General features: G+C 40.6%; 1 protein-coding gene and 1 long non-coding RNA gene across 6 annotated transcripts; one reads left to right on the top strand and one right to left on the bottom strand.

Moving 5' to 3' along the window:
• Positions 1-33,421: 33,421 nt before the first annotated feature.
• On the bottom strand, positions 33,422-58,315 carry LOC148216241 (uncharacterized). Of its 5 annotated transcripts, none has more exons than XR_015795599.1 (5): positions 58,040-58,315; positions 55,249-55,453; positions 50,407-54,478; positions 49,844-49,909; positions 33,422-35,066 (listed from the first exon to the last, which is right to left on the bottom strand). It is a non-coding gene; the product is annotated as an uncharacterized LOC148216241 (long non-coding RNA). The 5 variants fall into 5 exon arrangements; XR_015795598.1 differs by lacking the exon at positions 33,422-35,066 and adding an exon at positions 39,560-40,405; XR_015795597.1 differs by lacking the exon at positions 33,422-35,066 and having other exon boundaries at positions 47,164-49,909.
• On the top strand, positions 36,757-46,496 carry LOC112540158 (uncharacterized). Its single transcript, XM_025163894.2, has 3 exons — positions 36,757-39,554; positions 39,746-39,785; positions 42,982-46,496. The coding sequence occupies exons 1-3, from the start codon at positions 39,411-39,413 to the stop codon at positions 43,413-43,415; spliced, it is 618 nt and encodes a 205-aa protein (XP_025019662.1). The 5' UTR covers positions 36,757-39,410; the 3' UTR covers positions 43,416-46,496.
• Positions 58,316-71,055: the final 12,740 nt, after the last annotated feature.

Here is a 71,055-nt window from a genome sequence, read left to right as displayed (position 1 = left end):
AGAAGGAAAATTTTACACAGATTTTAGGAAGGTATCTTTCATGCTAGTCTGGGTTAAATACAGAATCCTGGAAATTGTAAGAGGAATTTCCCACCCTCATAATGCTTCTTCCTAGCTCTCTCACCACCTGTCTGTTGCTATTTCTCAGACAATCTGTCATCTGACTTGCCCACTGCTTTCCGAGCCTCTCACAACCTCCCACAGTACACAATTTAATGTTTGTGCCAAAACTCTTAAAGTAGCCAAGATTGAGAAACACTGCTCTGATGCAAAGGCTTTAGCTGGTAAGTTCTTTGTTCTTGACAAAGAAATTTTTCCCAAATAGTATCACACAGACAATTTCTTTTCCTGGCCCTTGAGACTTTCTGCTGGCTGGGGAATTCTGGGAGTTGAAGTCCACTCATCTTAAAGTGGCCAAGTCTGGACAACACTGCGCTAAGACCATAGTTGAGCCCCATACAACAACTGGCTGTAAATAACAGCAACTGGAATGCACTCAATTAACATTGAAGGCTCTTACAGCTGAGGCGGATCTCTGCGCCCGTTGAGACACACGGTCCCTGCGGGAGAGCGGGCTGTTTGACACCACCGCGGGCCCCCCTGCCGCCGCCTCCCCCCCCATCTGAGTCTTTTCCCCCAGCGGCGCCACGGCAGAGCTGTCAATTAAGCAGCCACCTTGACTCGGGGGTGAGAGGAGACGGGAGGAGGGGCGCGTTTCGGAGCTCCGCAGCCGCCCGCAGACAGAGACGCGCGGCAGCCAAAGCGGAGTGGGCGTTTTTCCTTCGGAAAGAGTGGACAGTTGAAGAAGGCGAAAAAGAAGCCTCGAGGCCCAAAGCGCAACGTGGAAAGGTGCAAGAGCTCTGCGTGGTGGCCGTTAGAGGGAAGAAAAAAATAGAAGAAATCCCAGAGACAGGGCTTGGAGACAGAGCAGGCTTTGTGAAAAAAGTGGAATTATCTTGCATGGATTTGATGATTCGAAATAATATGGGATAATAGAAATAATGGAAGTTATGTTTTGAATTTAGAGTAAGAGTTTGATGTGTATCCTTACTTACATCTGTTGCAAGGAGGGTTGGAAGTCAATTCTTTTTTCCCCCCATTGTTGTTTCTTTTCTTTTCTGCAGTTTTGATCTTTACTACTTTCTCTTTTTCAATTTTCTTTTCTTTCTTCTTATTCTTTCTCTTAATATTAGTTTTTGTTAGTTTTTATTCTTTTTTTTAAAAAACTAATAAAGTTATAACAAAAGAGAACAGAACAGGCTTTGTAAGAAGAAAACATTGCTACATAATAGTATGTATACAGTGTAGTATAGAGCAAATGTAATAGGATAGAGAATAGTAATTGTCCTAGTAATAGTATAGAAATAATAGCAATAGAACAGAATAGAATAGAGGATAAAAGTAATAGGGAGCACTCACATATAGATTGGTAAGTTTCACACACTCCTTTCACATCTTTGTTTTGCAAAATAAAATGTTTCCCCAACTGTTATAGGGAGATATAAAGAAACCGCTTGGCCCAGGGTCTGGTGCTTTTCTGTCTCTCTCAAGACTGGTTCAATCTGATTGAGCATGGTTTTAAAAGGAACCTGGGACATTCTGAGCTCCCGGGGCTTGGAAAACCACCCTTACACATGTAAAGATTTAATTTGTTTGATGGGGTATCCTCCTATTTGTCAGTTCCATAGCTTGGGTCACTTGGAAAATACAAGGATCTTAGAATAATTTAATGACTAAGTCTTCACTGGTGTAGTAATACAAATGAGCACACAAAGCTCTTTTAAGGCCAACAAAACTCAAGGAAAAACTTACATGCTGATGGTATTAATTAATTAAGAGTAAATTAATATGCTGTTTAACAAGATGGAAATCTAGACTGCTTAAACTGGCTGTTGGTGGATTTATGTAACATTACATTGTGCCAGAGTTAGCATGCAACCCTGTCTTACCACTTTACTCACTGATATTGTCCCTGAGCATTTCATTCGTGTATCTTCATACATTTTAAATATTAGTAAGAGCAGATGTTTGTGGTACTTTTCAGTCTGTACCAGAGTTTAATCCTGGAGATTTAGCTGAATGCAAATTTAAAGTCAGACAAAGCTGTGAACAGAGATTAACCATGGCTGAAGGAATACTTTTCTGCCAGGTGCTGAAGCACCATAGCATGATCTGCCTGCTGAACTCTGCCTGTTCCTTTCTCAGGATGGATTCAGATTCAAGCCAATCTAGGAATTTAATCTGCAGATGTTTAATACGCCTTTCTTTTTTGCCTCTCTTATGAATTGTAATTATAATAGCCAAGCTCCAGTCTTTCAAAATCTTGGTGGAATTGTCTGTGGTTGTGAATAAGGAAGGTAGCAGAAGTGGTCACCAATTCAAATTAATTTTTATAATTTAATAATTCATAAAACCAGTTCTGGGAGCTTTCCTTGATTTAGTAGACCTGTGATTTCAGAATATAAAACTGGGGGCCATGCAGTTAAAGAGGCCATATGTAACTCTAAATCTAGAAAGGGGACCTCTATCTGAGCATACAAGATAACAAAATGTTCTTTCCAAAGCCATCTAAAATATGAGGGGAATGACATGAGATATTATTCAGAAGAGACTCTAGAAAATAGCAGAGTTCTTTAAAGAAGCAGCTGCTATCAGTTGCTGCTATGATTCCTTTTTTTGATGGAGCAACTGCTTATACCTTTGCTTCAGTCTTAGTAACTCCGAAAGTAAGGTTCCCTTTATAGAGTCTGAAAAATTGGTTCAGACTTTCCCTGGCTTCTTGACAATCATGACTGAACCAGGCTTGAGGCTTACAGGTATACTTTCTGATAATATGTGGATAGTTTTTGTGGACTGAAGCAGCACAATCAGTTTACGATAGTTATCTCAAACAGCTTCATGGGTGGTGCCTCCCACAGTTGCTGCGTGAGTCACTTAGCTGGCTTAGATACAGTAAATCTGGTAATCTTAACTTCAAGCTGAGAAAATCATCTAAGCCAAGTAGGACAAACTTTGTCCCTTGCTGTAGAAAAATGGGAAGATGGTAAAAGAAAGCTATCAAATGTTGTTAAATATAAAATATTTGCAAAATGGTCACTGTCAAATTGATTGGCAACTGTAAATTTAAGTTCATAGGGTATTAGACTCTGCAACACTATGTATAAAACAAGCAATGATGGGTTAATATCAGCCTCATGAGTATATTTGGCTGGATAATTATTGCCAGTGGATCCACTTAATATTAACTGATTCAGTTTGAAAAGGTTTTGTATGAAGCAGAACCTTCTAATGTCCCCAATCTTGTCCTCAGATTGTCACTGTAGCAGTGATGATATTGTTATCTGATCTGGGGCTAGCTAACAAATTTGGCAAAGAGCCTCTCATCATTAATCCCATTGAATCCCAATGTGTTGAAGTAGCCTGCCAGTACATAATAAGCTAATGGGAAACTATTTAAGAAGCCTTCCAAGTGATCATATGTCTGCCTTGCTCAACTTGGATGGGCTCCTTAACTTCAACTCACAGGATTTCCAGTCAGAATGGCTGTTGTTGACAGTTGTTGGAATTGAAATCCACACATCTGGAGGACCCTCAGACTGGGAAAAATTGGTCTGTTTTGGCATACTTTTCTAGTCATGAACTAGGAAGGTCTCTTGTATTATTTATTCTAATTTTGCGTGGATTTCTCCTCTGATAAAATTCCCTTTTAAAATGTCTGCATCTAGATCCAACTTCTCCATAATGTGAGAAGGACAGATTACTTCAGGATCCAAGATCAAGGCTGGATCCAGAAGTGTTCCCAAACTAGAGCAACTATTTATTTCATTTATCACATTTTTCTGTTCTTCTTTGATGGTAAGCCCATACCCAAGATCAACAGCTAAGGCTCAGCCTAGGAATAATGGTGCCCATTTCTTATAAAGTAATAGGTTGTATGTATGGGAAGAGATGAGATTTCTTTGATTTTCCTCAGCTTTGCCCTGAATTTCCTAGATGAATTGTGATTTGGAAACCTGGGAGCTCAGCATCTGTAGTTTTTATCCACTAAATGAAAAGCGATATATAAATATTTTTCATGAATGCACAACACTAAAGGAAAAATAGATCACATGTTTGTATTTCCATGAGAGGCTGGTGTGAACTCATGAGGGCTATTGAGAATTATATTCAGTTGAGCTATTTTAGAAATTACTGCTATTCTATGATGCTTTTGTCACGCACCAAACGTATATGGAAAGAAATGCCAAAATAAAACCCTGGTACCACTGAGGGATGCGTTTGGCCAGTTGAACAGAAATCTTAATCTGTTTTCAGAAGACAAAATAGCTTCTATGCAAAAGAGAAACAGTTTCAGATGAATCTACAGTGAAACAACTGTAAAATGACCTTTAATCTATACTTTTGCATTTAGTAATATTTGTAGTTGCAGATGTACCTATTTCCAAATCTACAAAACTGGGGCATAACCAGCTCCATAACTGAACAGTCCAAGTCACCAGCCTCAGATGACAAGCGAGAGGGTGAGCTGCATCTCCCCTCCGCTCTGTCCTGCCATTTCCCTTTGCCACACGCCTTGATTTTCTTGGCTTCTTGTTCCTTTTCTCTGCTTGGAATAAAGGGGCTTACTCCCCAGAGGCATGCTATAAGTGGAAAGGAGGTATATTCTGATGGAGGAACCTGAGCAGCAGAAGTTTAGTGGACTCAGAGAAGCAGAAAGCAATTTATCATTTTTTTAATGTAGAACCCTGATGTGCTGCTCACTCCCTTTATGGCATGAGGACATCTTCTAGATCTCAAGCCCCCCAGTTCCATCCTGTCTCCCCTGTCTTGTTCATTTCATTATTAAGTGGTGAAACAAGTATGTGTGTGTGTACACACTCAGGAATATATATGTGCACAAAGTTAAATAGTTACATATTCAAAGTTATGGGAACAGAGCGAGGTCTGAAGAGACTTCTGGGACACTTGAAGAGTGGAACCTGTATGTACCTGTGGGGGATGCTGTTCCAAAGTGCAGGGGCTGCAAACAAGAACTAGAATGATAAAGAATACGTATCGGATAAATTTGCATGCAGTTGAACTAAAAAAGATGGGAAAGTAGGAAAATTTCCAAGGAAAATAAAGGAATGGTGCTGCAGGGCCAAATTATATCTGTTATTATGTACTTTTGGGCATAATGGAATAGCAGCTATTAGACAAATTATGTGCGTGTGCGCACACACATGTGCACGCACACACAAATAGGCAATGCCAAACAATGCAGTTCTGCCCCTAGTAGTGAAACCTAGTACTGTATATGTTTGATACAGATGAAAAATCCACAAGTGTTGTTACTTTATTTGGATCATATCACTATGACTGGTTACTTCTGTGATGGGACTGGGAATTCCAGATGGTTTTCATAAATACTTTTGGCTTGATATAAACAGAAATGTATAATCATTCAGTAATAAACAGCATACTAATAGAATGAGACAAACATAGAAAAAGAATTAGCTCAGATTTATTATCCCTTATTTCATTCTTGAACATGTATTTTCATGAAGATGAAAATGGAAAGAAATTTGGTCAGTGTATAAATAATAAAATATATAGATTACAAGATTTAATTGTCGATAAGACAAAGATGAAATCCTTTGAGACTTTTTCTTTGGTATGATTAGAATCATTAGACCAGTTCCAAGATCTTCTAATAGGCAACATTTTTCTAAAGAAAATTGCAAAAACAAGGCGGCACCTTCAGAAATTTGATTGAATTTGAAAACCATAAAATACAAAACTTGGAGCACATAGTAGGCATTATAACTTGTTGAAATATGACTCAGAAACTGAACAATTTAAAGATTATATGATTAAAAGGATCCAGAACTTAGGCAGAATAATTTATAAGCAAGAGTGGGAATTTTAATGGAAGAATATTAAATTTGCAATGAATATCACACTTAGAGGAAAATGGTATAAATATATTGATGATATATTACTCCAGTATTGATTGTTAAAACTGGTAATTCATTTTCTAAAAACTATTGGAAATGTAATGATTAGGTTAGATGATGCTTTCATATTTTGTAAAACCCAACAATTTGGGAAAATAATTTATAACAGAAAGACACATTCTAAAAGTTAAATTCCCTTTCCAACCTGCCATCTTATATTTATTTATTTTTTATTGCTTTTAAATTAATAACAGAAAAAGAGAAAAACAAAAAGGAACAAAACACAGATACATACATTGTAAAAAAAAGCATAACAAGTGCTTTAAAAAAAGTAAAAAAATATACAAAGAAAGAAAAAAATAAAGTATAATATGTTGTTACAACAGTAAACAGTTACAATCCTATATATATTTATCTAATGCAAATATTATGCAAGTATATAATATACTTATATAACTATCATGCTTTTTTAACCTACTGTATTTTATATAAATGAGTCCCTTATTTCATTATAATTGTCCATACAAAGTCTACGTCTATCGGCAATCTGCTCATAGGGGGCAAGTATGATCAGGTCTTCAATCCATTGAGTGAATGAGGCCATAATTTATCTTTCCGATGCTGCAATATCAGTCTTTTGGCCATAGTAAGGGCATGGAGAATCCGTTTACATTGTCCAGATGTTGAATTCCATGTACTAGGTATATAATTCAAGAGAATATTATCCTTTGAAAATTTTAGCTTTTGTTACACCGTCATATTTATGTAGCCCACTACTTTCTCCCAAAACTTAGTAAGTATAGGACATTGTAAAAACATATGTTTTAAAGAAGCATTGTCCTTATTTACATCTCCAGCAAAATGCTGTCTTAGGCAGTCCTTTTCTATACAAACATAATGGAGTCCAGTAAATTCTAAATACTATTTTTTGTTGTATAAGTCACAGTTTAAGCCCCATTGACACTCTTGCTGTAGAAGTTAAGACACTTTCTGGCAATATAGGAACCTCTAATTTATTCCACTCATCTCTTAGCATCTACATATCAAATTGATTTATTGATAACAAATATCTATAAAAACTAATAGTAGGTTTTTTAGTTTTAAAGGATTTGACAAGTTCTAGTATCTTAGCTGTCTCAGAAGCTGAAAATGCTGCTGATCCAAACGATTTTGTTAACAAATATTGTAGTTGAGAAGGGTGTGGAGAATCTTCTACTCAGTTGTCAATCAATTTAAAATAGTAAAAATAGTAAAGTCAGATTAATATACTTAATAACTTCTCAAAATACCATGATTTTAGGACATTGCAAAAATATTTGAATGAAACATTCTCATTGCATCTCCAACCATGTGATGATTTACTCATTCCTTTTCCATACAAATGCAATAAGGTCCCACAAATCTGGAATATTCTTTGTTGTTGAATAAGTTGTAGTCTAAGATCTCTTTAAATCTTTAAGACAGTCTCCTGTTGTTTAGACAAAACTGGAAACTCCAAATCTTTATTCCATTCAATCTTTAATATTTGCTATCAGATTAATTCATCAATGAGTATTTTTATAAAGACTAATTGTCTAATGTGACTAATAAATAAATAACTGTGGCTTTTGTACTCTCATAAGATTTGGTGATTACTTCTAATAACCTAGCATTTCTGAAATGCTGCTGGTCCAAAATGATGTCAGTCCATGCTGTAGTTGTAAATACTGCTGGGGGGTGGCAAAAGACAAATTATATTTATCTCTTAATATAGGAAATAATAAAAAAAAAATTATATTATCTGAGTCAAATGTTCTTTTGTTCCCAAAGAATCCTATACAAGTAAGTGATATAAAAATATATTAACTAATGCAATGCTATAGGTATGGAGGAAGATAAGTCCAGAATTTATTTCTTTATTTCTTTTTATTTCTTTATACTTCAAATTTGTCACCGTCCATCTCACTGCAAAGCGACTCTGCAGTGAATTGATAAAGGGCATCTCCCTATTATCCCCCTTGATGATGCATCCTGATTTTTATAATTCATCTATGACAATTCCATTCAAGTTATGGAGACAATGTGCTTTATATAGGATAAGAATTTTTTATAATTATAATTTGCTATGCAGTACGGAAGAAACTGAGTCCAAAGTCGACCACCAATCCCTTAGTTGACATGGATTCAACTTAAATCTTTTTGAATGATAAAGAAACAAAGGAAATAGCCACTTTTGAGAAATTGGTAGTTATCCTTCACAACTGAAAGGAACAATTTCTAAAATATTGCTGGAGATGGAGATAGATGATCCCCTTACTGCACTTTGAGAGGTTTGGGAAGATTTAGGTAAGAAAATGGAAGACATGGACCGGCAGAATCTTTGAAAGTCAGCAGGATACTTATTGGGCCTCCATATAAGAATTGCAGTTGAAGGTAATACAGAGAAGGCAGTTTACCCCAATATGAATAATATATATATCTAGCAACAAGTCCGTGAAATGTTGGGGAGGGGTTGGGATGTAAATAGAAGGGTACATTTTTTTCATATATGGTGGACCTGCATTCCTGAATTGGCCTGCCTGCCTTCCGTCCTTCCGTCCTTCCTAAATGTTTAAGGCACAAAATAAATGATTACATAAAAGAAAGAAATACCCAGCATTAGTAAAAAAAAAAAAAAAAAAAGATTGAATTTAAATTTCGGTTTTTTTCTATTAGGAATCTTTCCAGAACAAATTAATAAAACACGTCATAATTTATGAAGATATATGCTGACAGACGTGAAGACAAATTTGGCCCAATGTTGAAAAAGAGATAGTTTGCTGACGATATCAGTTTGGGAAACCAAACCTGAGGAATATGCAGCAATGGCAAATTAACAAAATGTACCCAGAAGTTTGACTAAATTTAAGCAAGGAAGTCTTCCCTATACATTACATGTAACACAACAAACCAAACTTGGATACTTAGAATATGGTTTTTCAGGGGGAAAATATTTGATGTAAAGATAGTAACCAGAAGCAATCTAAATATTTCAGTGTAATCATCAGTTAGATAAAACGGAAGGAAATTTAGAATTCAATACTTTTCGTTAAAAATTTAATCATTTTTAAAATTATTATTTATTTTTTGTTTTCACTTTTTTTTTACAAGATCATGTATATTTATTTTGGGAATAATGACAAATAATGGTGATATCAATTTAAATATTAACATTTAGAGTTTTGTAATGATTTTCAATTATTTAAGATGATGTAATGAGCCTCATTTTATGTATTCAATAATTATTTAATCAAGGAAATAATGAATTTTAAATGTTATGACAGTTGTAAATTATGTGTTTATTTATTTATATTTTATTTTCTATCCACTATGCATGTTTTTACCAGACTGGGGTTATTTCAGAGAGAGAATGCTAAGCTGATTAATAAAGATCTTACATTTTTATTCTTAGGTGCCAAATCTAAAAGTCAACAATGGAAACTTATAGACAATTTAACAATTGAAAAATGGTGTTCAAAGGTATAGTCTATGATTGAAAAAAATCACACAGGAAATTCAAATCTTAAATGTGCAGAGGGCCAAACCACAATTTTATTGAATCTGGAATTATTATATGTTATATAGTAATAACGTAAAACAGTGATGTGTTATCTGAATGTTCCAGATGTTGTGAACTTGTAAAAAGCTTTGAAAAGAACAAATGTTAAAGATAAATGTGGATGATATACAAGAAATTTGGAATAGAGAACTGGCATGGTTTGGAGACAGCCAGTAGGTTCTGAAGGTGGCCCTTAAGCTTGGCACATCAGAGGGAGCAGAGAAAGGGGAGTAGAACTGAAGAAGAGAGAAGACAGATTTTTTACTGGACTGGCCATGGCAGGGATATGATTAAATATGTCAAATCCACTAATGTTTGCCAGAAGGTGGGGAATAGCAAGAACAGGCTGAAGAGGCATTTGGAATTTCTTTTCCTCTTGAACTCTGGCTGAGTTCATACTATATCATGAAATGTTATGCTTCATGTAACCACAGCTTCTTGAGTAAGTCACAATTAATTGGGGAGTTATAACCCACAGGCTGAAAAACAACACCACCTGACATTATGATGTCAATGAGACTGGTGAGGAAGGCTTAATTGTTAAAGGAAATGGCAACAGTAAGTAGATTATAAAGATGGTAAGAACGAGTGTTAGGAGAAGTATCACCCAATCCTACCATCTCACCAACTGATACATTTTTTAATATAGACCGGAACAGAAAATAATAGTAGATGGTTACAGCAGTAAAATAAGAAGATACTATACATGGAAGAGATTTTGTTACCTTCAAAGGAAGAAGGGAAAAAACAAACTATGTCAAAAGAAATTAAAAAGAGAAGGGAAGAATAATAATCAGATTCAGTTATGTTGCAACAAATGTTTAAGAAAAAAAAAGATTACAAATATTGTGAGGAGTGTCCAAACCAACACCCAATAAATTTCAGAGTTAAAAGAAAAACAAGAAAAAATTGACCCAAGAGATGAAAATCCAGGAGAGGATCCAGAAATGGAAATGATAATGGAGGCAATAGATTTTCAACAAAGACAACTAAATTTAAGGTTTAGTGGTATCCCAGAAAACTTTGGAAAGAAGGATCTCAAAGATCAATTTCAAGCAAAATTATCTATAAATACAATTCTATATTTTCCAGATATAGAAAAGGTTTTCAGGATAAATTCTACGTTGCCACAAAAGATAAAAGTACCCTGAGGTATTCTTGTGAGATTTCTATACAAAAGAACAAGAGATGCCATTTCACAACAGATCGAGACACCCCTAACTATAGAAGGGAACCAAATCCAAATATTTCAAGATTTCACTCCAAGAATGCTAAGAAAAAGGAAACAATCTGCATTTCTCAGAGAAGTACTAAGACCCAGGCAAATCAGATACAGATGGAAAATTCCATTTGCTCTGGAAATCGTCTTGGAAATGAAAAAGAAAAAAAAACCCATCAGAACAATTAATGATGTCTCCTCCTTGGATGGAAGTCTAACTGCTCAGGACCTAACAGATGGAGAACTTCCTGGCATTGAGAAGGAAGTTGGAGAAAAAGAGGGAAAACATGGTATAGCCATAGTATTAAATTAAAACCAAAAATGATTAAGACTACATTGATCTCACTAAATGCAAATGGACTAAACTTACCTCATAAATGAAAGCAAATTTTCAATTAACTCAAAACATTTAAAGCCGATATTGTTTGTTTGCAAGAAATTTATATAAAATAACACCACATTAATCTGTTGAAACGAAACAAGACCAGCAATATACATACATACAATATTAGGAAAGACAAAACAAAATGGAATAGGAATTTATCTTAAATCACCTTCCTGGGAAGTCCTGGAACAATCAAAAGACAAAGAAGGAAGAATTTTAATCCTGAAATTAAGAAAAGAAAGCAAGATTTTAACACTGGAATCTATCAACAGTATGCTCTGCTCCAAACACAGATAAGGAACAATTCTATGAAAGATTGTTCCAGCTGTTAATCGGAATTCTAGAGGAGGAAATAATTATCATAGGAGACATGAATGGAATGCTAGATCCAAACTTAGACAAATCATCCCAAGGGGGGAAAAAAAAGGACAGCTTCCAAGAAATGTTTTTCAATATGTGGATATATTGACTTTGACCGATGCTTGGAGATTTAAGGAACTAAAAATAAGAGGCTACACATTTTTTTCAGCAAGACATCAAATGTACTCAACAATCCAAGGCTCTCACACCATTCATCAAAGAAGCACAGATTTGCTCAGTGATAGATGTAGACCATTCTCCAATGTTAACATCTTGGTTTCTGGGGAAAAAATTACCTTTCAGATGGAGAATGAATGACATGCTGTTACTTCAAGACAGTATACAGTAATGCAAAAAATCCAAAGAGGAATGAAAATTATTTTTTAAAAAACGTATACGACTTCAGGTACGTTAGAGACAACTACTGGACACAAGGGAACCTTATATGAGAGGAATTCTAAATAAGATTTGCAGCATACCAGAAAAAAGAACATATTAGATGGAAATCACAATAAGAAGAGAAAATAAAGGAATTAGAACAGAGTCATAAAACCAATCCAGATCAAAGGATGTAAGAGCTAAACAAACTTAAACAATAGATTTACTGGAAATGGCAGAACTTCAAAAAAAGATAAAATATGCCAAACAAAATTATTTTGAAATGCAAGTAAACCATGGCATATCAAGTTAGAAAAGAGAAAGAAAAAAGGATGATAATGGTGACAGAGAAAAATAATAAACAATTATATACAAGATCAGAAATAGCTGAAGAACTTCCTTTTTTAAAGGAATAATATTCTAGGAAAAAAATTGACAAAGGAAATTTAGAAACATATACAGTGGTACCTCTACTTACGAACGCCCCTACTTACGAAATTTTCGAGATACGATCAGCTCCGGCCCCAAAAATTTACCTCTACTTACGAACTCGCCTCGACTTATGAGCCATTTCCCGCCCATTCCACGTGGTCCGCGGCCATTTTTCTGCCTGTGCCACGTGGTCTGCGGCCATTTTCTGCCCGTTCCACGTAGTCCGCGGCCATTTTTCTGCCCATGCCACGTGGTCCGTGGCCATTTTCCACCTGTTCCACGTGGTCCGCAGCCATTTTTCAGCCCGTTCCACGTGGTCCGCGGCTGTTTTTCCGCCCCTGACACGTGGTCCGCGGCCATTTTTTCCGCCCTGCTGCGTGGTCAGCAGCCGTTTTTCCGCCCGATGCGTGGTCCACGGACGCCGGAACGGATTAACAGTAATTACATTGAACCTTATGGGAAAATTTACTTCGACTTGCGACCAACTCGACTTGCGATCAGAGTCACGGAACGGATTAAGTTTGTAAGTAGAGGTACCACTGTACTGAAAAGTCAGAGCTTACTGAAGAACTTAGAGAAATTTTAAACAAATTAATAACAGTTCAAGAGATTAAAGAAACAATAAAGAAAATTAAAATTAGTAAAGTGCCAGGCCCAGACAGGCTAGAAGAGGAACTTGCAGAACCACTACTGAAGACAATGAATGAAATTTAAATAACAAAAACAATATCAAAATTTGGGAAGAGGCATATATAATGTTAAATAGACCAATTTCTTTACTAAATGTTGATTACAAGATATTTATTACTATATTAGCTGAATGTATGAGGAAGTACATTTGCAAACTTATACATACGGATCTGACAAGTTACATTCCAAAAAGGAAAGAAAACAGCAGATTTATCATAAATGTGCTAGAATTTATCAATATTAAGGGGGGAAAAGGCAGCGGTAATATTTCTAGACACGGAAAAGCCTTTGACAATTTGGAATGGACTTTTTTTATTAGAGGTCTTTAACAAAATGAATCCCAGAGAACAATTCAAAGCACATGTCAATGGCAAACAGCCAAGACAGCAGTGATTGGAACATTCTCTGCAAGCTTTTCAGTTAGCAAAGGCACAGGGCAAGGGGGTCCCCTGTCCCCCTTTACTGTTTGTAATTGCTCTGGAAGTTTTGGCCAACAGGATCCAAAAAATAAACAGATAATCAAGATCAAGATTCAAGGAGAGGAATACAAGATGAAATGTTATGCAGATGATGTAGTATGAACAATCATGCAATCACAAAATTCATGGAAGCAATCAAAGATTTTTGTTGTTTTTCTAGATACAAAATCAGTGAAAAGATAACAAAGATAATAGCAAGGCACGTAACTTCTGAGGAAGAAAATTTTGTGAAAAAAGAGACAGGTTGTGAGATAACAAAATATTTAGGACTTTACTTGCCAGGATACAACAAAGATTTATTTCAAACAATTATAATAAACTATGGAAATAAGTAAAACAAGACCTTGAAAGGGGGAAAATCTTAAAACATTCCTAGCTAAGACTTATGGTGTCAATAAAAATGAATTTATTACCCAAGATAACCTTCTTATTTCAAATGGCACCAATTCAAATCCCAGATAAAAAAATTACAGGATTGGTAAAAACAATTAATAGATTTATATGGAATGGGGAAAAAAACCAAAAAACCAAAAGTAAAATTCAAAATTTTGCAAGACATAAAAAAGAGAGGCGGATTACCTTTTCCCAGTCACAGATTATAGAGCAAGTTGTTTATCATGGATAACAGAATGGGTACAATTTCCTTAGAGCAAAATATTAACCATAGAAGGAGCAGGCTGACCCAATGGGCTTCACTGATATTTATAGTACAAGGAAACAAAGGCAGAAATCTGAAGGGATAAAGTCTATTAAAAATTTAGAATTCCCTAAAAGCAAGGAAACCATTGCCAGTTTGGCATAGTGGTTAAAGGCACCAGGCTAGAAACCGGGAGACCATGAGTTCTAGTCCCATTTTAGGTGCAAAGCCAGCTGGGTGACCTTGGGCCAGTCCCTCTCTCAGCCCTGGGAAGGAGGCAAGGGCAAACCACTTCCAAAATCTTGCCAAGAAAACTGCAGGGAGTAATCCAGGTACTGTAGTTGCCAGAAGTCAACACTGACTTGAAGGCATGCGTGCGCGTACATACACACACACACGCAAGGATAAATCCAATGATTTCACCTCTAGAATCATGATAAAATGCTTTCTGTTTCAAAGATAATTACAGTTATAAAGATCTGATTACATATGCCAACATGATATATCTGGACACAAGGAATAGACTAAAGACACAACAAGAATTGCTTAATGAAGGAAGAAATCTGCCATGGTTATTGTATTTGCAAATAATTGGAAAAATAAAAAGCAATCTTAAAGAAGAAGGAGGGGCCCTGAGAAAGATGGCAGAATTTAAATCTACAGGATCAAGATCATTTATGAGGATGTATTTGCTACTTAAATATGAAATGGAAACAGAATAAATAAAACGTGTGATAAAATGAATGCAAAATTTCAAAGAAGTAATATCAGTGGATCAATGGGAAGACTTAAAGAAAAAATCAATAAAATTTACACCAAGCTACAATCTGAGGGAAAATTAGTTCAAAATGTTCTACAGATGGTAGATGGTATATAACTCCATCAACAAGTGCCAAGAGGGATAAATCATATAATGATAAATGTTGGAAATGCCACAACAAAGAAGGAATGTTTTATCATATGTGGTGATTATGTAAAAAAAAAACCCAAAATATTGGAAAGAAATACACCAAAACATCCAGAAAATTCTGAAAATAAAATTTGAATTAAAACCAAAAATAATTCTATTAGCTATGATCCCAGAGAACATAAATGAAAGATACAGATAGTCCTCGAGTTAAAATGGTAATTGGGACTGGGAATTCCATCACTAAGCAATATGGTCGTAAAGTGTGATGTCACATGATTGCATTGCTTAGCAATGGAAATCCCGGCAGTCCCTGTTGCTGTTGTTCAGTGAATCTCATTGGTTGTTAGGCGAGGACCCACCCCGATCCCCAGCCCTGAGCTGCCTCCTCTTCAACTCCCCCCTGTCTATCTCCCACCATCTCTACCCTTTTGGCTGCCCTGCACTCCACCACCTCTGCCGGCCTTGCGCTCCACTCACTCTGCCACCCTGCCACCCCGGGCTCCACTTGCCCTGCTGCCCCCAACTGACCTTCACCATCTTCTTCCTCCAGCTGCTGAGGAGGCATGCCCAGCCTGGCCTTTGCGGGGCAGCTGCTGGCTGCGCCAGGTCTTCTTCCCGAGGCCACGTGCAGCCTTGTCCAAATCACGTGTGGCACATGAAGAAATGGAGAACTGAAAACTGGCTCTTCAGAATTCCTCTTCAGACAAGGAGAGGACTTGAAATCGTCCACAAGTGCGCCATACTGTTGCTCCTCATAAGGAGACTGCAAAACAGCAGCCTCGGGGGGGGGGGGGGTTAAAGCTGGGAGATGAGAGAATAGCCATTTTTTGCTGGTGCCTTCAAAAGGACACTGGGTTCACATACTTCCTTTTCTAATCACTTTTGGAAATTGCTTGTTAATTGTTTTCAGCTATTAGGAACCTTTGGGTCAACAATTTTTACAGCACCAGGAGAGTTTCTATCCATCTTTAGTGAAAGAAGTTTTAAGTACAAGTTTAAGGACTTAATTTTTTTTTCTTTTGGAATAAACAGCAAAGGGGTAATTAGAACCTTAACTTTGGAAAGTTGCAAATGGACTAAGGGTCCAGATGGATTTGAAATAAGATTTTTGAATTAATTATAAGAATCCTGCTAGCATTTTCCTATGTGAAGGATTCTTATAATTAATTCCAAAAACTTATTTCAAATCCATCTGGACCCTGTTTGTAACTTTCCAAAATCACCCTTCTGCTGTTTATTCCAAAAGAAAAAAAAATGATAGGATGAGACTTTGAAGGTTGGACACTAGAGGGGACCAGAAGGAACTAAAGATTACAATTACAGGAGAACACTTAAATTTGACTTACTAATACAGAATGGAGCAAAATATTTTAACATTGGGCATATTGAAGGATATTTTTGAACAATGGTCCCAGAAGTTAATTTTAAGACCTCTGGAATTAATCTCCTGAAAAGTTGTCCTCGTCAAAGGATGAATTAATTCTCCCTTGCTCTCTTGCTTTGAGAGAACAAATGGAAGTTAGGAACTCCTTTGCCTTGCCACTCAGGAATGAACAACTTTTTGTTCTTTGGAGGTGAGACAGCTTAAGGCTGGATCTAGCTAACCTGTTTCCCAGTGGCTTCCCAATGATCAGTCCAGTAGACTCAAGTCTGCCTTCTAATAAACTCAAAAGGCATTTTAATCTAAGAAGTGATCATGAGGACACCACAGCTGCTCCCACCAGGAATTTACTAAGAGCAGCACATCCTTCTCCCAGTTGGCATACATCTCCATCTTGTTTACTCTGGAAAAAAGACCTTTTCACTCTTAAAACTGTCAAGGATTGGAAATATAAGCTATCTGGGCTTTGTGTTAGACAACTGGCTGTTTGCCTGGATATGTTTATACTGAATAACTTCTTTGCCCTGGTGAATATACTTGTTGGGGAAAGGACAGGAGACTACTATGCTGACTGCTAACTGGCGCCCTATTATATGACACATCTCTTGCAAAGCCTGAAGTCAAACCACTTTTTGGAAAGTGATCACTTTCCAGTAATATTAATAATAGCATTTAGCAAAGAGTCAGCCAAGTTAACCGAATTGCACCTTCTTCAGCTTCAGAACCACAGTCATGGACTACATGTTCGGGGGAGTGATAAGCTTGCAAATGTTACTCATGAATGGATAAAATCCTCATTTACTTTGGAAATCTATCCAGTCTAATTACCATGGAGTCCTACATAGAACCCATGGGGATGTTTGAACAGAATAAAACTTGACTTATGCACAGAGTTAAGATACAGACATAAGTTTCAAGGACATAAAATGTCTGAATGGTTTGGCCACAAATGTACACAGATCAAAAAGCCATTAGGGAAGCCTATCACAATTATAAACAACAACCTATGACTGCATCAGATGTCTCTCCTCAACATTAAAAAAAAATGTTATAAAGGAAAAGAAGGGCAAAGCTGTTAGGAAATCCTGGCAGATGCTGATTCAATCCATGAGAAACCATCAAGATTCCCTTTTCTGGCACCTAACAGCTCTAGGACTTCATAACAAACTGTTGAATCAACTCAAGCAAGAACCAGCATGTAGAGTCCTATATCCTGACTCTGAATATAGCGTACATCCTACAGCCCTATAACAGAGACTGAGGAACTTGAAACATGGCCACCTACACTGCTGTCAAAAATCATAAAACTGATAGAATTGCTGAAGCTGAGTAAAGCTCCGGGTATTGATCAAGTGTTACCAGAAGCAATGAAATTGAATTCTAATTAGTGGGTGCCAACACTAGCCTCTCTGTTTATGTCAATCAATCAAACCTGCCTTATGCCAGAGGATTGGGGGTGGTGGTAATTATTATACCCATATATAGGAACAACAGACAAGATCCAGGAAATTATAGACCACTTAGTTTTCTAAGTATAATTAATAAAATATATACTAAGCATTTAACACCAAACGCCAAGAGTGGATTGAGACCGAGAAAATAATTGGAGACAAACAAGCTGGCTTCGGGAGGGGTAGTCTACCCTTGATCACATGCTTATTCTTCAGCACCTAATCCAGAAATACACACACACACACACAAAAAGAACTCTTCCATTGCCTTATCCCTTAACAACCTGGATTTTCATGCTCCTAAATTGGGAGGGTGCAGGATACTCATCCTCTTATATGTAGATGATGCTGCCATTGTATCTTAACCCCAACTGGACTTTAAAAGCAGTGAAAGCTATTGTCCTCTACACCAAGCAAAATAAGCTTACAGTTACTTATAATAAATTAAAAAATGTGGTTTTGGGGAAAAGTACTAAACCAAGAACTGGATCATAGAGGGTAACAAGATTCAGCAGGTCCATATGTTTCAATATCTAGGAGTGGAAAGCACATCATAACTACATGATGGTGAGCATCAGACAGCACTGTGATGCTCTGCTGCCATTGACTCTTTTTCACCAAAAGGTTTAGCTCCTTCTGCTCTCAAGCTTTTTAAAGCTAAAACATTAGCTCAGATCTTATATGGAGCACAGGTGGCATCTATCCCACAAAAAATGTAATGAAATGGAGTAATTGAAATTCTAGCTGTACAAGAAGTATAGCTAATGCTGTCCTCATCCCTATTAAGACAGGGATGCCTAAAATTGAGGTGTTGGCCTGGAGCCTGATGACTAGCTACTGCTTAAAAATTTCATTTTTCAGGTTGAAAAGTTGGAGTCTCAGAAAAAAAATAAGTTAAAAAAAATTCCTACTGGATTTCAAACAAGCAAGCTTTTACTTGCAAAGCAGGAATTAAAGTCATTGTACTATTATACCACTCAAATTAGAAGATTTTACAAGTTATACTCAGTTGAAGGGATATTCTCTGCATAGCAGCCAACAAGCTGCTGAAGTTCCCCTGCAACAAACTGCAGTCCAGTATCCCAGATGGACTGGAATCTATCTAATACTAACTTTAACTTAATTTGGAAACTAATTCTGCCTTCTGCCATATCCAATGCTTGGGTTTCTTTTCAGGTAAGATTTTTAAAACATCAGATTTTGTCTGATTGACCAGAAAGTAGAGGATTGTCTACTTCCAGTTAGATAGAACTTCTTGTTAATTCTTATTAGTTTGACTGTTTTTGTCAACCTCTGATCTGATTCTATTAGTTTTTCAAGATGCTAAATTGTCATGTGAGTATCTTTATATTTATTCCAATCTAATGTGACTTATAAAAGTAATAGTAGATTTTCTTTTAATGTTTTATACATTGTTTATGCAATTTTCTAATTTTGTAGTTTATGTATTCCTCCTCCTCCTCCTCCTCCTCCTCCTCCTCCTCCTCCTCCTCTTTTGGTTTTCACTCTCTACATATCCTTAAAAATAAATAAAAACAAAACAAATTTATTGACCATACTAAAAGACAAAATAAATAACCCTCCCCCCCCCCCAAGAAAAACAAAATTGACAGGAACATTCAAGTTGACATAACATGGAATTTGTACTCTGGAAGTGGAATAGAAAAATGCACCTTAAGATAGCTTTGATGGTGAGCAGGGGATTATTAGAGGTAATGTCATTTGTTCCTGCTTTCCAGAAATGATCTGCCTGCCTATTTTGGTGACAGAGCACTTGGCCAGTGCAAGCAAAGCTCTCAGTGTACATTGAAAGTTTACCTTGGTCTCTGAACTCCAATAAGCTCTTAGTCAACAGAAAATTGCAAACAGGATTTTGATTAAAGGATAGAAGTCATTCTAAAAAGCTCAGCCTGGAACTCTGTGAGAGCTTGCTAGGTAGAAGAAGCAAGCAAATAAATTCTGAATCATGGTGTTTCATCCATCTTCATAAAAATACCACATGGACTTATGGAATATTGTACAGATATGCAATAGAGATAAAGTAGGAATCCTGCACCTTCCAAAATATAGGTAGATGGTCAGGTTTCAGGATAAATTAGATAAAGCATCTGCACATGACTTTTTATTCCTACACACAAAACCAATCTTTCCAACTAGTGATCAGAGAGTGGATGAAAACAGAAAATCTGGCTTGATTCTGAATTTCCCTTCTCCAGAAGTTACATGAGGTATTTTCACATTGGGCTGGTGTTTCCCTACTAAATTATTCACTGGGTTTCACTTTGGTTTTGGCTTAAAAAAAAAAAAATCATTGGGTCTTTCCCCATTATAGAGTTATGGTATGACTCATCCACCCTTTGACCCAGCAGAAAACTATACTGGTATTTCCTGTCCTCAATTGCCAGTCCCTATCCTGCCTCTTTTCCCAGTTGCTTTCCCCCCTGGTAACGGGCATCAAATCCTAACTTTAAAGCTGGAGGAGTTAAGGATGACTTAAGCTGGTCCCACTTCATCCCCTGAGCTGCGACGAAGGCAATATCCTGAAGATATACAGTGCGGCAAAAAAGTATTTAGTCAGCCACCAATTGTGCAAGTTCTCCCACTTAAAAAGATGAGAGAGGCCTGTAATTTTCATCATAGGTATACCTCAACTATGAGAGACAAAATGGGGGGAAAAATCCAGAAAATCACATTGTCTGATTTTTAAAGAATTTATTTGCAAATCATGGTGGAAAATAAGTATTTGGTCAATATCAAAAGTTCATCTCAATACTTTGTTATATATCCTTTGTTGGCAATGACAGAGGTCAAACGTTTTCTGTAAGTCTTCACAAGGTTTTCACACACTGTTGCTGGTATTTTGGCCCATTCCTCCATGCAGATCTCCTCTAGAGCAGTGATGTTTTGGGGCTGTCGCTGGGCAACACGGACTTTCAACTCCCTCCAAAGGTTTTCCATGGGGTTGAGATCCGGAGACTGGCTAGGCCACTCCAGGACCTTGAAATGCTTCTTACGAAGCCACTCCTTCGTTGCCCGGGCGGTGTGTTTGGGATCATTGTCATGCTGAAAGACCCAGCCACGTTTCATCTTCAATGCCCTTGCTGATGGAAGGAGGTGTTCACTCAAAATCTCATGATACATGGCCCCATTCATTCTTTCCTTTACATGGATCAGTCATCCTGGTCCCTTTGCAGAAAATCAGCCCCAAAGCATGATGTTTCCACCCCCATGCTTCACAGTAGGTATGGTGTTCTTTGGATGCAACTCAGCATTCTCTCTCCTCCAAACACAACAAGTTGAGTTTAGACCAAAACGTTCTACTTTGGTTTCATCTGACCATATGACATTCTCCCAATCCTCTTCTGGATCATCCAGATGCTCTCTAGCAAACTTCAGACGGGCCCAGACATGTACTGGCTTAAGCAGGGGGACACGTCTGGCACTGCAGGATTTGAGTCCCTGGCAGCATAGTGTGTTACTGATGGTAGCCTTTGTTACTTTGGTCCCAGCTCTCTGCAGGTCATTCACTAGGTCCCCCCATGTGGTTCTGGGATTTTTGCTCACCATTCTTGTGATCATTTTGACCCCACAGGGTGAGATCTTGCCTGGAGCCCCAGATCGAGGGAAATTATCAGTGGTCTTGTATGTCTTCCATTTTCTAATTATTGCTCCCACAGTTGATTTCTTCACACCAAGCTGCTTGCCTATTGCAGATTCCATCTTCCCAGCCTGGTGCAGGTCTACAATTTTGTTTCTGGTGTCCTTCAACAGCTCTTTGGTCTTGGCCATAGTGGAGTTTGGAGTGTGACTGTTTGAGGTTGTGGACAGGTGTCTTTTATACTGATAACAAGGTCAAACAGGTGCCATTACTACAGGTAACGAGTGGAGGACAGAGGAGCCTCTTAAAGAAGTAGTTACAGGTCTGTGAGAGCCAGACATCTTGCTTGTTTGTAGGTGACCAAATACTTATTTTCCACCATGATTTGCAAATAAATTCTTTAAAAATCAGACAATGTGATTTTCTGGATTTGTTTTCTCATTTTGTCTCTCATAGTTGAGGTATACCTATGAAGAAAATTACAGGCCTCTCTCATCTTTTTAAGTGGGAGAACTTGCACAATTGGTGGCTGACTAAATACTTTTTTGCCCCACTGTATGTTTAAGTCCACCTGTCCCTAGGGCACTAGACAATGTAGGCTGCTGAGTTTTATGCTACTTGCATTTTAAATACCTGTCCTTCCATTTTTCAAAATCCTTTGATGTAAATTTGTGTTTGTCCTGAAGGTGCATAACCTTGAAAGATTCTGTATGGTGCATGGGTATTACCATCTCCTTTTGGTGCAGTTGCAAGATACCTTGTGTGAAGCACACTGAGTATTTGATAATGTCATTGAAATGCCGACTTTGTTGAAATTACAGATGCAAATTTAAGGAGGGCTGAGAGAGCTAATTAGAGATGTGCGAGGCATCCTGTGCATAGAACAGCTAGTTTGAAGTAGTCCCTGCTCAAAGTGAAACACACCCATTTGGGGTGTTTGGTCTGCGCACAGAATGAATAAGGTCAAAAGCATTGTGGGGAATGTAAAAGACCGATAGCTCTGGTTGCTTGATCTTGCTGATTGTGCTGGCAGAGACAAGACATTTAGACAGAAGGCAGAGCAGGTATCAGTGCTAGCCAGTCTGTGAGTCCTGGAGGTGGCCCTATGACCAGGCCAGTGGTGTGATTGGGCTGGTTCGGTACCGTTCACGTGAACCAGTTGTCCAATACCAAATGCCTCACTCTTCCTTCTTTTTCTCTTGCCCACTTTGCTCATGTTCTGCACCCTGTCCCAACTACAGCCTCAACTCCCAGCACTAAAGCAACCCAGGCCGGCCCCATGGTGGTGGGTGGGTGGCTGCGCAGTGCTCCCTGGATGCTCCTGAGAATGTGTCTGAATCCCATTGGAAAGGGATTAACTTGGTATTGTTCCAAGATTTCTCACACAGCCCAAAGTAAGTTTGCTACTTCCTAGCAAGGATCATCTGGAGGGCATTTTGCTCAGAGCACAATAAAAATGTAGATAAAGCCTCTTTCACCTCAGATAGAGGCTGCTTGTGGGGAATAATGAGAGGTGCTCAGAAATTGTAAGGTAAAAGGAATTGTGGCATTTAGCTGCTCTCAGGAGTTTTGCTGCTTAGTAATTACTTTTTCTAAAGGAGGATTCCCTAGGATCTCTTCAAACCAGGTTGCTCCAAGGCTCGACTATGTGCCAGAGATCTAGGCATGAATGGTTACTAGCCAGCAGGGTCTTCAGCAAGCCATGATGAGACAAAAATGGTGACACAAGCATGGTGTCACTCCCACCGTTAGGTACTTGCGTCCCAACATGCATACAGAAGTTATGGTATTTGGCTTATGCTGCATGCTTCGTCACTTCCTCTCTGCGAATGGCTGTAGCCATTAAAACGAATGGGGGCGATCAATTAAAAGGGCTAGAGGGACAGAGCCAGAGTAATAAGGCACTTGGGGCAGAACCAATAGCAAGAATCAATAAATGAATGGAAGAAAAATAGATGCATGTTATGTCTGCATCTGTGAAACTCATAAGGGAAGGAAGATTGTGATAAAGGAGTCTAATGTGGAGTGGAGTGGATGGATACATACAGAAAAGTGAAAGTGTAGGTTTAATCATGAACGAATGGGCTGAAATGTATATCAGAAAGTATGAATTAGAGCTGTCTGGGTTATTAAGGGTATTATGAAAGTGGGAATCTATAGGCTGATTGAGTACTCCAGTAAATGGTGATGATGGAAGAACCAGAGTTTTGGGAAAAATTATGTGATGTTCTGACTGAATTCAATCCAGGGAGAAAAATTATTCTGTTTAGTGACAAAAATGAATGGCTGGGAACAGAAAAGGTGACGGGCATGTAGATATCTAAGAATGAATGAGAAGATTGACTGTTATATAAGCATCTGCTTAGAAAATGGTCTGTTTTGAATACATCGGGGAGCGGGGATGCAAATTCAGGAAAGAGGGGAGCCTCTGGGGCCAGTTCATGTTTCTGTGTTCCTGTTTTGAGTTGCTCCTTATGCCCTGGTGTCTCGTTTGCCATGAGATTTTGCTAAATGATAGTTCCTGTTCTTTCTTCTTTGGAAAAGAAGCAGAAGGTGCTTATAGATTGAGGTTGAAGGGAAACCGGACAGTAAGCTGGGTATTGCTCAAAGCTCTCATCAACATCTCTTCCTATGCCCAAAGGTCAGGTATAGTTTTCTTTAATATTGTCAGGGAAAACACCACGTTAAACACGGGAGGCAGACACACCATAAAACAAGTCACTTCAAAGTTCTAAAAGCTTTATTAAATGTTAGTTCAACAAGCAAGTAAAATTCAACCAATAGCATACAAGGTACTTACTTAGATTCACATTGCAATGCCAACCATTCACTTAGATCCACACCGCAATGTGGACCACCCACTTAGATTCACATTGCAATGCCGACCAACTTGACCGAGCTGTCAGGTAGACAGCCTGACCAAGCGGGTACCGACCCCCTCAGATGCAATCCTTTTTATCCTCAAAAACCACAAACCACAGACATGACTCCTAGGTTTAGCAACTGATTCATAACTTCTTTGGTGCTAATTTTACCATACTTTCCTGTTCTATTCGTCCCTGTCATGTCTATTCCCATCAACAAGTTTGCTTAGTCTTGCAAGTTTACTTATTTCCTGGTATTGCCCTACAGGTCACATTTCAGCTACCTTGGCTTTATTAAATGCAATCAAAACTAATATTAAAACATACAAAAAGCTACTAAAATTTTCCTCTCACAATATTTTCCATCATATGGGTCATTATTTTTTTCTAAGCAAGTTCAAGTAGCAGTTCTTTTATTGTGGGGAAGTTGCTGTCTGCACACAGAAACATAGGATTCTGATTCTGATTAGCAATGAGGTCTATGCCAGGCATGTCTTTGTCCTGTAGAAATCCTAGAAAAACAACAACACCACTATTTATTTCATGGCTGAACAAAAATCCAATTTTTTGCAGTCCTGGGCAAATTAAATGAAAAATGTATGAAAGGTCAATAAAAGGTTTTGTTCTCTAGGAGAATATCAGAGACTAACCATCATCAATGGATGATATTTCAATGTTTTATTAATTCATTTTAAATATTTTATATGCCCCTTCCTGAGATGATGCCAGGGTAGTTTACTAAAAATAATTCTAAAAAATTACAGAATCTGTAACAATAAATACATTGATATAAAGGCAACATAAAAGGCAGGTACATCTAATTTAATAAGCCTGTTTTAAATTAAAATGCCTGGGAAAATTGTAGGCTTTGATCTCCTACAGAAAAGGACGTAATGGGACTTTGTTCCTTAGCTTGAGCTCCTTAACAGAGATGTCTTTTTTTTTTCTTGTGTCACATAATATTTTAGGTTGATGTGGACTTTAATTCTCCTTGTAATCAAAGTACTACTTGTAGGGTTCCCCTGTAAGGATTCAGCCTCAGTTTATTAGTTCTCATCCAGCCATTATTAAATTATTAATCCTTAGTTTAGCACTTGCTCAGGTGACACGGAGAAGTAGAACTGAATGCTGACAGAATCTTTCTGACACCTCATTCCAAACTCCCCAATTATCTTCCTCACCTAGCGACATGATATAGTTAAGAGGCTGTGCTCCCTTCTCTCTCAACACAGACATTAGAATGACTAAGGTCCCTACCAAACAACAATTTTAATGAACCTGTGATACTGGGCATACCCCTGTCCATTTCATGAAAGAGGCTGCAAATCAGGGGTAACCTGTTGGAAAATCCAAAATACTCTACTTCTTCACTTGCCCTGATCAACAAGGTTTTTCCCCTTGTACTTTTACTGAACTCGAGCCAACTAGAGGCTTCCTCTTTTCTGGAGTACAAGCTGAGTCACATCCTCTTCATTTGGAACTAATTCCCAAATTCTGCTGCTGTAGCTGGATTTACAATTTAGGGTCTTAAGGTAGCACCTTCTTTGATAGCCACTTTCCATCTTTCAGTGGCCCTGAGATCTTCAGTTCCACAGAGGATAAATCAAATGCAGACTGGGTGGTGGTGTTACAGATTTAATTTGCAAAAAGCACCCCTACCATGTACACATTCTTTTTCATCAATATGAACAAAAGTCATGGAAAGGTTGACATCCACCAGCCTCTCTTCCAGGAATCAGACTTTTCTTCTCCAGATTGGGCAACTGAGGTTGGAGAAACTTGTTTTAAGTCATCTGTGGAAAAGATAAAATGAGGAAAATAAGGATTTCCTCCTGCCATACAAGAAGTTAAGCGGCATGTCCTGGATTTAAATATTCTAGAGAAATATCTTTTACCACTGTGGCAGTAGCCTCTCAAACAGGGCCTTTCCCACTCTTAATTACTTAGATGATAAATATCCTTTCTGTTCCTCACAGAAAAATGTTTATACCTGCCAGACTTAAAGCCTTGCCTTCAGTGGTGCTGGAGGGGAAGTAGGGCAACAGCCCCTTCCAAGATCATATCTGCCCCTGCACCTTCTGTGACCTGCCTATTATACCATATCTGGCACTGCACTGTCCCCCCTGCTTGTTCACTGCTTGGGCTGATCTATGCAAGAGAAGGTGCTCTTTTTCTTAGTGGATGGTTTCTCAGACATGTCTTTAAAAGTTGCGACATTTTGTTCAGTCTTGATAGCTATAAGGAGATTTTGCTTTTAAATAGGATGTGATTGATCACTTTCATTCCAGATCATTAGCCATGTACTTTACATTTTTAATATTATAGTTTTGTGGTATTCTGTATGATATGAAATTTTGGCCTATGACTGTAAACACAATTTTTATTTTCCTAGAATCCTAGATTTTTTACTTTCCTAGATTCAGAGGAGTCCAGCTAATCCATTTCATCTGAAGTGTTTGAAGTCATCATTCCACTTCCATCTTCAAGTCTTTGTCCCCAGAAGGGATGTTAGTGAGTGGGCAACAGATATTCAAATCATGTGGATCACTTAAAAAAAAAAGGGTGGATGCTGTATTGTTTCTTTCTAAACAACTGGCATTCTTTCCTCTCACAGAAAGGCATTAACCACTTATTCAGCCTCTTCTGTACTCTGAAATCCATTGTTCAGGATATAGTGATGTCCACAGTTCAACAATGGACATAAAATGTGTTTATTAATAAAAAATGCACCAACATTTGTATTGGGGAAATGGATACATACTGACATATTTGCTATACTGTACAATCAGTTAAAGCCTTAATGTCATCATCAGCCCTCACAGCAGCTCATCTCCCCTTGTGTACCTGTCACTCTCCCCAGCTATAACCCTTACTTGTCTAATTATTCAGGCTGTGAAGGTCACTTTACACATTTCATGGCACCAACAGAAAGTATACAGAACACTTATGCTTCCTGTTCTCCTTTCTTACAAATTCACTCTTAGGTGATTACTTTCTTTGTCAGCTCTTCGTATTTGACCTTTGAAATCTGACAACCTTTCTCTGCAGTTAATTTCTGTAACCCATCTGTGTGGAAACCCAGGATAACAACTGAATGAGAAGGACAAGAGATTTATTTAACAAAATTACGGAAATCAAGGAGAATTTTATGCCAAGGTGGGAGTGATAAAACATACAGAAGACAAAAATCTAGTGGAGAAGAACAAATGGTATGGATATATGGAAGGAACATTCAAAAAAGATCCCAAGGTTGATGCTATGTACAAAGGTCTGATTACCAAACTAAAGCCAGACATTCTGAAAGTGAGGTTTGGAGAAACACGAGAATGGAGTGGTCTTATTGCAGCTCCCAAAAGGATCTGGCTTGGGAGGTGACCTGCATGTGCTAAAGCAAAAACTCTCAAGGAAAGTAAACTCATTTTCAAAACATATCATTTGGCTCACATTTGTTCTTGAGCAAAATCCAGTGATTTTTCCTTGCATAAAGAGAAACTGTCTCCCCATGGCATGCATCCTTTTCCTAACCTCCCAAAATGAAAGACTGGACACCTTTTTTTTCCCCACAGGAATATCAATCGTGTAGAGTGATAGGCTTATCCAACATCTTCTTTACCAAATAAACTATGGCTGTTAGTTGCAATGGCTTCATGCAATGCAAGACTCCCAACATATCCAAGGAAACGTATTAATAATTTTAGCAGCTAGCCCTGAAATACAGGTTAGTAGGACTGCTTCTCGAATAAAGGCAAAAAATATTCTGACTGACTGACTGGTGGAGTGGATGAAGGAGGTAGTGAGCACATGGAGTCCCCCAAACCACCCAGCTCCACATTCAGGAGAGTGAATGGTGATGGGCTTTCCTACCAGTTGGTGACACTGGCTGGGAGGGGAAAGGATAATAGGAGACCCATCAATTGCTGCTCCGAATCTTCTGCATATTATATTGTGAGAGGGCAGCAACACTACTTGGCTTGGTGTTGAGGTGTGGTAAAGATAGACTGTGGGGGCAGTGCAATTTATGTTGGCATACTTTCCTTCCATCTCAAGGACTCTGAGAGTTCCTTTGTAGACCAGAATTTTTGGTTAGTTTTTGACTCCTTGGCTATCTCTTGCTAGTTTAGTTCTCTGATGTGGTCTAGGGTTAGATTTAGACTGCAAGCAGAGATTCCCAAAACTGAACACTCTTCTAACTCTACACACACACAGATGCCCTGGCCTGGAGATATTGTGTGCCTCAAAGAACAGGTGGAGGTGACATCTATAGTTGGAGACCTAGAAGGAGCAAGTAGGACCAAGAGAGAGATCTGATGAGCTGACTGCCTGGAAAACAGGGCTGCAGATTTTGGAAAACATTGGTGAGAATAGCTTGACAAAGATGCCAAAATCCAAGAATCCCAGGAAATAGTTATTTTCCCCTCTTCCTGTCCTTCCCAGAGCGACCTCAGAAGTGAAGCTGCATGAATCACGGAGGGAGGAAAGAAAGAAAGGATTCAGATAAGGATGGGATTGTCTCTGTAGAATGTCTGTGTAAAGCTTGTTACACCAAAGGCCATCTATTGGAATAAGACACAAATGATCTGCCTAATAGCATCACAGCAGTAAACACCGTACTGAGAGACAAACAACATGTGTGTGTCTGGAACATTCCTGTCTATTATTCCCATTCTCCAACAAGGATGATGTATGATGTCTGATTTGGTGACTAACAGCTGGCTCTATTCAAAAGAAAGGATTTTACAATCCTTTCTATCCATAGTGCTTTTGGGAAGGATGTTGAAATGACATAACCAAGGATTGTTCTAGAATTCAGTAAATTTTATTTTTTCTCTCTCTCCCAGGAACAAGACATTAAGAAAAGTTTTGTTGGCGTCCCTGGAAACTGGGAAGGTGTAGCACCGGATGCTTTTCTAGAAAATACTGGATGTTTATGTCTTTCCATTCTTCTACTGTTTGCCCCTCGTTTTGGTCTACTTCTGCAATATTAGAGTCTAATTAATTGATTTGATTAATTTAAAAAGTTGAAGCCTTTTTCCTTTTCTGCTCATCCTGGACCAGACTCTAAGTCAGTTGCACTTATTTTGAAATTTTGCAGGTTTTTGGTTAAAGCCATGTATGTTGCATGCTTATCTTGTAATGATTGTTCACAAAGAGCAGAGAAGTTATACATATCCTATTTTAAACACAAATGCACAAGAAAGAGCAAAACCACCCGCATATATTATGTTTCTATTGATGAGATCTTCGAAAAAAGAGAGGTAAAAAGTTTAAAGAACAAAGATAACAACTGATTATGGACTGGGAGGAAATAAGGAAATTTTGCAAAGATAGAAAGTTATAATGAATGATGTTAGCATAAGCTACTTTTAACTATGCTTCCTTTCCTTTTGTTTTATCTTTTGCACTTGATTTACTACTTCTCACTCTGTATAATGTTGCTTACCGCAAAAGGGAAGTACCACAGGTATGATTGATATGATTTTGATAAGATTGCTCACTGGTGCATTTCCACATTTAAATCTGGTCTTTGGAGCTCAGATTCTCATACAGAGTTCAGATTCTCATACAGAGGTTTGAGTCATTATGTATTTATTATGTATTTATTATGGATTGCAAGCTGCAGATTCAGAGATGAAATCCATATGCTCAAAAGAGTTATGGCTTTGGGTCATGTACAGAGAGAGATCACTCTAGGTACTCACTTTGCTGGAGAAGGAAAGGTTTAGTTCTTTAAAAAAGAAAGGGCCGAACTCCTGGAAGTTGAGGACTGAGGTGAAAAAAAGAAGGGAATATGATTATTCCCTGCAATCTCTGATTAAAGTTTGGAATTTACCAAAAGCTGAAAGGAAAGGAAGCAGGAGAAGCCTAATATTTCTATGGAAAATGTATAGCCATTAGTTTTTTGTTTCATCTGTTTCAGTGCTATGCTAAAGTCTCGTTGTCTAATATGCTATATTTCTTGGTACAAGTTAGGGGATTGTGTGTAATTCTAGCTTTTACTAATATCTCAGACTATGCATTAGGTTACAATTTTGTTCTTTAGAAACTGCCTGTGTTCTGTAAGATGATTTGGAACTTTCTATCCAGTAACTCTTTTTATGGAAACAGACCGTTTGCAGTCTGCCTGGGACACTGTATTTTTCTTTTAAATTACCAGCTGTATCATTTGATATGAACAGCTCTATAGCTTAATGTTACCAACACTGGCACATTTTAATATTTAAAGTTTAAAAGGAGATTTTACATGTTTACTTTTCTTTTACAATAAATATTCATCTTGTTTATCTCTTGTGAGATTGGTCTGTCTCCCAAGAGGAAGGACTGAATCCTGTAAGCAAACACTTTTATGCTAAGTGGCCCAGATTTGGCATTATAGAAATTATTTCAATGTTTGTCTTTTTAATCACCAGAAAGGCAGCACAGGTGGTGAAAGCCTTACCTGTCTTACACACTGGGGTTAGGGAGTAGGAAAATAGTTGCTGGTAGCAGAAGCTATCAAGCTGCTACCACAAAGCAGGAGGCAGGGCCAGTATGTGAAGGCCCAAAGGGATCTGGGAGGAGAGGTTTTGAGACCTGGACTCAGTCATATACTATACAGGTAGTCCTCACTTAACGACCCTAATTGGGATTGGCAACTTTGTTGCTAAGTGATGTGGTCATTAAGCAAAATGTCATGTGACCGCTCCGCTTAGTGATGGCATTTCCAGCAATCCCAGTTGCTGTCACTGAGTGAATCCCACATGGTTGTTAGGCAAAGACCCACCCAGATCCAAGTAATTCTTGGAAGAAGGTAAGGGACTACCTCCACTTCAACTCCCCCATCCACCTATCTCCCCACTAACTCTGCCCTTTTGGCCACCCACCTACCTGCCACCACCAGCTGCCCCCACTGCCTGGCACTGTCCGCTGCCATGCCTGCTGCATCATGTGTCACTACCAGCTGGGGCCTTCTTTCGTGCCGGCCTTCTTTTGCACACTGCTCAGTGCCTTTTGTGAAAGAAGGCCCTGACTGGTGTGTGAAAGAAGGCCGGCGCGAAAGAAGGCCCCTCCTTCTTTTGCGCTGACACAGCTGGGACCTTCTTTCACGCACCCCTAGATCATTTGGAAATGATCAAGTTAATTTCAAAAGAAGCTCGCTTGCTTCCAATGTTCAGTCTGAGAACATAAAATCTTAGTCACACTAAATGTGACCTAGATGTAATGAATATCTTATGAGAGCCTGCAGGTCTAAATTAAAAATAAAACCCAGGATTCTGTTTCAGCAGTGACCAGTGAGATGCTCCCAAGATATATGCAAGCAGTAATCTCCTTGTCCACCTCACAATCTTGTATCTAGAATTTTACTGCCCTAAACAAAGAGGTCCCATTTAGTCCCCTTACTAACAGTTATTGATGGATCTCAATTAATGTTCAGAATTAATTCTGCAAACAGGCAAAAAAGGCAAAATGACTGTCTACTGATAATTAAAATTAGATGAAGAAAGGCAGGAAGCAAAGGGCCACAGAAACAGGAACATTTTCCTACTAAATGCTGAGTTCCAGAGAAAAGTAAAAAGAGACATGGAAACATAACTAATTAAGCAATAAAAAGAAACTGAGGGTAACAGTCAAATGGGGAGGAGCATAGAGTTATTTAACAAGATTTCAGAAACGAAGGGAAGCCTTTATGCAAAGATGATCTGTTCCTGAGAAATAATCCCGGTGAAATGATGTCTGTCAGGTCGTGAAGAATCCGAAGCAACTGAATGATTGAAGAACAACATTAACACTCAGGCTCAAAGCCACGGCCACATCTTATAGCAGTGGCTTTCAAAATTTAAATAGATTCCATGTATGGAAACATGTTTTCTGAGTGTTCTGAATACTCTGGCTGTCCCTTTCTTTGGGCGACTTTAACATTTCATCTACTTTCGGGAAAGGTGATGCCCTGAATGCTTGTGACAGAGGTCCTCTTGCTGTTCTTCATGCATTACCATTCTTGGACTATGCTGCAGCAGTCTAGTGCCTTGTGCAATGCGTAACTCTCTATGGACACCCTACGGCTCCGTAGACAATCCTGTTACCTCCCCGTTCATGACTTTGTGGTTTCCACATCCCTTTCGCCTCAGGTTTTAAAATAGGTACTTATCAGTATCATTGCAAGTACTAGGGTATGGGTGTGTGTACAGGCGCATGTGCAAGTGTGTGAGTATTTATACGAAAACAAAATATGTTTGTATCCCAGGGAAGACAGATTAAATAAACCTAGTTAAAATAGGCCTGTAAATCCTAGCTGATTATTTCTTTCTGATCAATTTTTACTACATGGGTACTACTTGGATTTTCAGGTTAGTATCATAAACAAAACTGGCAGATTTTCATTCATTACATCTTCAAGCCCTCTGTGCCCTTTCTGGACATTAGAAAAAGGGTTCATGATTCATTGTCTCCAGATGTTTTTAAAGTGGAAAGGGATTACAGGAATTCATCTTAATACTGAAGACTCTTAGTTTCACTTCCCTCCACCTTTTTTTTTTTTTTTAATAAAGGCTAGTCCTGCACCATTTCAGAGTGTGGCTACTTCAGTGTCCAGTGCAGTGATCTTTCAAAAAAGAAGTAGGGTATGTTTTTAAAGAAATCTTATTGTCTGATGCTACAACTTTATTTAGAAGCACTCCTATGTTCAGTATAAGATGTCCCTGCTATGCAAGGACAGAGAAGCTTTGAAAGAAAGGGAAAGGACTTGCGTGGCAGGATGCCTCACCCACACACGCTGCTTTTTCTCTTTCCCTCCTTGCCTTTTTTTTTTTTTTTTTGCATTTAGAAAGAAAGATATGGCTGCATCAGCATGAAAACACAAGCTAGCTAAAATGGATCTTGATATATTAGATCATCCATGACATTCTGTCAGTGGGAGAAAGCAAAGTCTTATCAGAAACCTCTTGCCTAGGATTTCACAAACAAGATTTCTACACGATTAATGTAGTCCAACAGCCATTTGGAAATTTAGTGGATTCCTATAATACTTTAGAAGAAGCCAACGTATTTCAATTACCATGCTCTTTCAGTTTAATATGTCCCAATTCCAAGGCCTCACATCTCCTTGCATTATTTATTATTTCTTTATTCAATTTATATCACTCTAAATATCACTTACAGGTTTTATTAAGCATATGTAATTTCTCTGCAACGTTAAACATGGCAGTTTGGTCTCACTCTGACCAAAACAACCAGGAACAGATTATTTATTTATTTATTTATAAATCAAATTTATATCACCGCCCAACTCCCCCACAAGGAGGGACTCTGGGCGGTTCACAACCAAACAGTTAAAACCAATAAAAACATAAATAGTACAGCATAAATAAAATTATTAAATATGATAAAATCCAAGCGATGGTGGTATTGTTGCAGCCTGGGACCAGATAATATTGGTCAGGTAGGACTAGGGAACCACCCATCCCCAAAACTGACCATTCCCATCCCCACCCCATGGATAATAACAAAACCAGGTCTTCAGTTTCTTTCTGAAGTCTAAGAAGGAGAGGGCCCAACCTCACTTCTGGGGGAAGGGTGTTCCTCCAGGGGCTGCTGCAGAGAAGGCTCGCTGCCTGGACCCCGTCAGATGAAATTCTCTTGCAGACGGGGTCCGTAGCATGCCCTCTCTGCATGACCGGGTGGGACGGGTTGATGTGACGGGGATGAGATGGTCCTTCAGGTGCCCTGGACCCATACCATGTAGGGCTTTAAAGGTAATAACCAACACCTTGAATTGGACCCGGAAGCAAACAGGCATCCAGTGCAGCTCACGGAGCAAAGGTGTTATATGTGCTGATCTTGATGCACCTAAAATCGTCCGTGCCACCGCATTCTGGACCAGTTGAAGCTTCCAGATATTCTTCAAGGGTAGCCCCATGTAGAGCGTGTTACAATAGTCTAAATGGGAGATTAACTTTGGAAAGTGAATATACAGCTTTCTAGTTCTTCTTCAAAAGTTGTGTCCAGAGCTTGATGGAAGATCTGGGATGGCATTAATAGCAGCAGAATCAGAAAGGTCAGATCAGTTCCAGCTGGGGCCAGGACATTGGCTTTGACAAGTCCCACTGAGATAGGCAGAGTGGTTCAAAGGCACTCCTGATGACATAGTCTCTCTCGGTCTCTCTGTGTATGTATGAACTTCAACTTCCAAACTGGAAAGGCCTTGATAAGAGGACTTTTAGCTGATGATGTAGCAGGTACTGATGCCATTAGAGACAAATATCCTTTAGGTCTCATGTCAGTATGCCTTCATGCACATAGAAAGCACGCTTGCTTTTGGCTATCTGAAAAAGCAATCCCCTCTCCCTTTCAATTGTGGGGAATGTGAGGGAAAGCAATATCTGTGCTCTGAAGAAATAGCATTGAAGGCTAGATGTAGCCTCCTCGGGTTATTTCAGTGTTACGGATGAAGCACTTCTGCAGTGAAATTAAAATGGAAGTAATGAAGTTAATCCTCAGAGTGCATGCAATGTCAAAGAGGCAGTCCCTCAGCTCCTGCCCACCTAGCAGCTTGAAAGCATAACCAAGTAGATAAATAGGTACTCTCACCCCGGTGGGAGGAAAAATGCTGGCGGCGCCTTGCATGGGAAAACAGGAATTGGTTGCTGGTTGCTGGACACAACGCAATGGAAGAGACTCAATTTCCTGCGACCGCCAGCTGGGCTCCACCCTAGGAAGGAGGCAATGGCAAACCACTTCCAAAAAAAAAAAAAAAACTTTGCCAGGAAAACTGCAGGGACTTGTCCAGGCAGTCTCTGTAGAATCGGTCATGATTGAAAGCGGATTAAAAAAAAAAAAAAAATAGCATGTCAACGTTTGTATAATACAGTACATTAGTAAATCTAATACAGAAACATATTTATAACACATATTTATAAGATACATTTTACATTTACAATGTATATTTATAACATATATATCCTGCTTTATTTTTAGAAACAATCCTGATGTAGGGCTACTTAAATTAGTTACTTAAGCCCAGGGGTGTAGTAGATCCACTTCTTTAAAGAAGAAAACACCACTTATATTACAGGAGATGAAGGCAAAATATTCAGAAGGTAGAGAATTCATTTTAGGGGCTGCTTTTGATTTATAGAAGAAAAGGAAATGTTTCTTGATAAAGCTTCAGGGTTTTGGAAAGCAAAACCTTTCTGTCTTAAAAAAGAAAGAAATTTTTCCATGTTACCAGTTCATCTAGAGGAAATAACTCACACTGTCAGATCTACCGCAAAGTGTGAATGGGCACAATTGCTGAATTGCAAAAGTGGCTTTGAACATAGTTTTGATGACAAAACATGTGCAGCTGTTATTAAAGGAATTAATTCTGGACGGTGCTTCTCTCTTTGGTTTCACACCAGAGCAGATTCTCCACCAGGTAGGAACAAAATGTGCCGCAAGGACAGCTTGAGAAGCAACTGGCAAAGTGTCTGTTGCACTGTGTGCAGTGTTTACAGCTCAAAGGAGTCTTGCAGCACTTAGGCCTTTCCAGATGTGTGGTTAGAATACAGTCCCTTTCATCTGCGGCCAGTGTATCCTCACACCCATCTTGACTGGGAGTCATGGAGACCTATCTGGGGGGTAATGACTTAGGGAAAGCTGCCTTTCAGCAGATATACAAGAGTTAGAGCTAAACAGTCCATGATGTAAAACAGCCCCCCATAAGTCCCGCATCACTTGCCTCATGGAATGGAATCTCATCCAGATTTTCTCAGAAGGCACAGGTTTCATTCCTAATGGGAAACCCAGCTGTAACAGGCTTCTTCCCTTACCAGCTACACACTCTGCTTCACCAGTTTTCAAGATTAACCACTTGGAGTGAATGTCGTGGAATCATAACAACTGAGCAAGGCACTTTTTAAGAACAAGCTTGCGTAATAACCCTTCACAAACTCAGTTCAGTACTGTCTTGGTGGCAGTTTGGATCATTTTGAGCATGACACTGGGCATTTTCTCATTGCTGCATTTATAATGCTGTCTACCCATCTTTGAGTCAGTAGCAAATTATACCAGCATGACATCTGCTGCCGCATTTGTTTCTTGTCTTTGTTCTCTTTATTGCCACTATATTATCTAGCCTGTGCAACATGTTGTAAGGAAACTGAAGCGTTCCTTATCACCAGTGAGGTGAACAAACATCCTCAATCACGGTGATTCAGCAGGAATGGGGCACGTTTGCTGCAGGCCTCTAGGCTTCTTCCCATGCTTCTCCTCCTACACCCCATTCTTTCATAAGGTTAACAAAATTAAGTTTGTTTATTTTATTTAAAAGATTTGTATGGCTTCCCATCTTAAAACAATTCTGGGTGGCTGCACAGCAACAGTAAAACTACAAAAATCATAACAAAAACTAAGAACCCTGTGCCTCAATCGTCCTCCCGGAGTGCCCCAACTTCCATCCGTAGGCTCCTACCACTCTGCCCCAGTGCCTAAGTAAGGAGCCAGGTTTCAACGGCTTTCTAGAAGGCTAAGAGTGGGGGGGGGGGGTCTGCTGGATTGCCAGGGGAGGGTATTCCATAAAGTAGGGGCAGTCACAGAAAAGGCACCCTTCCCACTAGATGGCAATATTTCAGGGAAGGGACTTGGAGTGTGCCCACCCTATCTGATCTATTGGGATAGGCATATACTCTCAGGGACAGTTGGTCACACGAAGAACCTGGTCCTGTGCCATAATTAAATAAAATAAGTAAATCAACTTTAAAGGTAACAACCAGCACCTTGAATTGCTGGAAGGAAGGAAGTAAATTGGGAGTCAGTGCAGCTTGTGCAACAGAGGTGTAATGTAGGCAAACCAATGGGCACCCAACACTGCACACGGAGCTACATTCTGGACCAGTTGTAACTTCCAGGTGGTCTTCAAGGGCAGCCCCGTGTAGACTGTGTTGCAGTAATCCAAATGGGAAGCGACCAAGGCATGAGTGATTGTGAGCAACGCCTCCCAGGCCAGGAAAGGGCGCAATTGGGGCACAAGACAAATCTGTGCAAAGACCCCAAGCCATGGCTGCCACCTGCTCGTTGAGCAGGAACTGCCAGTCTAGGAGGACCCCCCAAATTGTGTGGTATTTAAATAAATAAATAAAAATAAAATACCTTAAAGACTAACAAATTTATGATGAAAACCTTGTGGGTTATCAGATTTGCGAATCATACGTGGTCATAAATTCTGCATTGTTTTTTCTGCCATAGATTCACATATTAAGATGATTATTAAACAAATAGAAAACACATTTTGACTACTTTGTTTGGAAGAAACAGCTTTGATTTGGAATGTATTAGTAAGCACAACTGAGCTGTTCAAATGCTTTCGGCCAAAATGTAGAACTCACATGATTGCTATTTCTGTTCAAAACGACTATTTATTGAAAACAGCTGAATAGTGTAAACAGAGGCTATGATAGGATTGTGTGTATATATGTATGTATGTATGACATATTCACAAGATTCTGGAGGCCAGCTATTTGTGGAAATTTAAGAATGTATGAACGACTGTTACAGGTCACAGCCTCATCAAATATATCAAAATAAAAGCAAGCAAGTAAAATACAGTAAAATAATGAATACAAAGGAAAAAAGTAAAATACAATAAAGTAAGAAGAATACAGCACTCTAATTACTCCATGTACTACTCTATGGAGTATAACCAGCAGTCGGTCCAAAATTTATTTGCCATTAGTAAAGCCCAGGATCTGCAGGCTGCAAATGCAAACTTAGCAACAGCTTGTGCTGGGACGGGTCTTCATCTGCCAGAAGGACTTTTATAAAAAATTCATCTGAACATCCAGGAAATGGTCTAACAAGGAATGGTAGAAGTTTGCCGCTCATATCTCTATAGAATCCACAATCAAGTAACCCAAGGGCCTGTGATTCAGCATTCCCAGACTGACAGAAGTCCTTTTTGGGTAGGATTTTTTCTGAAACTTGCCCTCCAAAGAAGCCAATGGGAGAATGTCAAAATGCAGCATAAATGACTGACGGATTTATTACCTGTGAGCTGGTTAAGACACCAGGCTAGTTTGAAACAGTTTCTACTGTCACAGATTTTGCTCTGTTCAGTTTGCAGTTCTGTACCGTTTGTCAAACAGCTGCCGTAGCCTGTCTCAGGGTCAGCGGTGCTGCTAGTGCAAACCCCAATTTCTGAACTTTGCTGTTTCCAGGTGGACTGGATGAAGCGGCTACAGCTATGGAGCAGATAAAAGAGCCACTGATCCACCCTGGAGAAACTGCCATTGACTACAGGCTAACAACTGAGTTTATAGCTAAATAATGCCTTTTAATTGCACAAATTATGATTTCTATTTTTGAGCTACTAGATGAGACCCATGAAAAACTGGATGAGCTAAAAAGTGTTTTGTTTATACAAAAGCATTCAGATAAGAAAGATACAGACTGCACAGAAATGTTGAGCTCAGCTAAATTGGAATCAGCCACGTGTCTCGAATCTGGATGCAAAACGCATCTAAAAGGCAGTAGAGCAAGGAAGAGCTATTACCGTTGTTTTTTTAACCCTCAGGGACCAGAATATATTTTGTTGGTTTCCACCAACAGAGACTTCCTCAACCAGTTGCTCCCTAGGTATACTGGACTGCCACAGCCATAATCCCCACTGGGGGTGCCAACTGGAGATGATGGAAACGGCGGTCTGACCCAGCTGGGGAGCCCCCGATCGGGAAAGGTTCCTCCACGGGGTTCTGAGGAATCGGCGCTAGAACGCCGCGTTCCATTTTGGAATTCCCAGAGGGCGTTCCTCTCACCCACGTGACCCCCGATCAAAGGAACGCGCCGAGAAGTGGGATTCTTTTCCCTCTCAGAAGTGCGTTGCCGAGTTCCAAGCAAAGAGGAAAATGATTTATAAAGCGAGTCTCATGTTGGAGGTGGAGTTAGGGAAGGTGGGTGGAAAAATGAAGTTAGGATGGCTCTTAGTAGCCAGAGGAGAGCCATCTGCCGAAAAATTGCCACTTTAACTTCGGAGCAGAATACTGGCGCGTTGGGTCTGTCTTCCAACCACAACTCATCGGAGGAAATCACCCAAGAAGCCCGCGGGGCGGAGCCTGAAGTAGTACGGAGACCGAGAGCCCGGGCTTCTGCAACTGAGCAGCAGTCTGATGGAGCGCCTCGACGGTAGACGGTCCTGGCGCTCGGCCTCCGTTTGCGCGCTGTTCTTGGTGAGCAGCTGCTTCTTGATCGCCTCGCTCACCGCGCTGGTCCTGAATCTGACGAAGCAGACTCCGCCGCTCCAGTCATCAGTGGTACTTTGAGGGTGCAGAGAACTGGGAGCGGTAGTCGGGGCAGAGACAGAGATGCAGCCCTTGGCTTGGAGGACGAGGGTAGCCCTTGCCCCGCATCAGACAACCCCTGCCCTTCCCCGACGTGAGCGAAGAAGCTTCTCGGTCAGCTTTGTTTTGAAAGGGCTAACATCACCTTTCCTCCTCTTTTTCAGGTCGCTGCTGCTCACCTGGTCCTTAAGCTGAATGGAAACAGTAAGTTGGCTTCCTTGATACCTAGTTTCTTGCTCTGAAAGCCCCAAAGTTTCATTTTCCCCCCAAGCTGGTATTCTTCAGATGCGTGAGCCCTGTGTCTGGTGGATAATGAGGGTTGTAGTCCCATCTGCTTTGAGTCATCAGTAGGGAAATCAAATAGATGAATAAAATAATAAATAAGGTATCTATGAGAGATTGCCTGGTGATGGGAAGGCTACTCCAAAGAATTCTGGCCTTGGGTACTGATACCAACTGTAATATTGTGGGAGCTGGGTGGGAATAAGCCTCAGACCTTGTTTCACGGGCTACCCCATGCAGAGATCACTTATCCCACTTGGTGGCAGCATCCAACCATCTTGGCTGATCCCAGAAGTCAATTATGTCCAATTTGGATAGGTGCTTGAGCGAGAAGCCATCTTGGCAATCCAAGGCTGATAACTGAAAAAGCATCTTAGAAGAGGGCAGGAGTAAACCACTTTCAGGAATTCAGTGGTGTTTTTACCTTTTAAAGACCACTAGGTTGTGATGCACAAACATATGTGTTTGTAGTCAGCACGGGTGCTCTGTTTCCTGTGCTATAGCTTCCCAGACTTTTACAATCTTCATTAATGAAAAGCACTCTGCAAAGAAAGTTGGGGGGTGGTGATTAATCATTTTACCCTTTTACTCATCTTTTCTCTCCAGAGAAATTTCAAATGTTTCAAATGTAGAATGAGATGGGGGTGATAATGAGGGCAAAGAGTAAAGAGAACGGCCTTATAGTGTCTTTTTTTTAAAAGACAGACTGTTTCCCATCTCCACCCAATAATATCTAATTTAGTTTTCTGTAGACGTAGCATTTCAAATGTCTGAAGTAACCAGAGGTGTCTCTGGATACGAAGTGGGCAGCTGCTGGCTTGCAAAAGGCAAGTGCTTTTTTTCTGGAGCATCTTGTGCAAAGCAGACAAAATTTGAGCCACTCTTGTGGTTGTTCCTGGTCAGGACTGTGTGTTTAGGGCAAGGATATTTCTGGGCAATATTTCCAGGTATCCTCAAAGCTTAAAATAAACCTTTTTGTTTCATGGAAGAGTCAAAAAGTAATTATCTCTAGGAGACTTGGGTTGCCTGTATAAGCAGGGACTTTGCAATATTTTGTTGTTGTTGTTGTTGTTGTTTCTTATATAAGGTTTTCAGTTGTGTCCCATCCCAAGAACTGCCTATGCTCATGTCTTCTTACTCTGAGCACTGAAGTAGCATCGGATACTTCCAGGCCATTCACTAGGGCCATAGATCTGGATGCTAAATTGTGAAGAGCAGGGTATGCTCTTCCTTCCTTCTGGGCAGCTTTCTGTGGCTTGAGCTCCGTCAGACTCAAAATTTCCAAGGTGACCACTTAGGGCTTCTCGGTTTCAGAACGTATTAGCTACAACCATGCTTTTCTGGCAGGTTCCCATTTTATCTATCGCTAAATATTTTAAGTGAGTGCGTCATCGACTTCTTCTTCTGTTTGTAATATGAGGTTAACACCTGACCTGTTGTATGGACTGGCAAGAAAATATAAATGAAAGGTGGTGAGCACTGGAAAATATTTTTAGATGATGATGATGATGCAAAAAAGCCTGTCAAATGGGTGAGATAACATAGAAGATACTTGAAGGGAGAAGTCTATTTTATATAAATCATAACTGATACCTTAGAATTGTGTGAAATGTGGTTATCACAAACCATGGCTTTGTCTGATATGTCTGCTGTTATTACAATTTATTTATTCATTCAATTTATATAACATCCCATCTCACTTTTATGTGACTCTAGGCAACTATATAATACAATAGTACAGGTAGTCCTTGACTTACAACCATTCATTCAGCAACCACTCAAAGTTACGACAGTGCTGAATGAATGGTGGTTACAACTGCTCCTCAGAGTTCTGGGCATCCCAGCACCCCTGCAGTCATGTGATTACAGTCTGGGCACTTGGCAACTGGCTCACATGACTGGTTTAAGTGCCCTGTGATCACATGATCACCATTTGTCACCTTGCCTGTTGGGTTCCCCAGAAAGTCAATGGGAAGCCAGCAGGGAAGGTTGCAAGTCACTGGGGTAAGTCTCCCCAGTCTCTGTGCACCCTCCCCTAACCCTCCCCCAGCTCTTCTGTGCTCGTGCCACGCCGGCCACTCACACACCCCCATGCACCCTCCCTGACCCTCACCATGCCTCCCATGCACCCTCCCTCAGCCTCGCCACCCCTCACCCCTGTGCACCCTCTCTGGACCTCCCCATGCCTCTGTCACACCCTCACGCACTCTCCCCGACCCTCGCAGTGCCTTCCTCGCACCCCCCGACCCACCCTGTGCCTCCCTCGCACCCCATGCATCCTCCCTGACCCTTGCCACAGCTCCCATGCACTCTCACACACCCTTCCTGACCCTCGCCATGCCTCCCTCGCACCCTGCACACCCTCCCTGACCCTCGCTGCACCCCCTTGTGCCCCCTTGCCACTCCTCCCTTGCACCCCTATTGCACCCCCTTGTACCTTCCCCCACCTGGAGCAGCCACTTACTTGCCTGCTGGCCTGCTTACAACCAGCTGGGACTTGCAACTTCCTTCCAGCTTCCATGGGAAACCAGCAGGAAGTTGCCTTGCTTAATGTCCATGAGATTTGGTTAACGTTGGCAACCAGGACTGCAGGGATTGCCATCACTAAGCAATGCGGTTGTGCTTTATGATCGCATTTGCTTAGTGATGGAAATTCCAGTCCCAATTGCCATCATAAGTTGAGGACTACTTGTTTTCCCTAGTAAAGAACTCTGTTTCCTAAGTCAGAATGTAAGTAATTTGTTTATACAGACAAATATTAAAATTCTCATTACTTTGTGGGATCTTTCTCTAGGGCATGCCTGGATCAGATACACCAGGATTTCTCTCTGGCTTTGAAGAGTGTGATTTTTTTTTTTTGAATAAACCAAAATTGATATGGCCTGTGTATACAACACACTAAGCCACAATCAAACTACATTATAGCTTAATGCAGTATATGAACCCACTCTCTGGGTACCAAGCTTAAAAACAGAAAATATATGCTTTTGAGGGTACTTCTTTGATTGTGATGCAGGACTTATTTTTGGTGTGGCTCTGATATTCATATGCTGGGAACTCAAATGGCAGTATTAGACACCAGTTAATGCTTCTACCTGATTCTTTCCTCTCTTTGCAGCAAGCATTCATCGAGGGATGTTAGATTGGTTTGACAGAGAAGTTCAAGGAGCATTCCTTGAGTCATCATTTGAATATAACTCTCAGAAGCTAAAGATTAAAAATGCTGGGCTGTACTGTATCTATGCTCAGATCAATGTCGAACTTCGTGGCCATCATCCCACCAAGGAAGCAGATACTGTTCTCTCTATTCATCGTAAAAATGAAGCTAATCCTGCTCTTCTGACCCTCCATTTGCATTTGTCTGACAGAGTAAAGAAACCATATACAAACTACACATCTCAGATTTATCAGTTGTCAAGTAATGATGTGCTCTACGGGACATTAGAGGGAAGTACTGAAGAAGACTATCACTGGGCCCTTAAAGAATATGGTAATTTCTTTGGTGTCTTCCGGATTAATGACTCTAATGATTTAATTAATGAAGTTAATTAAGTTAAATTAATGAACAGTTCAGAAGAGACTGGCATAAATGCTCTTCTGTTATAGCAGAACTGGAGAAGAAGCTCAAGAGGGGTTATAAAAAAAAGTTTCATCTATTGCTAATGCTGTGGAAAGGTCTTGCATAGATTACTGAAGCAACCAGACATTCCATTGAAAGTGATTGTGTCTGCTCAAATTAGTCTTATTTGGCATTCTTTTAGTGAACGACCATACAAAAGCAGAAAGAGGCATTGGTGTTGTGCCCTCCTTCTATCCTTATCCTTATCCTACCCTTGGGTGGAATTTCTGAGGGTTTTCTATCTGGAAAGATCCTTCTGTGATTTTGACAGCGCTTCATGTGGAGAGCCTCCACACCTGGAGAAGAAGTTCATGCTGAAGATGATAGGATGACAGAAGAAGAAAGATGGAGCTACCAGGCCAAAGATGCCAGCTAGCTGTTGAAATACTTGGGATGATGACTACACTGCATTGTGGGGCAATCTCTGTGTGCTGTTCAAGCTGGCTTTCAGTTTTTTTTTTCCTCAAAGAAGGCTGATGAAGAATTACAAACATTTAGGGTTTCTAAATGTTAAAAAACTGCACACTGAAATCAAGTGTGCATGTAACAGATTTCATTCCAGCAGCAGTTCTCAAAAGTTTTTGATGGCACATGTTGCAAAGAAGTTTTAATAACCCCTCTTTCTGCTTGTTCCACTGTACATGGATCTTTTTTGCACAGTTGAGCACTTGGAATGGCTTGCCTGTTTCTGGAATTTAAGTCAGGAATTTTGGTTTCCTTGATAGGGACAAAAAGGACATGTGGGCTCCTGAACTCTCTTGGCCTTACTTAGGATGTATTTCTTAAATGCATAATTATAATAGAGTTATAATAATATATTTGTTCAGTCTAATGCATAATTATAAAATACTGTGTTATATTAATGTATTTAATATTTACTTTTTATTAATGGCATTTTTCATGCCCTTTATAGAGGCCTGTCTACAGCCAAAAATGGTACTGCTTGTTTACCTTATTTCCCCTTTTCTTCAGCAAAAGGTCTCTTTAGTAATATTTACTAGCAAAATAAAATAATAAATAATAAAATAGACTATTTACTAGTCTCTTCCACAAAGTTTTGCTATAATGTCTTCTTAAAACATCATTAGATGCCCAAATGAAACATTGTTCCAATTATAGCCCAGGGTTTAATGTATCTGGAACATTTATTACATAAAATGCAAAGAGTTGGATTTCAGTCCCACTAAAATCACTGAGGACATTACACAAAGCTGATGTCCCACTGATTATTAAGTTGGATCTTCCAACCCTCTGCATCTAAGAGTCATACTATTACTACTACTACTACTACTACTACTACTACTACTACTAATTTATTAAATTTATATGCTGCCCAACTCCCAGCAACTCTACCTTGATTCTTTACTAGGTCAATATGATAGTTCTGGGCATAATAATTAAGTCTCAACAGCTCCCTATTGTGGGGGAGATGGGCGGGGGAGAAATCCAATAAATAAATAAATAAATTTTGCTAATTTCACCAGAATTTATGCAGCTGCTTCTTGGATGTAACTTCATAGTGATGGTATATTTACATAATTATTTTAATAAAATAATAGAGGTGCATTTTTTCCTTCCAGAGTTCAGATGTTTACTTAATGTTACTGTAGACATTTTTTTTTTAATTTAAAGGAGAAACTGTATTGCATAAAATTCTGATATAGAACTGCCATTTTGGAATTTTTGTCAACTGAGTGCTGCCCAACTGGACTTCATAACCTCTTTGACATAGAGCTACTTCAAATTATGAAGCAGATACATATAAATTTGATTTTGGACTATTCTAGATGTGAACCAACTGATTATTTAGGACTTAACTATTAAGACTTTGTCATATTAATAGCCTAAAGCAACAAGGCTTCTAGGGTTTATGAACTTTATGAAACTCTGAGCACAATACATCAAGTGTTTAAAGCAAGCTCTGATTGTTTTTTCTCTGAGGAGGACTTCAGAACCCTGGGGTGGGTCACAGAGCCCTGTAGCTTTCTCTGTTTAGCAATGCTTAGATCCCCTGGGGGGAAAAAACTAACGATATGGTAAGATACGTAGAGATAAATAAGTGGGGGGGTGGGGGTGGGGAGGTGGCCATCAGCTTTACAAATCCACCCAGTTTTCCCCACCTGTCCCCAAAGAAGTGTTGAGACCCTTCACTGATAATATTCTTCACATGAGAAGGGGCCACTTGTAACACTGGATTTCCCTGAGCTTTAGGTTACTTGGCCTCAGCATCTAGCCCAACTTGGCTGATGTTTGAAACTGTACAGGGTCAATCCTAGTCATCTCTCTAGTCCACCTAGGAATGTCAGGGCCCTTAGCTGCATTGGGTAAAGGAAGTTGAAAAAACATCCTGGAAAAAAAATGGCAAACCACCACTGTACTACTGCTGAGAAAACCGTGGATGCAGTTCCCAGGCCACGAGCTTGACTGAAGCAAGTCCCTGGGCACAGCAAGAGGGATACATTCAAGTGCTATCCAGTCCCTCAGCCAGCAAAATAACAATTAAAAACTGCTGGGATAAAATTTGCTGCCCTGATCGCTGAGCCTTATCCTGCTACAGTAACAAGACTGGTGACTGCCACAATCCTTACTGTTTTTAACGTGATGATTAACTTGATTGCACCCCCAGCAAAAGTTGTATTGGAAGAAGAGGGAAAAATGCTACTTTATAACTGCAACAGCTACAGACAATTTTTAACTACCTCAGCTGTGAGCAGGGGAAGAGAGGAAGGCGATATCATGATGTGTTAAAAAAAATGGTTATGGGGGCATGAGCTCCTTGACTTTCCTATTATAAGTGGGTTCCCTCGTTTTTTTTTTTTTTTTTTAGGTCTTTCAGACAACTCTGAGTTGTTGATAGATTTCCTGATGTTGGCTGGTCTGCTTTAATGATTTTTAAAGGTCGCTTTGTGTCACTGCGCATCATTTTATTAGATGTGAACAGTAAGCAAATGGTTAGAATGCAATCCTTCATAACATTGGTTTGCTATATAAAGTTTTTATTTAGCATAGGGAGTTGTGAAAGGATGCATGTTAATCTTATTTATATCTTGAACATTGAATAAAGATGACTTTTTTAACAAAATGATCTTTTGTTTTAATTTTCCAAGTATGTTTCTTGGTATTTGGGGAAGCTATGCTATTATTTTCCAAACAAATCTCATCTAGGTAAGATCTCAACAGATCTGCATTTTTATAGCCATAACATTTTTGGAAATGGTTAAATATATTTAAAGTTCCAGAATGCGAAATTTTAGTATATATGTGTTAATATGTGCATGAACACATGTACATAACATGTTGGGAGCTGATGCTACTTTACTATCAGTCCATGTCTTTGATATTGTTCCTGCTTGCCATAAGAAGCAAGTTCATTCATTTCCACTTTCTCCATTACAAGCTGATATGAATGACTGTTGCCTTCTGGTCTGACTGGAACCACTTCTCATAGACTCAAACCCTCATTGCCTATTAAAGTGTGCAGGGCCTGGTGCTACTTCAGGAGAGAAATTTACTTGCCTCCTGCTTTCTAATTTTGTGAAGCCTTCATCAAGAAACAAAGTCACATAGTGAATACTGATGAACGGACCCTGATTAGGGGGAATAATCAGGGTCTGTTCATCAGTATTCATTTTGTCACAAGTTAGACCTGTTCTAACCTGTGACAGGTCCGTTCATCAGCAATCATTTTGTCACAGGTTAGACCTGTATCTTCTGATACTGAGTTAGAAGTAAGTGTTTAGAAAGCCTGTAGATGCAGTTTTAAGCCTCCTGAATTCAGCTTGACTGGTAACTTAGAGGAGAACTACTGCTGGAAAATGAAAGTGAAGCACCATCAGGATCGTAACAGTAAGTAATAACAACAAACAGAGCATTACAATTCCACTGATGGGCATTATATTGGAAAGAGAACCCTAGGGATTTACAGGACTGTACAAAGAAGTTCCCCAAATCAATATGTACACACACTGATCACCAAAATAGAGCCAGACATTCTGGGAATACAAGTGTAAATGAGCTCTAGAAAATACTGCTAACAACAAAGCTTCTGGAAGAACTCTGAAGAGGTGATGCAATCAAAGTGTTACATGTGGTTGGTTAGGAGGCTTGAAAAACAGTGCAAAGGATTGGAAAAGTTTGTTTATATTACAATATCAAAAAGCACCGAAATTATGCCAATAAGATAAGGCTTAAGATTTTGTATCCTGACTAATAAAATATGGAACAAGACGTGACAGATATAAAAGGTGGCTTCATGAAAGGAAGGGGACCTGAGATCCCATTGCAGACATTTAATGGAGCACAGAAAAGACAAATGAATTCCAAAAAGACTTCAGCAGTTACGGTGCATGCTAACATATTATTGCTAGTTTTAATCAGTAACATCATCAATATAAACAAAACCCATATGGTGCTAACATCACCAGGTGACACACCTACCTAATCTCATCCAGCCTGATAATAGTATCCACCTCATCTCAGATAAAGAGATCTCAAGATCCTGGCAAGCATGTCTGGGAGAAAATGATATTTCTTATAGGCTGGATCCATGTCATACAGGATTTTTTAGCTCATGAACAATGCTTTGCGTTTTGCTTAGAAACAGCCATAGCAAGGGAGTAACACCCTCTGAATGATGATTTATTTATTCAATTTATTAAAATTTAATAATTAAATTAAAATTAAATTTATTAAAAGTTCATTTAGTAATGCAAATACAGAATTCTGGACTAGCTTGAGTTGAACCACATGGCAATGCCATATTGACTCCATTATAGGAGTCCATGTGGAATGCAGTTGAGGGATGTCTCACCATCCATTCCTGAAGGTATCAAAACAGGTTTACTTATCTACACTGTATCAGGTCCTGGTACTGAATAGTCTGTGTTCCAGATGTTCCAAGATGTATAGCTCTGATCAATCTACCCTTTGTTCCAGAGAATAAAGAAGCTTCTGGAGCAACGGCAAGGGAATGTGGCAGATGAGGTTAAATGGTAAAAATTTAAGTAACTTTCCCTTGATCTGCCTTTTAACTAACCAGCAGCAGTTCTGTCTCACCTGAATTAAGCATCAGATTGTTTTCTTCCATCCATTCTATTTCTGATTTCAGATAGTATTTAGAATTTGAGTAGTTCCTTGGATTTTGATCCTGAACTGAGGACTTAGCCATAGATAAAGCCATAGATACAAATATTGTCTGTATCCATGAAAAAAATGTACGAGTTTCTGAAGGACAAGGTCTGGTACAGCAGAATAACCAGAAATGGCAGATCTATTTTCTGAAGCTATTAGACATTTTTTTTTTAAGTTAAATATGCAGCCCAGAAGTTTTTGAAGGTCCTGAAACAAACATGCTGTTTCAAGAACATTTCAGGAACATTTGTGGTGGTTAAACAGTTGCATTATTAATTGATCCAAAAGTAGTTGGTTGATTAATAGTGTTAAAATGAGATGAGCTCCAATCCTGCCTAAGTATCTTCATCTTCCCCCATCCTCCCTATCACAAAAGTTTTCACCGCCTCCGCTGCTCCTGTCTGTAGAATGCTCACCTGTGCTTCCAAAGGCAAGCAAAGTGAAGTCTCCATTCTGCATGCAGTCAGAAACCTGGAGGATTCCTGCCAGCCACTGTACATTATACTGAGCCTAAGGTCAGACTTGGAGAGCCAGTTTGCTGTAGTGGTTAAGGCACCAGGCTAGACACCAGGAAACTGTGTGTTCAAAGCCAGCTGGGTGACCTTGGGCCAGTCCCTCTCTCTCAGCCTAGGAAGAAGCCCAGGGCAAACCACTTCCGAAATCTTGCCAAGAAAACTGCAGGGATCAGTCCAGGCACTCGCCAGGAGTCAACACTGACTTGAAGGCCCACACACAAAAATGGTCAGATGATGTAAGAGAAATGGTTTCTCTGCCCTGATTTAAAGCTTTCAATACCAGAATGTTGCACTATGGCCCAAATAAACCATGATAACTCAGTTACTTGGTGAATCAGTCATTAACAGCCCACAGCTATAGTTTGGATCAGCTGAAGTTTCCTGATAGTCTTGAATGACCCTAACCCTATGAAAAACACGTTACAGGTGTCAACATTCTGCTGTAGGCATTGAGGCTGATAGCCAGGCAAGGCTCTGTAGCTGGAACTGGTGACAGTCCCAGGCAGAGACAACTTTTACTCCCACCTGCGGTGCTTCATCTCCACAGCAGTAATGGTTTCAAAGATTGTAGCTTGTGCTTTTTAATGAAGAATGATTTTAACAACCTCTCTAATGAATTGCCTTGGGGTTGAGTTGGTGTAAGATAAAAAATCAAATCAAGTTGAGTCAGTCTTATTGGGACTGGCGCCTGGTGGGAAGGATGGTTTTGTTTTTACCTTCGTTTTTATTGATTGTTGTGGGCCACCTAAGACCACTGTATGAGCTGGGCAGCCATAAAGGATCTGTAAATAAAAATAAAAATAAACAAAGGAAACCTTTATTACAGTTATACACCCGCATGGGGATTTAATGTTTTAAAACAATAATAAATTACAGTACATACAGGGTTATGTAGATAAATTCTGTATGTACATACAGAAAATATGCATTGAAAATCATCTCGTTATGGAAACAGTTCCAAACTGAATGGTTTTTTCTTTCTCTTACCCAGTGCTTAGAGCAACATTTTCCTACCACCAGCTCTTACGCAGTTTAAGTAAGTGGATCCTCAGATTCATTTTTCACAGTACTTTCCTCCCTGGCCCCCCTTTTCTCTTCGTAGCCTTTCTGAGGTTCCAACTCCAGGACCCAGAAGGCCGTTGGGCATGGGCTCTGCAGTGGCACCCAGAAACTGCAATAGCAGACAGGTGAGCAAATGGGCCACGCTTGCTATTTCTCCTCCTTCATCACCACTGCTGTCCATTCACACTGTGGAAGAGGGAGAATGAAAAGAACTGACCACTGAGGTAGCTACTGGTGGAAAAGCTGTCATGGGAAGACATCATATTAGGGAAGGAGGGGATCTGTTCAGAGAAAGCGAGTGGAATGATTCAGCCGATTCCCTTCGGTGGAAAGTGATGCTTCAGCCTGCATCATTGCCACCTTCCTGTGCACAAACAATAACAAGGGAAGTCAGTGCAACCGAGTCAGATCGAGAAACCACATCCCCACAGGGGAGGTTTTTGTGAAAAGCTGCTTGGCTATCATTCAGCAGTTTTCCCCATGCTAAAAGGCTGATGATTATTTCCTCTACGTTGTCCACGGCAACAATGATGAGTTGTTCTTGTGATTTAGACCTTGGAACACAAACTCACCCACTGTTTCCTACAGACAGTACTGTACTTTCATCACCGCATTCCTTTGACCATTTGGAAAGTCTTTTCTTTTCCCTTAATGAGCCAACCTATGTAGACGCCTCACGCTTAACCAAGTAGCAGACATGACATAAGATAATATTCTGATTCTGACTTCTGATATCACAGTAGGCTGACATGCTACCTCTCCATCCTTGGCTGGTCAAGCAATGCTGCTGAGGTCCTTTCCCAGTGCCTGGGGACTGTGAGGGCCTGGATGGGATGAACAGGCTTCAGCTCAACCTAAGCAGCTGTGGGTTTTAAGGCCCCCTGGTTCCAGAGATTTTCCACTCTTAACTCTGCATGGAGGTGTACTTCCCCAATCAGAGTTGGTGTGCAATTTGGGGGTTCCCCTGGACTGTTGGCTCCTGGAAGAGGTGGCAGCCATTGCCGAGGGGGCTTTGCACAGGTTCATCTTGTGCACCAATTGCACTCATTCCTGGGCCAGGAGACCTTGCTCATGGTGAGTCACGTCTTAGTAAACTTCTGTTTGGATTACTATTATGTGCTGTACCTGGGGCTACTCTTGAAGAGCTCTTAAGCTGCAGCTGGTCCAGAATGGGCAGTTTGGGCATTTCTCTTTATGTCCATACAATACCACTGCTCCATGAGCTGCACTGGCTCCCAGTAGGCTTTCAGGTGTGATTCAAGGTGCTGGTTATTAAACAAAGATGGCATAGGAAGAAGCTATTTGTGAGACCACTTGTTTCTGCTCAGCCCACCAGATCTAGCACAGAGGGCATGCTCTGGGTCCCTTCTATTAAACAATGTCATCTGTGGAACAGCATCCCACCAGAGATCTGGAGAGTCTCAATCCTGCTGATAGCCTTTTATAAGGCAGTGATGAACTGGCTATTTTCCCATGTATTTGGGTCAAGAGGTGAGCTCTGCTGCTGTTGATGTGCTTTCTGTGAGTAGGGTTATCATTTTATCCTTGGGTGCCAGGGGTTGTATGCTGTGGTGGTATGTTTTAATCTTTGGATACCCAGGTTTACCTGTGTGAGATGGGCAGCATAGAAATCATATAAATAAATTAATAAATATAAAGAGAAAATACTAAGAATTTAAAAACAAGAAATCCAGGGTTAGTCCTCTTTTTTTTCTCAAAAATGAATAAATGAATAAATCTTAGAAAGATAATAATAGGAGATTGGACAGCCTCCAAATGTACTGAGATAAGCAAAGATTTCTTTTTTATGAGCAAACTGTTATAAAACTGACATCTATTAATCCACGAGTAAGAGTGACAGTTGAACCCCTGGTGAACTCTAATCCAGCTATCTCTGGATGAAATCAGTGTTTGCTATCCATTTTCTGAGTTGGCCACATTGAAATCAATGAGTTTCCTGGGCAATTGAAATGTCTTGTCATTAATTTATGGATATTGCTATTCCTAATGTTGGATTTTTTAATTCTTTTGTGTAAACTCTGGCTTCTTTGCTCAGTGTAAAGCACAATGGAATGTTCCCGACAGATGATAACATAAACCACACTGAAAGAAAAACATGGATATGAACCTCTGGTACTGCAGGCAGTGTTATTAAGTCTTCCAATAGTGTTGCTAGAGTAAATATGGGGGCAAAATTAACAGAGAATCCATGACACAGAGTGGCAATGTGCAGTCAGCCTTGGCTCAGAGCAGCTGAAGCTATGGAGGGCGCTGCTACAGTTCTAGCCCAGCCAACTACTGCCAATTCTTGACCAACTCTACCCACAGAGAGCTTTTTCTCTGGCTAGGCTAAGAGGCCTTCGCCTCAGCTATTACTGAGGGCAGATACCACAAGATCCCATATTGGGAATGTGTACTCTGACAATTGAGGATGTGGGTCACAATTTGTTATAAGGACCTATGAGCCACCCTAATCCTTCTTTTCTTCACCAGGTAGTGAAGATGAGGTACACATCTCACTTCTCCTCTCAGACTGCCAGATTAATGTTACTCATAGCTAAATTTTGCACTGCAGTTATGAACATTCCATCTCACCTGATATCTGATATACCAAATTCTAATGCTCCCACACCCCGCATGTTAACTGTTCCATTTTGTTCCTTCTGTAATATCAAAGATAAATGTATTCATTTTTGATTACACAATTCTATCTAAACATAAGCAACATTTCACCTTATTCTGTTTTACGGCAATACTGTAATTTTACTTGATGTTCAGTCTCATCTAGATGACATATTTTAGATATTCTCACTTTCTACTTTGATTATCTCTTAGGTAATTTACTTGTTCTGTTGTTCATTGTTTTGTTTTGTTTTGTTTTGTTTTACGCTGACTGGCCATTGGCCATAATAAACAATACATTAAATGAAAATTGACATCTGGGTCTGCCTCAGGCCAGTTTAATTTCCATATTTTTTTTCTATGTGACATTGTCCATTGTTGCTGGTTAAGTGGTTGCCTATATGCAAATACATATCTATTGCTCCAGACCCATGGAAGGGAAGTGTTATGACCTAGAATATGCTATAGATCATTGATGATATGTTTAAGTGTTTTTCAGATGTGAATTATAGGTACAGTGGAACCTCGGGTTACGAACTTAATTCGTTCCGTGACTCTGGTTGCATCCCGAATTGGTCGCAACCTGAAGCAAATTTCCCCATAAGGTTCAATGTAATTACCGTTAATCCATTCTGGCGTGGAGGACAGGGAGGTGGCTATTGCTTGGAGGGAGAGTCCCCCTCCCTACCTCCACGTGTCAGGGGCGGAAAATGGCCGCAGACCACGTGTCAGGAGCGGAAAATGGCCGCGGACCACGTGTCAGGGGCGGAAAATGGCCCCGGACCACGTGTCAGGGGCAGAAAATGGCCGCGGACCACGTGTCAGGGGCGGAAAAATGGCTGCGGACCACGTGTCAGGGGTGGAAAAATGGCCACAGACCACGTGTCAGGGGCGGGAAAATGGCCACGGACCACGTGTCAGGGGCGGGAAAATGGCCGCAGACCACGTGTCAGGGGCAGAAAAATGGTCGCAGACCACGTGTCAGGGGCAGAAAATGGCCGCGGATCCGGTTTGTAACCCGAGGCGGAGTTCACAAACCGGGGTAAATTTTTGCAGCCGGAGCTGGTCGTAACTCGAAAAGTTCATTAACAGAGGCGTTCGTTACCCGAGGTTCCACTATACATGCAAATGGTATTCCTTTGTTTTCTGGTCTAACTTGGACTACATCTATCTTAGACCAGATCTATATGCTAGAATATTATACATAGAGATATACAATATTCAACCAGGCAGGGGCCACAATTAAACCTGACATTCCAGAAAGAGGCAGGAAGGATGGGACCAAAGTTTTAGCCCTTTTGGGGTGGTTTTAAAATTGGGGGGAGGAGGAGAACTTTGGGAAGAAACCATTCTGATTCCTACGTTTAACCTCCAAAATCCTCAAAGATGGCCCAAAATTACCAGCTGATCACTTTTTTCCTAAGTGAAATGTTGATGGTTCTAGAGAAACTGGAGTCACCTGCCAATACCATCTTACACCATCTGTCTGTATAATGCTGTATCTCCCCCTAAGTCTCATGTTAGTCACCTAAAAAGTCCACAGGTTGCATCTTCTTCTGCATCTAAGCCAATTGCTGCTTCCTTCCCACACTCTGTTGCGATGCATTTTTATTGCAATGGGCAAAATATGATTCAAGCATTTCAGAACAGTGCCGTATTTCTTCTGGCTATAAGAGAGGGACATAATAGAATAATTAGGAAAAGTTCTGGAAGTCTCCTTATGTGGATTTTGGGCACATACATCTGAGTGACTGAAGTAAGACCATGTGGTGCATCAATTATGCCCCTTCCTGGATCAGGAGGCTTTCTGGTCAGTCACTCACACCTTGGTCATCTCTCGGTTAGACTACTGCAATGTGCTCTATGTGGGGCTATCCTTGAAGAGTATCTGGAAGCTACAACTGGTTCAAAATGCAGCTGCACAGAAATCTTGGGTGCCCCAAGGATGGCACGTATAACACCTTTGCTGTGGGAGCTGCATTGGGTGCCAGTTTGCTTCCGGGTCCAATTCAAGGTGTTGGTTATCATCTTTAAAGCCCTACATGGCATGAGTCCTGGTTACCTGGGGGACCGTCTCTCACTCCCATCACATCAGCCTATCCCACCCGGTCAGGCAGAGAGGGCATGTTGCAGACCCCATCAGTGAGAGAATGTCAGCTGGCGGGGCCCAGGAGGAGGGCCTTCTCTGCCGTGGGCCCCGCCCTTTGGAATATTCTCCCCCCCAGAGGTGCAAGGGGCCCCTACCCTCTCAGTTTTCTGGAAAGGACTTAAGACCTGGCTCTGTCAGTTTGCATGGAGCGACAAGAGTTGTAATCAATCCTGGGGGTGGCTGGCACCCTGATGACATTCCCCGAGCTGTTCGCCAACTTTATCATTCCTTGGAATTGATTTATTACTTATTTAAGATTGTTTTATATTATATTTTAATTGATTTTACCTCTTCTGTAAAGCCCAAAGTCGCTTTTTAACGAGATTTGTTGTTCAGTCGTTAAGTCGTGTCCGACTCTTCGTGACCCCATGAACCATATCACGCCAGGCCTTCCTGTCCTTCACTGGCTCCCTGAGTTTGCTCAGTTTCATGCTCATTGCTTCAGTGATGCTATCTAACCATCTCATCCTCTGCCGTCCTCTTCTCCTTTTGCCTTCAATTTTTAACGAGATGGGCAGTGACAAATTTGATATATAAATAAATAGAAAATAAATAAATAAAGACCACCCAACATTAAATCTACAGTGTGAAGTATATTGGGGTAGAATTAACTTTTGAATCATGAACAATAGTGAATACATTGTGAGTACTTCTACATGAAAAGCTTGGTTCTATAAAGCAAGAGAAAATGTACAATATATTATATTTAGCATCTTTAACTTTCTGTGATAAGAAAGAAGAAGTTCAGGCAGTTGGAAACTGGAGTTGAGAATAATGAAGCTGATTCACAAAGCAACGTGTCAAACCCGTGTCTCAAACTGAAGCAGCCATAGCGAGGTCAAGTCAGATTGTAGCTACTGGAAGTGACGAAAGAAGCTTCTATCCTTGTGCAAAGCAGCACGGAATCTCTCCTGGCTTCTGGAAATGCAGGACAAGCCTCTTAGTCAACATGAAACGCTGCAGTGTCACCTCCAAGTTTCAAAGAGGTGGACTTGGTTACCTCCTATCAAGGTGAAGTGCGGCAGTTTGACAAATGCCTACTTATCAAGAGTTAACAAGACTGATTCACAAAGGGGGCTGGAGTATAATTTAGGCAGGGGCCATGTCAACCCTTGGTAGATGCTGTATGTAACTGTATATTAATTGTGTTCCTAATAGATTGGCCTCATCTATATAAATATTGTTTTGCTTAGAAACGTGGAATGGTTATATTTTACAGGGGTAATGTTTGGCATCTAAGAGTAAAAATAAAAGTCTTAAGTGGAAGCACTGAACTTCAGAAAAGCAAGTGTAAACAAAGTGGCCATTTGGAATACACAGAGGGACCGATGTGTAAAAATTAACCTAAGGGTGATAAGCAGTTTTAAAAGCAACGTGCTGGAAATATAAATATATATATATACATATACATATTCGTTGATGCAATTGTGGGTGCAGAGGTTTTTTTGGGCTGTTGTTTGCCTTTTGTTTTTTATAGAGATCTCAGAATGGCATAGATGGTGAAGTGCAAGTATGAACAACTTGATTTGCTGAAAAGCAAAAATAAAAATAGCCATTCTTTTGCAAGATATTATTTCAGTTCACTAGAACAATGTGTTGCGTAGATGTCTCTGTTCTGATATATATATTTCCGAAACATTTGGCATACAAGGGCTTTTTAAATTACGAGAAATTTGAGTAGATGAGCACAAATAGAAAACACATAGAAGGGTAGTGTCCTTTTATCTCTAGCAATGATCTATGTGAAAGGTGGTGGGATAGAGACAATTACATGGTGAAGGGTCTACAACATTTGCACTGGGTCATATCAGGTAGACCAGAAGTGCACAGCTTTCATTGGCTTGATAGCCAATTAGGCTTTGTATCGCATGCCAAAGGCCACCTTCCAAAAGCTGATACACTCAAGATCCTGTTGTTGTTGCTGCTGTTGTTCTTGTTCTTGTTGGATTTGTTAAGGCCACCCAAATCCAGAAAGATTTTGTACGGCTTTGGGGGATACAGGAATGTTAGCCCTTCAAATTAGTTCAGACAAGAAGCACAACAATGAATACTAGCTCTATCTTTATTGTAAGGTTACATTAATGGAATCTTGCAAATCTGGAAGCATTCCTCCTCTCTTTTCCTTTCACTGTCTGGGAAACTAGGGAAAGTCCCCTCTGAAATGCTTCCCATACTCTACCTCCTTCTGTGCACTGAGATTTTTTTTGCATGATGGTTGTCTAGTCTGCAGCTCTTCTATCTCTCCATTCCCACATGCATTACAAGGAATTTAAGAGATAAAAAAGATGCCTTAAATCTTTGCAAGATTTTGGGCCCATCTTTTGCTACTTAGCTCCCAAATTCCAGCTCTCCAAAGATAAAAGAGTCCTCAAAATTTGCTCCCCCCAACCTTCAGGAGTCTGAAGGACATGAACAGAGAGTGATCAGCCTCACACAACTCTTGAAAGCCATTACCTAGAATCAGAAGAATGGAAAAAGACCAGAATATTTCTTGGAAACCTGAGGCAACATTTTAAAAATCCCCACAATTCCTCCTAAATTGCCAGCAAAACCCCAGAGAGGTCCCATCTCATAGTCTGAGCACATGATGTATGGAATAACACATGTCATTGTTACCAGAATGCCTTTCTGCAATTTTTGGCAGAAAGAAAAATGGGAATTTTTATCCCATCATATGCAATACTGCATTCCTTTAAACCCCATGAAACTTTCATGGAATAAGACCCAGCAAAGACTAGAAACCCATTTTGCTGGATTAAACACTGGATTAAAGTGTAAACAATATCTTAAGGTGGGGTCCTTAACCGTGTATAGCCTGAGCTCAGTCACTGCAGCCATTTCTAGCTTCTTCCAGCTTCTCAAACCTGCTGCCCCCAACCCTTCTACCAACAGGGGGACCTCTAGGGGATGAGTTGCCTCCCTCCGGGGCCATCTAACAGGGAAAATACTACAATATCCTTCCTCTAATGGTGACCTTTCCACAGCTTTTACTCGCAGTTAGGAACAGCATCCAAGTCCATGAACACTAGGAACGGTTTACTATATTACTGAATGGAATGTAACCAAACAACTCTCTTACCGCCTGCCCTTGCCAGTCCTTCCCAAAGGGGCTTCCTCTGATTGTCTCTGCCAACAACTCTGGTAGCAGATCCCTTGCGGCAGGGGTTTCACCTGTTTTTCTCCGCTCCCTCACGTCTTTCTCTTCTTGGGTCAGATCCCAAACTGCTTCACCGCTTTTCCTAAGGGATGAAATTCCAGCAGTTCCACCACAATGACTCAGCTGCCAATCATGGCTCTGGTATTTTGCACAAAGTCCCGGGCTTTCTCTCCTTTATTGTCTCACTCACAAATTGTCTTCGTGGGAGACAGTCAAGTGTTTGTGTATGGGGGCGGGGGGAGGGAGGCTCCTTCACAATGCCAAATGTTTTTTTTCCCTCTTCTCTCATCTCCCCTCTCTCTCCTTTTCCTTTTTGCTACACCGAAAGTCGCGGTCATATATGTTTCTGGCTAGCTCCCCCTTTTGTCCCCTCCCAAACTAGCTTCCATTTTTCCATTCTTTTCTCCCTCTCTCTCTGAGGGAAGGGTTTTTTTCTCGCACAAACATGATAAAAAAATGATTAAAATCTTTATTACAAGTGCACAGGTGGAGAGCTTAGGAGGGAAATACCCCACATCTGTTCTTATTAATGCAGCTATTTTCCAGGGTCAGGTTTTCTCCAGTTGTGCTGAACTAAGAGTTTCCATCTTTCCTACCAGTCATGATGGCTAACACGACTCCTGAAGACAAAATTATAAAAGGTAAAGGCCTCTTTCATTTCATAACTTTATATAACCTCCCTCCCAGCCTGCCTGTGTGTCTGTGTTTGCCATAATATATATCTTGGTATTGACAGTGCAACAAAACTCATTTCAAAAATGCGGTGCAAAAAAGCTGGCTCCAGAGCAGAACCTGAACCAGAGAGACGTCTGTCGGCTACAAACTCCGGTGGCTACAGTCAGCAAAGAGCCCCCTAGCGGTCAGTTGCAGAAGCTTGGATTTCTTCATCCCTTGCAAACTGCAGATCAATATTGCATTCACACATTCCGACAAAAGTGAGCTTGGGGCAAATCTTTTCTTGTGCATGGTTTTGCTCCAGGCGTGTGAGGTGTTAGCCTTAAACCTTCAGAAGGAAAAAGGGAATGGGTGCAACAATCATGCCATGATAACACATTCCTCTGGTCATCACATACATATAAAAACAGCATCGAAGCAATTCAAGGCTCCTTGCTATACATTATTTTATAGCTTCAGTATTTGGCACTGTGAGAAGGGCAAAATCAAACCCAAATTAACTCCTTATACAACGCTAGAGCCTTTCCACAGTAGCCACCCTTAGTGAAACCCAGTTCTTCCCGTGGCACTAGAAAGAGCTGTGGGTCTTCTGCCAACTCTCTTGGCTGTTTTCTCTGTGTTTTGCTGCAGATGGGTGTTTTTCAGCATGGAAAACAGTGGGAGGATGAGACGAGACCAGCACCACTAGAACAGGGATAAGAATGGGAGGGGCTGGGACTTCCCACTGAGAAGTAAATACAGAGATTCCAAGTGTACTGTTTATGTGGGAAAAACCCACCTGATCAGCCCTTCTTAAGAAGGTAGGTGGTTTCCCCCATACCTTTCCCTTTTCCTCTCTTCTTTTAAGGATCTGGCCCTGCTCAGCAAATATCATGATCAGGGAGAGAGAGCAGTGCTTTGGGGGTTTTCTGCCTGAGATTCAAAATGTTCTGCCATCATCCGTGGGTATTGCCTTCCCTGAAGACACGGGTGGTTGTGCACAGGCTGTAAAATACCTTGGACTAGCCCTGAATCAGTAAGGGAGATATTTAACGGGGAGAGGTTGAGCTGGCTGACACCACCACATTCTGCACCTTCAACTTTGCATGCTCCCCTCTCCACCTGTTGATCAGCTGAGAAAAAGGACTTCTGAGTCGTCCGCTTTCAGCTTTAGTGAACTGGGGTTGACCACGTCACACACACTGACAAACCCTGCTTAACAGTGACTATGATGACTTTAAAAGAAGCACCTTCAAACTGTGGTTTGTCAAGCTGGCATGTTATGTCAGCCACCGTTCTAGCTCTGAACAACAGGAAAGTAACACTAACAACAGAGGGGAAAGTTTTTGAGTCCTCAAGATTGCCTGTTCCACAGCTTTATAGAGACAAGCAGCTGAAGCTCTACCCAAGATGGAGAGCTATTTGAAATGCTGCTCTCTTGAGCCTCCCCTTTTTCAGCTGGAGGCTCAAGAGTATCAAGCTAGTAGATCTGAAGAAAGGGGGAACCCCCAAATTTCCTTCACCCTCCATGATTTTTTCTGGTTGAACGGAATGGCCCAGGCTGGCCCCAAGAAGCTGGCCCTCTGGCCAACTTGCCCTGAAGACTCTTGAATTCAAGCTTAGTCAGCACCATCTTCAGGAAGCTTTCTGAAAAGCCACGAGTCGGCCAGAAAAACAGAGGATCCTCCTTTTTGTCAGAGAGACCGGACGGGAACAGAATAGCTTAGGACAAGTGCAAGCACCCTCAGCCCTGGCAGTCTTTTGAGTGGTTTCCTTTCCCTCTCCCCAGCACCCCCATCCCCCCATTGGCAGATGCCCAGGAAGCTTTTCTGGCAGGCTTGCAGGCAGAAACATCTTTTGAGCCTCCCTGTTGTTTTCCTGATGGCATCCTATATGAAATGTGATTTCTTTTGCTTTGAGAAAAATGTGCCAGGTGTGCTTGAAAATCAGCCAAGTAGTGTATGAATTCAATCCTGGCTAGATTTTCCAGAAGGAGACAGAAAGGAAAATCTGGTTTCTATCATCTGTCTTGTGTAGAGGCCCAGATGCCTTGAATAGAAGAAGCTGGGCTGGATTAGGCCAAAAGATTACGTCGCATGCCATCCTGTTTCCCATAGCGGCCCACTGAAGGTTTTCAGGAAGTTTATAAGCGGGTCTCAAAGGCGGTAGCCCTTCTGTACTGCAGTTGCTTCTGGTTTCACTTCATCATAAGGAAGAAAATACAGTATTCATCTGTCATGACGCTCTCCACAGAAATTTGTCTAATTCCCTTTCACAGGCACCAAAGAGAGCAGGCATCATGATTCTGTAAACAATCATGCTGCACTGTATAGAAAAAATAAAATTCTTCTGTCCTGAATTTATTGTCTCTGAGAAAGGAAGAAAAACTTTACTTCACCTACTCTTTCCCAACTGGACAAAATTTTATAAAGTAATATCTTCCCTCCCAACCTTAGCTTTTTGCAATGTTTTAATCACAGGTCTCCAGCATTGTGATAATACAATATCCTTTCTGAGGCAGGTCAGCAGGAACTATAGCCATTATTCCAAATTTGTAGAACTAATTTTATTTTCAGTCCCTTTCCTAAAGAACAATAGCTTTGATTTTTGCCTTTTTCACAGTTACCATTTAGCAACCTGATTTATAAATTGTGCTTAATCATGATTTGCTTAAGCATGGTATGGTGAATAACTTAGTTGAGCTTGAGCAACACACTAAGGGATCAATCATCATATCAAGTAGATTCATATATTCTGCCAGAACAAAGTAAATCACATTATAGTTTAGTGAGGGATAACACAGCTAACACAGTTATTTTGACTTATCCACATGAGTCCAACAGTATATATGAGAATTTAGAATTGTTTTACCCCCTTATATCTGTTTACACTTACTATATTGAACTTAATTTGCAGTATTTTATTGCCTGTTCAGATAGTCTAGAGAGATTTCTTTTAGTACTCACTGTAATCTACTTTAGTTTTCACCATTCAGGATAATTTGATGCCAATGGTAAATGTTTGTATTCATTGCTGACTAAAGTTATAGTACCTCTCCTGATACAAATCACTGAGGTCATTTTATGTTCTTGGATTGTTTTTAAAATATTTTGTGTGGAAAAGAATAAACAATAGCTTAATATATGCATATAGGAATGTTAAAATGTTAAAATAATATAACATCTAAATTGAGCCAAATGAGAAAAAGATGTAACAGCTTTGATAGTTATCTCATGAGCAAAACAATTCCAAAAAACCTGACTGGATGGCTCTAGAATCCTCTTTCTTGTCCCTTTGTCAAAAAACAAAAAACCCAAACCCCAAAACCTTAATATAAGTGTTGGCAGACAACATCTTTGAGCAATCCATTACTGCAGTCAAATATAGAGTTCCCCTTCTATTCTCTGATAATAATTGTCAGTGTGTGTGTGTGTGTGTGTGTGTGTGTGTGTGTGAGATTCTCCTGCATGAAGAACCCACCGTTCCTGTTGTCTTGATAGATATTATTTCTTTTGATTGTGAGATCTTCTAATTGACTCCTGCTTTTTACTTCTTATTCTTTAACCAGTTCTGAATTATTTCTTATAAGGTATTAGGGGCACTCAGCTATTTATGTCAGGTGTGGTCCTTCATGATTGATCCTGAGCTTCTTATCAAGAGTTTGATCTTGAAGATCCAAATACTTGAACTTTCAAGGAATCCTTATTAAGAAATCCTGCTATTAGACTTCTGAATACAGTGAATAGGGAAAGTAAGATAGGGCTTTCTTCACTGTGGCCACAGAGAAGTTCATCTATTCCTCTCAACTTTGGCAAGCAGCAATGATGGAACTCTTCTATGAGGCTGGAATAAAGTAAGTTACACTCACGGATTGCTCAGTTCTCTGTTATACCTTGGGCTTATCTGTAATCGGCAGTGTTTCTTCTTTCATTCTCTAATTGTTTTTATTATGGATATTTTAGCCACCCTGAAGTTCTTGGAATGTGAATAAAAAAACATATATAAAACCAATTACAACCTACTGATGGAAGAGAAATTCTCACTTGACTCATACCCTTTAGAGAAACTTGCCCCATAGTTTGAGAATCGCTGTTGTTATCAACATATATCACATCCAAGTTTACATGGTACCTCTTTTCCTACCACAATAACATGGAGTAACCCTTATACGTTTCTCCAAAGAAGTCTGGGAAGAACTTGGTTCTCACTTTGTTCAGTAAGCCACCCCAATAATTTATTTCCTGCTTGATTTAAGTTGACCACTTCTCACAGTTGCTTCCCAGTATTTTTAAAAATTATTTTCTCAAAAGTCTTTTCCCATAATGTCTACCATATCATAGCGAATCTAAATGCTACCTTAGTGCTGGCCTGGCAACCCGGAGGCTGTGAGTTCTAGTCCTGCCTTAGGCATGAAAGCTGGCTGGGTGACTTTGGGCCAGTCCCTCTCTCTCAGCCCAACTCACCTCACAGGGTGGTGGTTGTGGGGAAAATAGGAGGAGGAAAGAATATTAGGTATGTTTGGCACCTTGAGCTGAGTACACACACACACACGGCAGGATAAAATTATTATTATTATTATTATTATTATTATTATTATTATTATTATTATTATTATTCAGTTTATCACAATATTGACCGTGAGGTCACAGATAGTTTTATTTATTTCCTTAGTAATGCTTATATGCCAATTGAGTCCAGTAGGACTCTTAGCAGCTTACTTACCTCTCTTACATTAAGAAGATTAATACGACAAAAGAATAACATGAGAATTAAATTGCAATTAATAAATCCAGAAATAATCAGAACACTATACAAGAAGACATCAGTTCCCAGGGGGAACTGCTTATAACCATGCCATGGCCAAGACTCTCTGAAAAGCCATGCTTTCATGGCATTCCTAAAAACTAGCTACAGGTCATTGCATTGATTTGAAGGGCACACTGTTCTAAAGAAGGAGATTCCAGCTGAGAAGTTCCATCCTTTTGGTCCCTGAAGATGACAGTCTTTGAGAGAAGGGACCCAGAGAAGGCCCATTCTTCCTAATCTGATTAGAAGGGCAGAAACCACTGGGAGAAGATGGTCCTGTAGATACTCAGATCCTAAGCCATTTTGTAGCCTCATGTTTCATTACATCATTGCAAGAATTATTTGCAGGAATATTCTGGTGACCAAAAAGAGAGTGGGGGGAAATCCCATGATCGAAAGAGGCTTAACTATGGCTGTGGAACTTCCCAGTTGCTATGTGTGAGCAGTGCTTTTTGGACAGTGATTCCCATGACAAAAAAGAGGAACAAAGTTTGGTACATCATGCCTTAATATTTTTTCTTTTCCTTAACCCAGTGGGTGTGAAGACACTTGCTGAAAGTCACTGGCCTTCCCACATCCTCTTGCTTTTTTCTGCAGTGCCTAAATATGTCATGCCTGCATAGATCACCAGAAAAGCAAAAATGACATTTTAATAAATGTAGAAAGTTTGGTCCATAACTTGACTTGCAAAGAAAAATAAAAGATCAATCATCATCATCATCATCCTGCGACGATACCTTTAACACCATTAAATGACAACATCTGCCTATCCCAGGTCTTAGGAAGGACTTGATAGGTGGATAAAAATGCCAAATCCAGTCTAAACATCTGGCTGACTGTGTGACCAACCATAATAATAACAAAAGAAAAGAAGCTGAAGAACAAGAAGACCAAAGAATACCTGAACAAGAAATATAACTTAGAAGCAAGGAAGTTCAAGGAAGCATTAGAAATAATAAAGCAGCAAATAACAGCCATAGCCAAGTAGATCAGCAGATACGAAGCTCGAATTGCACACTACAGGCAGAATCTCCAATTTCAGTTGAATCAGAAATGTTTCTACCAATCCATCAGTGGAGAGACTGAAATGAACCAGTCAACATCTGACAAAGAAGAAACAGTGCAGTTCTGGGCACAGCTATGGGACAACCCAAAGAAATACAACAAGAATGCAGCTTGGATAAAGTAGGTGGATAAGAATAAAAAAGAAGCTGAAATGAAAACTTGGAATAGCAGCAGAAATGGTGGAGAAAAGGGCAAGGAAGATCAAGAATTGGTCATCACCAGGTGAAAATGAACTGCATGGTTTTTGGTTGAAACATCTGACTGGTCTGCACCCACTCATTGCCAAGCAGTTTAACAACATATTGCAAGGAGGTGAAATTGAAGATTGGTTAACATCTGGCAAAACCTACCTGATAATGAAAGATCCAACAAAAGGGGCAGCACCAGGCAACTACAGGCCAATTACCTGCTTACCAACAACTTTCAAATTGCTAACTGGTGTAGTAGCTGATGCAGTCCAGCAGCATATAGCTGAAAACAATCTCTTTCCATCTGAGCAGAAAGGAAACCGTCCAAACAGCAGAGGAATAAAAGATCAGCTCCTAATTGACAAGATACTTCTGGAAAACAGCAAGAGAAGGAAGACCAACTTGAAAGTAGCTTGGATTGATTACAGGAAGGCATTTGGCTCCCTGCCACACAACTGGATAATCAAGTGCCTAGTAATAACAGGAGTCAGTAGAAACATCAGAAACTTTGTGCAAAGATCAAAGGACAATGGAAGACACAATTGCTGGTCAATGGTGATAGATTGGGCAAGGTTAATATCAAGAGAGGAATCTTTCAAGGAGACTCACTGTCACCACTACTGTTTGTCATTGTATTGATTCCTCTATCAACAATACTGAACAAGTCAGGCCATGGCTATCAAACATCAAAAATATCTGCCAGGCTATCCCACCTCCTTTACATGGAAGAGCTGAAGCTGTATGAAAAAACACCATCTGAAATGGAATTGCTGCTCAGCATGGTTTGAATATACAGCCAAGGTATTGCAATGGAATTTGGACTGGACAAATGTGCCACCCTTACCATCAACAGGGGGAAAATAGTGAAAATGAAGGAATCAAGATGCCCTATGGAAATAACATCAAGAGTCTGGATGAAGAAGATCACTACAAATACCTGGGAATCCTTCAAGCTGACATCAAGCACACTGAAGTCAAGAAGAAGGTTAGGAGTGAATACATCATGAGGGTGAAGAAGATGTTAAAATCCAAACTCAGTAGAGGAAACACCATCAAGGCAAATAACACCTGGGCAATTCCAGTCATTAGATACACAGCTGGAATAGCGGACTGGACTCAAACTGAACTAGAAGGCCTGGATAGGAAGACCAGAAAGATAATGACAATGAATCATGAACCCTTCATCCATGTAGCAATGTTGACAGACTCTCCTTACCAAGGAGCATTGCGGGGGGGGGGGGGGGATGGAATGTTGCAAGTACACCAGACAGTTGAAGAAGAAAAAAGTCATTGGAAGAATATCTGGAGGACAGTGAAGAAGATGCACTGAAGCCATGAAGGCTTACTGAATACCAAAGAGACCAAACTGGCCTACAAGAAAGACCAAATGAAGAATAGAAAATAGACATGGAAGGCAAAGTACTGCATGGGCAGTACACACACACACACACACACACACACACACACAAAACTAGCAGGCAAAGCAGATAACAACAAGACCTGGCAATGGCTAAAAGCAGGAAAGTTGAAAAAGACAGAGGGGATAATTCTGGCTGCACAAGACCAGGCCTTAAGAACAAATGCATACAAAGCCAGAAATGAGAAGACAGCAACAGACAGCAAATGCCGCCTCTGCATAGAAGCTGAAGAAACAGTGGACTACCTAGTTAGCTGCTGCAAGGAGATTGTACAGACTGACTACAAACAACAGCATGGCGAAGTAGCAACAGTGGTGCACTGGAATATCTGCAAGAAATACCACTTGCCTGCAAGCAAGAGCTGGTAGGGCCACAAAATAGACAAAGTAATAGAAAATGAAGAAGCTAAAGTGCTCTGGGACTTTAGAATTCAAACAGACAAGCACTTGCCACATAACACCCCAGATTTGACAAACTCTGTCTGTTCTTAAGAAAGACAAAAATGTCTGTATAGCAGACATTGCAATACCTGGAGACAGCAGAATAGAAGAGAAAAAACTGGAGAAAATCATAAAATACAAAGACATAGAAATAGAACAACTGTGGCAAAAGAAAGCAAACGTACTACCAATAGTAACAAGTGCCTTGGGTGCAATCCCAAAATATCTGGAGTACCACTGGAAGACCATCGGCATTGACAAAATTACCATCAGTCAGTTGCAAAAGGCAGCTTTACTTGGAACAGCTTACATCCTGTGATGTAACTTTAACTTTAACACCATCACCATTACTATGATGTAACTTTAACATCATCAAACAACATCTGTCTATCCCAGGTCCTTGGGAAGGACTCAGTAGGTGGATAAAAATGCCAAATCCAGTCTAAACATCTGGCTGACTGCGCGACCAACAACAATAACAATAATATGCCATCTGACTCCCAGTGACTCTGGGAGGTTTAAAATTGTTAAAAACATTGAAAAGCAAAAAACAATACAAAAACACAGAAACAACACAAAAAAAAAGAACAACAATGGCAAAGGAAACAAATCTGGAGGGGAACAAAAAGGGAGAAAGTGGTGTCAATCATCATTGCCAAAGGCCTGGGTGAAGAGCCAGGTTTTCAAGGCCCCTCGAAACACCAGCAGGGTGGGGGCTGTCTGAATCTCGGTGGAACCTCATTCCGGGGGGCAGGCACTGTGACAGAGAAGATGTGCTTCTGGGATCCTGATAGGTGGCATTGTTTAATCGATGGAATCTGGAGTGTGCCAACCCTGCCAGATTGAACCAGCCAGGCAGATACTATGGGAGACAGGCAGTCCCTCAAGTAGCCAGGCCCTATGCCATGTAGAGCTTTACAGTTAGTTACCAGCACCTTGAATTGCACCTGGAAACAAACAGTGCAACTCACAAAGCAGAGCCCATCACTGCCCACGCTGCTGCATTCTGAACCAGCTGAAGCTTCCAGGTGGTCTTCAAGGGCAGCCCCACGTAGAGTGCATTGCAGTAGTCAAGCCGTGAGGTGACCAGGGCATGAGTGACTGTCTGAAGGGCCCCCTGATCTAGGAATGGGCGCAACTGGTGCACCAGATGAAGCTGGGCAAAAGGTTTCCTGGCCACAGCTGCCACCTGCTCATTGAGCAGGAGCTGTGAATCCAGGGAGATCCCCACATTGTGCCCCACCCTTGAATGGGGAAGTGCAACCCGTCCAAAGTCAAAGTTGGAATATTTCCAGATCTTGGCAGTCCAAACACCCACAGCCACTCGATCTTGGTAGGATTACATTGGAGATAGTTCCTCTCCATCCAAACTTGCACAGCCTCCAGGCACTGGGAAAGAACCTGGCCAGCCTCACTTGGCTGGCCCAGTTGTCAGCCTTGCAAGGTTGTCCAAACAAGAAGCATGCCCAGATAAACTAATTCTACTTTATTGTAAGGTTACATTAACAGAATCATGCAAGTCTGAAAGTACATTTCTCCTGCATCGCCTTTGTCAGATTCAGCCTAGGAAGCACACGCTGCAGCCCAGAGCCGTTGGTCAGTTTCACCGCCTCAGGCAATAGGTGATCAGGGCAAGGGAGCAATGGAACCGCAGGTTAACTACCGACAGGGGGCGGGCAGTTAACTCACAGCAGGGACTTAATTAGAAGTGGTAACGCTGTAGCGCAGCCGGCTCCCCAGGTGCCCCGGGCAACTCCGGCTTACTATACACCAGGAGGGCAGCAATCCAGAGGCAATCAGCGGGCAATTCAAAACCAGATTAAAACAGCCACTCCAACTCACCATGAGAAAAGCTCAAGGAATGCAAGGTCAAGACAGACAAAGGAACAAGATTAGAACACAACAGAAACTGGCTGAATCTGCCATCAAGGCGAGAGGAAGGAAGATCGCAGTGGACAGATGGGTAGCCCAGGGCAAGGGCAAGGGCGGAACCGAGGGGTAACTACGGGTCAAGGGGGGAACCCTATAAAAACTATTGTAAGAAACCGTGCCAAGCCAATCCTGGCTTTGTCTGTAATGGCTACACATTACGCCTGAATATACTAGCTTTCGTCTGAGCCTGTGCCTCATGAGGTTTCTGCTCAGCACCAAATGCAGCAAACCTTACAGCCTTTAGAGCCCCAGAAACTAGGGAGAGTCCCTTCTGAGATGTTTGCCATGTCCAGATTCTTGCTGTGGGCTAAGCTGCCTCTTATCCCACCATTGCCTTGGCTGTGGCTCTTCCCCCCTCTCCCAGGGTCATTCTCACATACTATTACATCAGAGTCAAAAGATATAATTGGGTGTCATCAGCATACTGGTGATACCAAACCCAAACTGATGGATGACCTCACCCAGTGGTTTAATGTAATATTGAAAAGGAGGGGAAAGAAAATAGAATCCTGCAGCACTCCACAAATGAGGGGCCTAGGGGACAATCTCTCTCCGCCAACCAAACCAACTGGAACCGGCCCTGGAGAAAGGAAGAGAAGGACCGTAAAGTAGTGCCCCCAATTTCCAACCCACAGAGCTGCCTCAGAAGGATCCTGTGGTCAATAGTATTGACCTTTCTGATCGCCAAGAGATCAAACAGCAGAAGGATGCACCACTGCCATCCCAGCTCTGCCACAGATCATCAACAACTGCAACCAAACTGTCTCAGTACTAAATCCTAGCCTGAAAGCTGAGTGAAACAAGTCTAAATAATCTGTTTCCTCCAGAGTTCTCATCAGTTGCAGACTGACCACCTTCTCAACAATCTTCCCCAAAAAGGGAATGTTGGAGACTGGTCAATAGTTATCAAAGATTGTTGAGTATAAGGACAGCCTCTTGAGGAAGGGGCTCACCACCGACTCTTTCAAGGCTGGGGACACCATCCCTCCATCAAAGAGGCTGACACTAATGCATGGGCTCAACTGCGGGTCACCTCCCTGGCTGCTTTCACAACCCAAGAGGGACCTGGATCCAGTAAACAGGTAGACAAGCTGACAGCATAGAGAACCCTGTCCACTTCCTCAGGAGTCATCAGCTCAGACTCATCCCAGCTCACACCACCAGACCATATCCCAGGCACCTCACCCTGTGTCAGGTTCAGCTGGCACTGCACACCTAGGAACTTGCCCAGCCGCGCTTTAGTCAATTTCACCGCTCGAGCGCTAGCGCAGAAAGAGGAAATGCGAAACCGCAAGCTAATGAATGGGCCCCCTGGCGCCACTTCACTAATCTGGAGCGGTTGTGTTAAGCCAGAGGGCCGCGGGCGCTATAGACAAAGGAGAGAGCCGCGGAATTGAGGAAGAGATCAGCGCGCGAGGGGATGCTCCTGGCTGGGCGTGCGACAGAAGCCCCAACGAAGGCAACGACCATGCAACAATCAAAGAAACAAGAGAACTGGGCTGAACCTGCCATTCCAGTAGAAGCGGGGGATTACAGGGGGCAATCTGCAATCTAATTTGTAATATGTAACCTAGCAACGGGGCCCGTGGGGGGATTGAGACAACTATAAAGGAGTAATGTAAATGTACCAAGCCAGTCCTGGCTTTGCTTGTGACTGCTACGTTACGCATGAGTAAACCTCTTTTGTGAACCACACGTGTCACGAGAGTTTCTCTGTCGAATGGGGCAAACCTTACAACCCTGCTCTGTTCAGTCAGAGTCCAAGGCAGGGCAAATCTGAGTGACTTTATCCACCAGATAGCCTAAATAATCCTCACAGTGGCCCAGCCGATGTTCCGGGGGGCTTCCCTGCCCAATAGGGAATGAGTCACCCTAAACAAGGCTGCTGGATGGCTATTAGCAGACACAATAAGGATGGAGAAATATTGACATTTCACTACCCTTATCACCATGAGGTCATCCCTAATATGGGATCTTACCCATGTCCAGTCAGACTCACTTCAAGTGTTGCTTCAGCGGTGCTCCAGGCATCTTTTCTGGTGCATCTCCCTGGTTACTCAAGTTAGTTGAAGGAGTATTAAATTGGAGCTGCACTCTCAAGATAAAATAAGGATTGTCTAAAAGAGTGGGGAATTGGCTCTCTTCATCAGAGAGGCTTGTGTGCAAGTGGGTAATTCAGAATATGTTGACTTGGGGAACATGGGGAAATCAAAACAGCTAGTGGCAATTCATTAATTAAAAGATGAGGAACCAAATGATTAAAAGTAATCACAGCAGTTATTATGTCTATCCACACACAAAACCTAATGGGAAGTCTGTTTCTCAGAGAATGAACTGCTTGGGTTAGGAAACTTTTTGCTTTATCCCACTTGGACTGGCAGGAGAAGGTTGGCAAGTAAATCTGTAAAAGAGGAATTTTAGACCCAAATGTATAA

The sequence above is a fragment of the Python bivittatus genome, unplaced genomic scaffold, assembly GCF_059951505.1.
Source record: "Python bivittatus isolate LINGU-HERP-01145 unplaced genomic scaffold, Pbiv_v1 ctg000220_np1212, whole genome shotgun sequence".
Classification (NCBI taxonomy): Eukaryota; Metazoa; Chordata; class Lepidosauria; order Squamata; family Pythonidae; genus Python; species Python bivittatus.
This window is presented reverse-complemented; position numbering and strand designations above follow the sequence as displayed.

Bases quoted from the DNA above. Each gene is read 5' to 3' on its own strand.
- LOC112540158 (XM_025163894.2), top strand. From the start codon at position 39,411: ATGGAGCGCCTCGACGGTAGACGGTCCTGGCGCTCGGCCTCCGTTTGC. The intron at 39,555-39,745 runs GTACTTTGAGGG...CCTCTTTTTCAG, and splicing joins CGCCGCTCCAGTCATCAGTG to GTCGCTGCTGCTCACCTGGT. The intron at 39,786-42,981 runs GTAAGTTGGCTT...CTCTCTTTGCAG, and splicing joins CCTTAAGCTGAATGGAAACA to CAAGCATTCATCGAGGGATG.